This window comes from Oryx dammah, unplaced genomic scaffold, assembly GCF_014754425.2.
Source record: "Oryx dammah isolate SB20612 unplaced genomic scaffold, SCBI_Odam_1.1 HiC_scaffold_9, whole genome shotgun sequence".
In the NCBI taxonomy this organism is placed as follows: Eukaryota; Metazoa; Chordata; class Mammalia; order Artiodactyla; family Bovidae; genus Oryx; species Oryx dammah.
The window spans coordinates 7,430,364-7,502,452 of record NW_024070193.1 but is presented as its reverse complement, the minus strand read 5'-3'; the positions used below and the strand labels follow the sequence as shown (position 1 = coordinate 7,502,452).

The 72,089-nt window shown below is 42.4% G+C and overlaps 1 protein-coding gene across 2 annotated transcripts; it reads right to left on the bottom strand.

Moving 5' to 3' along the window:
- Window positions 1–30,368: 30,368 nt before the first annotated feature.
- CCR3 (C-C motif chemokine receptor 3) lies at window positions 30,369–63,224 on the bottom strand. 2 transcript variants are annotated; one of them, XM_040246804.1, is made up of 2 exons: window positions 62,937–63,224; window positions 30,369–31,839 (listed from the first exon to the last, which is right to left on the bottom strand). In XM_040246804.1, exon 2 carries the CDS (start codon window positions 31,826–31,828, stop codon window positions 30,752–30,754), a length of 1,077 nt encoding a protein of 358 aa, XP_040102738.1. In that variant the 5' UTR covers window positions 31,829–31,839; window positions 62,937–63,224; the 3' UTR covers window positions 30,369–30,751. The 2 variants fall into 2 exon arrangements, with proteins under 2 accessions (XP_040102738.1, XP_040102737.1); XM_040246803.1 differs by lacking the exon at window positions 62,937–63,224 and adding an exon at window positions 43,051–48,208.
- Between the last annotated feature and the right edge of the window lie 8,865 nt (window positions 63,225–72,089).

Genomic DNA, 72,089 nt, shown 5'->3' with positions numbered 1-72,089 from the left:
GGCAGAAACAATGCTTGTTTTTGTATCTGGTTTTTAAGACCTTCATCCTCCACTACTATTTTAGGTTCCCTTTTCTACGGCCACCACCTCCATGGATGGAGTCCTTTGAGGTGGCCTAGGCTATCGTTCCTCAGTCACCTGAGACATTCATAGATCTGTCTGTATAGGACTGGGGTTGTTTCTGTCAGTTCCTACTTTGGGGTATAAGGCAATGCACAAACATTCCCCTATGGTTCATATACATACCCTGCCAGAATACATATATATATATATACACACACACACATGTATATGTAGCTATATGTTTTTCTTTCTTCTGTTGCTCACCATTTCTCTGATTGTGTAAGGAAATGGCAAGTGGGGTCAGGTGGCATTCTCAGTTTCAAATTAAGAACTGTTTTTGGTCACTTGGGCTCTAAAACCTTGAAACTACTGGAGCTTAGAGGTGTAAAGACCGGAAACAGTATATATGAGTGGATCATGAGGTAAAAACACGAGATGTGTCACAACCTCCTGTCTCTCCACCCATCTTCACTTTGTGGTTCCTGGCTCTGCTTCAGAGGCTAGATCATCTCAAGCTTCAAGATGCTGTCTCAGCTGGTAAATGAGTTAAATGTTTGCATAATTTAAAAATAATTTATTGACTTTTCAGGCACAGTAAGAAAAAAGCGAAGAAGCGAAGTAAAGTCGCTCAGTCGTGTCTGACGCTTTGCGACCCCATGGACTGTAGCCTACAAGACTCCTCAATCCATGGAATTCTCCAAGCAAGAATACTGGAGTGGGTTGCTATTTCCTTCTCCAGGGGATCTTCCCAACCCAGGGATTGAACCTGGATCTCCCGCATTACAGGCCGACATTTAACCATCTGAGCCACTAAGGAAGCCCAAGAAAAAAGCATTATACCAATATATCTTTAGGATTCTTATAAGACTTCTGAAATCGCTATGGTTCTGGAAATAACTACGCAGATGTTCTGTCTTTTTTTTCTCTTTTAACTTCTCATGAGTCACAAGAGACAAAACATAGATTTTTTTTTCTTTTTTTTTTTAATTTTTATTTTTACTTTATTTTACTTTCTACACATCTGTGTCTCTTTTGCTGTCTCACATACAGGGTTATCATTACCATCTTTCTAAATTCCATATGTATGTGTTACTGTATTGGTGTTTTTCTTTCTGGCTTACTTCACTCTGTATAATCGGCTCCAGTTTCATCCATCTCATTAGAACTGATTCAAATGTATTCTTTTTAATGGCTGAGTAATACTCCATTGTGTATATGTACCACAGCTTTCTTATCCATTCATGTGCTGATGGACATGTAGGTTGTTTCCATGTCCTGGCTATTATAAACAGTGCTGTGATGACGGATATAGGCTTGCCCGGTGGTTGAGACAGTAAAGTGTCTGCCTGCAATGCAGGAGACCTAGGTTCGATCACTGGGTCAGGAAGATCCTCTGGAGAAGGAATTGGCAACCCACTCCAGTACTTGCAGGAGTGCCGGGGTCCAGCCCCGGTGGATCCAGAGTGATTTGAAGGCGGGGGGACGGCGTTGGCGTCTTTGGAAAAATACATATTTAATCACAGATATATAGAGAGATTAGAAACGGATAGTGTAGTAGGAGAATTAGTGGAGAAAAGAGGCTGAATTTCAGCCAGAGAAATGGGAGCAAGAAAGAAGCGACATGGTGGAATCAGTCTTTCCGGAAACTGATCCGATTTCTTTATTTTGGGGTTTGCTTATATACATTTTGTTACACATAGGGATGAATACAGTCATGCGGGGGGTCTTAGGGGTATTACATCATCTTCTGGCCATGAGTGAGACCTGCTGACATTCTATGATCCTTTCTTTCTGATAACCAAAAACCTTATTTCTTAAACCAGGCACCACCCTCCAGATAAAGTTGCATTCCTATAGGGTGAGGGTGTAGTGAGTTACAATCAAGAAAGGAATTTATTTAACCCAAGGTTAACAGGATTAATCTTAAAGGTTAATACTTATTTCTCCTATATGTTTAAAGGTTAATACTTATTTCTCCTATATGTTAGTTATATTCATTATAAGGGCAGGGAACATGGAAATTTAGCAGCAAACATCAGCCCAACAAATGAAAATCCTTTCACCAATGCTCCCCTTAAGATCTATTTAGTCTTAAGATATCGATAAAGTTACATTTTTACATAACAAAGACACAGTGATTTATAACAAAGCACAGTGATCTATTACAAAACAGAAAATTCATTAACTCAAAAAGTCTAGTATTGCTAACCTTAAAAACTACTATATTTCCTTTTCTATATTCCAAATACATTGAATATATTCCCAGGTGCCTAAGGATATGGAGGCCTGGCGGCAATCATTGACTCAAGAAGAAGAAAAAGCCCTATGCTAATTAAGACTCTCAAAATACTCCAAAACTCTGTGCTGTTTATGGTTGAGAGGTAGTAAACAATCATGTGGCAGGAGTATGGATAATCCTGTCACACAAGCTAGTCTGTCAGCAGAGAGGTTTGGCCTGAGACATCCTTGTCCCACCCAGAGCAGGGAATTAGCAGCAATTATTGGCACAACAAATGAAAAACCCCTCACCAATATAATTCCTAACCAACCCACTGTATTAAAAATTTCTAACTCCCCCAAAGAATTTGCCTTTTGTTAGTCTAAAACATCTCATGCCTCTCAGATTGGGAGGCTGTAAACAATCACATGTGGCCGGATGAACCTATACAGGCGGGCTAGATAACCTTCAGAGGAGTTCGTAAGCCGAAACACTCTTATCACACCCAGAAATTTTTATTGCCTTGGAGCTGCACGTTAACTCCTTCTCCGAGAGAAACGGTTATGGGGGAGAGCACCCCGTAAAGTCAGAGGTGTAGATGAGAGCATAAAACAGACTCTGGTTTTGGGGTTAGATGCTCGGGAACGGGGTTTCCTGAGGCTTGATCACGCCTTTGCATATGCCAAGCCTCCTTCCTCATGACCTTTGCCATGGGCGGAGTTCCTCACGCTGGCCCCCAACACAGGAGCATGGTAGGTTACAGTCCATGGGGTTGCAGAGTCGGATACGACTGAGTGACTTCACTTTCTTTCTTTCTTTTCAGTGTGGATATAATTGATGTAAGAATTAGCTAGTTGCCTGCATCAGTTATTTTTGGGATTTCGGAACTTTTGTGTGATCAATAGTCATGTGATTGTGCTGATCCACATCATATAAATATATGAAATACAAGCATAAGTTTATTATAGATAACTGAATTCAGTTCCAAAGATACATAAACATTTAGAAGTAACTTCAGAGTGAAAAGTGACCTTATTTCCTTTTATATGTTGAAACTCAGTCAACCAATTGAAATATAAACGTTGAATATTCCAAGAGTAAGATGGCTGCAAAAACTGATGGCAATAAACTGTCAATTTTATGTACAAAAGTAAGATATTTCTATTGGTTAAATAAAGAGGCAAACTTGTTTTTGTTCAGTCACTAAGTCATGTCCGATTCTTTGTGACCCCATGTACTGTAGCACACAAGGCTCCTCTGTCCTCCACTGTCTCCTGGGGTTTGCTCAGATTCATGTCCATTGAGTCAGTGACGCTATCTAACCATCTCATCCTCTACCATTCCCTTCTGTTTTTCCTTTCAGTCTTTCCCAGCATCAGGGTCTTTTCCCATGAGTTGGCTCTTCACATCAGGTGGCCAAAGTACTGAAGCTTCAGTTTCAGCATCAGTCCTTCCAGTGAATATTCAGGACTGATTTCCTTTAAGATTGAGTGGTTTGATCTCCCTGCAGTCCAAGAAACTTTCAAGAGTCTTCTCCAGCACCACAATTCAAAAGCATCAATTCTTTAGCATTCATCCTTCTTTATGGTCCAGCTTTCACATCCGTATATGACTGCTGGAAAAACCATAGCTTTGACTAGACAGACCTTTATGGGCAAAGTGATATTTCTGCTTTTTAATACGCTGTCTAGGTTTATCATAACTTTTCTTCGAAGGAGCAAGTGTCTTTTAATTTTCTGGCTGCAGTCACCGTCTGCAGTGATTTTGGAGTGCAAGAAAATAAAGTCTCTCACTGTTTCCATTGTTTCTCCGTCTGTTTGCCATGAAGTGATGGGACAGGATGCCATGACTTTGTTTTTTGAATGTTGAGTTTTAAGCCAGCTTTCTCACCCACCTCTTTCATCTTCATCAAGAGGCTTTTTAGTTCCCCTTCACTTTCCAGCATAAGGGTGGTGTCATCTGCATGTCTGAGGTTATTGATATTTTCCCCAGCACTCTTAATTCCAGCTTGTGCTTCGTCCAGCCCAGCATTTTGCATGATGTTCTCTGCATATAACTTAAACAAGCAGGGTGACAACATATAGCTTTGGTGTATTCCTTTCCCAATTTGGAACCAGTCTGTTGTTCCATGTTGGTTCTAACTGTTGCTTCTTGATCTACATATAGGTTTCTCAGGAGGCAGGTAAGATGGTCTGGTATTCCCATGTCTTTAAGAATTTTCCACAGTTTGTTGTGATCCATACAGTCAAAGGCTTTAGTGTAGCCAATGAAGCAGAAGTAGATGTTTTTCTGGAATTCTCTTGCTTTTTCTATGATCCAACAGATGTTGGCAATTTGATCTCTGGTTCCTCTGCCTTTTCTAAATCCAGCTTGAACATCTGGAAGTTCTCGGTTCACATACTATTGAAGCCTGACTTGGAGAATTTTGAGCATTACTTTGCTAGCATGTGAAATGAGTGCAGTTGTGTGGCATAGTTCTAAAAGGTCTTGTCGGTCTTCAAGAACCATTCAACTTCAGCTTCTTCAGTGTTACTGGTTGGAGCATAGACTTGGATTACTGTGATATTGAATGGTTTGCCTTGGAGACGAACAGAGATCATTCTGTCATTTTTGAGATTTCATCCAAGTACTGTATTTTGGACTCTCTTGTTGACCATGATGGCTACTCCATTTCTTCTGAGGGATTCCTGCCTGCAGTAGTAGATATAATGGTCATCATGAGAAACGCTGGACTGGAAGAAACACAAGCTGGAATCAAGATTGCCGGGAGAAATATCAATAACCTCAGATATGCAGATGACACCACCCTTATGGCAGAAAGTGAAGAGGAACTAAAGAGCCTCTTGATGAAAGTGAAAGAGGAGAGTGAAAAAGTTGGCCTAAAGCTCAACATTCAGAAAACAAAGATCATGGCATCTGGTCCCATCACTTCATGGGAAATAGATGGGGAAACAGTGGAAACAGTGTCAGACTTTATTCCTGGGGGGCTCCAAAATCACTGCAGATGGTGACTGCAGCCATGAAATTAAAAGACGCTTACTCCTTGGAGGAAAAGTTATGACCAACCTAGATAGTGTATTCAAAAGCAGAGACATTACTTTGCCAACAAATGTCCGTCTAGTCAAGGCTATGGTTTTTCCAGTAGTTGTGTATGGATGTGAAAGTTGGACTGTGAAGAAGGCTGAGCGCTGAAGAATTGATGCTTTTGAACTGTGGTGTTGGAGAAGACTCTTGAGAGTCCCTTGGACTGCAAGGAGATCAGCCCTAGGATTTCTTTGGAAGGAATGATGCTAAAGCTGAAGCTCCTGTACTTTGGCCACCTCATGTGAAGAGTTGACTCATTGGAAAAGACTCTGATGCTGGGAGGGATTGGGGGCAGGAGGAGAAGGGGACGACCGAGGATGAGATGGCTGGATGGCATCACGGACTTGATGGACGTGAGTCTGAGTGAACTCCGGGAGTTGGTGATGGACAGGGAGGCCTGGCGTGCTGCGATACATGGGGTTGCAAAGAGTCGGACACGACTGAGTGACTGAACTGAAGTGAACTGAGTTAAATTCACCCATTCCAGTCCATTTTAGTTCGCTGATTCCTAGAATGTTGACGTTCACTCTTCCCATCTCTTGTTTGACCACTTCCAATTTGCCTTGATTCATGGACCTGACATTCCAGGTTCCTATGCAATATTGCTCTTTACAGCATCAGACCTTGCTTCTATCACCAGTCACATCCACAGCTGGGTGGTGTTTTTGCTTTGGCTCCATCCCTTCATTCTTTCTAGAGTTATTTCTCCACTGATCTCCAGTAGCATATATGGCACCTACTGACCTGCGGACTTCCTCTTTCAGTATCCTATCATTTTGCCTTTTCATACTGTTCATGGGGTTCTCAAGGCAAGAATACTGAAGTGGTTTGCCATTCCCTTCTCCAGTGGACCATGCTCTGTCAGACCTCTACTCCATGACCCGCCCGTCTTGGGTTGCCCCCGCGGGCATGGCTTAGTTTCATTGAGTTAGACAAGGCTGTGGTCCTAGGGTGATTAGATTGACTAGTTTTCTGTGAGTATGGTTTCAGTGTGTCTGCCCTCTGATGCCCTCTTGCAACACCTACCATCTTATTTGGGTTTCTCTGCCTTGGGTGTGGGGTATCTCTCCACGGCTGCTCCAGCAAAGCACAGCTGCTGCTCTTTACCTTGGATAAGGGGTATCTCCTCACTGCCACCCTTCTTGACCTTCAACGTGGGATGGCTCCTCCCCGTGCAGCCACCACTCCTTGGACTTGGGTTTGCTCCTCCTGGCAGATGCCCCTGGCCTCGGGCACTGCCCCTGGCCTCAGATGCGGGGTAGCTCCTCTCAGCCGTTGCCCCTGACTTTGTACGTGGGGTAGCTCCTCCCAGCCACCGTCCTTGGCCTCAGACATGGGGTAGCTCTTCTCAGCCGTCGCCTCTGACCTCGGACGCGGGGTAGTTCCTCTCAGCTGTTCCTGCGCTGTCGCAGCCTGGCACTCTAGGCCGCTGCCCCTGACCTTGGACGTGGGGTAGCTCCTCTCGGCCATGCTTAGTGCGCCGGGCACAGCTGCCTGCGCTTAGTGCACCAGGCACAGCCGCTTGCTCTTAGTGCGGCCCTGGAATGTGGAATGAAGCAGGGCAAAGACTAATAGAGTTTTGCCAAGAAAATGCAGTGGTCATGACAAACATCCTCTTCCAACAACACAAGAGAAGACTCTACACATGGACATCACCAGATGGTCAACACCGAAATCAGATTGATTATATTCTTTGCAGCCAAAGATGGAGAAGCTCTATACAGTCAACAAAAACAAGCCCAGGAGCTGACTGTGGCTCACATCATGAACTACTTATTACCAAATTCAGACTCAAATTGAAGAAAGTAGGGAAAACTGCTAGACCATTCAGGTATGACCTAAATCAAATCCCTTATGATTATACAGTGGAAGTGAGAAATAGATTTAAGAGACTACTTCTGATAGATAGAGTGCCTGATGAACTATGGATGGAGGTTTGTGACATTGTACAGGAGACAGGGATCAAGACCATCCCCATGGAAAAGAAATGCAAAAAAGCAAAATGGCTGTCTCGGGAGGCCTTACAAATAGCTGTGAAAAGAAGAGAGGCAAAAGGCAAAGGAGAAAAGGAAAGATACAAGCATCTGAATGCAGAGTTCCAGAGAATAGCAAGAAGAGATAAGAAAGCCTTCTTCAGCAATCAATGCAAAGAAATAGAGGAAAAGAACAGAATGGGCAAGACTAGAGATCTCTTCAAGAAAATTAGAGATACCAAGGGAACATTTCATGCAAAGATGGACTCGATAAAGGACAGAACGGTATGGACCTAACAGAAGCAGAAGATATTAAGAAGGGGTGGCAAGAATACACAGAAGAACTGTACAAAAAAGATCTTCACGACCCGGATAATGATGATGGTGTGATCACTCACCTAGAGCCAGACATCCTGGAATGTGAAGTCAAGTGGGCATTAGAAAGCATCACTATGAACAAAGCTAGTGGAAGTGATGGAATTCCAGTTGAACTATTTCAAATCCGGAAAGATGATGCTGTGAAAGTGCTGCACTCAATATGTCAGCAAATTTAGAAAACTCAGCAGTGGCCACAGGACTGGAAAAGGTCAGTTTTCATTCCAATCCCAAAGAAAGGCAATGCCAAAGAATGCTCAAACTACCACACAATTGCACTCATCTCACATGCTAGTAAAGTAATGCTCAAAATTCTCCAAGCCAGGCTTCAGCAATACGTAAACCATGAACTTTCTGATGTTCAAGATGGTTTTAGAAAAGGTAGAGGAACCAGAGATCAAATTGCTAACATCCATTGGATCATGGAAGAAAGCAAGAGAGTTCCAGAAAAACATCTATTTCTGCTTTACTGACTATGCCAAAGCCTTTGACTGTGTGGATCACAATAAACTGTGGAAAATTCTGAGAGAGATGGGAATACCAGACCACCTGACCTGCCTCTTGAGAAATCTGTGTGCAGGTCAGGGAGCAACAGTTAGAACTGGACATGGAACAACAGACTGGTTCCAAATAGGAAAAGGAGTACGTCAAGGCTGTATATTGTCACCCTGCTTATTTAACTTCTGTGCAGAGTATATCATGAGAAACGCTGGGCTGGAAGAAGCATAAGCTGGAATCAAGGTTGCCAGGAGAAATATCAATAATCTCAGATATGCAGATGACACCACCCTTATGGCAGAAAGTGAAGAGGAACTAAAAAGCCTCTTGATGAAAGTGAAAGAGGAGAGTAAAAAAGTTGGCTTAAAGCTCAACATTCAGAAAACAAAGATCATGGCATCTGGTCCCATCACTTCATGGGAAATAGATGGGGAAACAGTGGAAATAGTGTCAGACTTTATTTTTTGGGGCTCCAAAATCACTGCAGATAGTGACTGCAGCCATGAAATTAAAAGACGCTTACTCCTTGGAAGAAAAGTTATGACTAATCTAGATAGCATATTCAAAAGCAGAGACATTACTTTGCCAACTAAGGTCCGTCTAGTCAAGGCTATGGTTTTTCCTGTGGTCATGTATGGATATGAGAGTTGGACTGTGAAGAAGGCTGAGCGCTGAAGAATTGATGCTTTTGAACTGTGGTGTTGGAGAAGACTCTTAAGAGTCCCTTGGATTGCAAGGAGATCAGCCCTGGGATTTCTTTGGAAGGAATGATGCTAAAGCTGAAACTCCTGTACTTTGGCCACCTCATGCGAAGAGTTGACTCATTGGAAAAGACTCTGATGCTGGGAGGGATTGGGGGCAGGAGGAGAAGGAGACGACCGAGGATGAGATGGCTGGATGGCATCACCGACTCGATGGACGTGAGTCTGAGTGAACTCCGGGAGTTGGTGATGGACAGGGAGGCCTGGCGTGCTGCGATTCATGGGGTCGCAAAGAGTCGGACACGACTGAGCGACTGAACTGAACTGAACTGTGTGGCAAAGTCAATTGTGTTGACTATGAGGGCTACTCCATTTCTTTTAAAGGATTTTTCCTATAGTAGTGGATATAATATTGTCACCTGAATTAAATTTGCCCATTCCCATCCATTTTGGGTTTCCCAGGTGGCTTGGTGGGTAAAGAATCCACTTGCAGTTTAGAAGAGCAGTAGATGTGGGTTCAGTCCCTGGGTTGGGAAGGTTCCCTTGAGGAAGGCACGGCAATCCACTCCAGTCGTCTTGCCTGGAGATTACCATGGGCAGAGGATCCTGGAGGGCTACAGTCCATCGGGTCATAGGAGTTGGACATTTCTGAAGCAACTGAGCACAGCACACGTTCCCATCCATTCTAGTTCACTATTCCTAAGATGTTGAGGTTCATTCTTGCCATCTCCTGCTTGACCATGTCCAGTTTACCTTGACTCATGGACCTAACGTTCCAGGTTCCTATGCAATATTGTTCTCTGCAGCATTAGACTTTACTTGCACCCCAGACACTTTCACAACTGAGTGTCATTTCTGCTTTGGCCCAGCCACTTCATTCTTCCTGGAGCTGTTCGTAATTGCCCTCTCCTCTTCCTCAGTGTATTGGACGCCTTCCGACCTGGGGGGCTCATATTCCTGACTTATCTTTTTGCCTTCTCATAGTTTTCATGGGGGTCTTGGGGCAAGAATATGGAATGGGTTGCCATTTTCTGCTCCAGTGGATCATGTTTAGTCAGAACTCTTCACAATAACCCTTTTGTCTTGGATGGCACTGCACACCATGGCCTATAGCTTCACTGAGTTATGCAATTCCCTTTACCATGACAAGGCTGTGATTCATTATGGGGAAACAGACAAACAGACTGGCATTAAAAACAAGAACTAAGAATGCTGTTTGTTTTATTTGTGTACTATAGCAAGTATATTGTGTCAGTTTTAGGCTGAGGAATGTTTATAAGCATACTAAAAGGTATGAATAGCATGAAAAGGTAGAATGGAAAAAAGAATAAAGATTTTGGAGAGTCAGTTATGATTTTGATATTTATAGTTGCTTGACGTGCTAGAATTATTTGTAAAATTAAACAAAATGACGTTTAAGAACTATAATCGAGTCTTAGTTAGTTAATTCAATTTTAGCCAGAAATCTTTGGATAAAGTTTTCTATTTGAGAGTTCTTCTCATCCTATGAAGATGAATTAAAAGCAAAATGTGCAGATTTTCACCTTAAAATTTTCCAAAAGGCTATCAGAAGAATATATGAAAATTTTCATGATAAATTTTCTTTGATCCTGACATAAAAAAAGAATATGAGGTATTTTTTTAAAAAGGAAAATGTCGGGGAGAGAAGGGAAACATTTTGCTTCATTAATCAAACTTTGAAATAATCTACTTAACAAGAATGTTTTACTAGGAGGGAGATTCAAGAGGGAGGGGACAGATGTATACCGATGGCTGACTCATGTTGATATATGGCAGAAACCAGCACAACATTGTAAAGCAATTATCCTCCAATTGAAAAATAAGAAAATTTAAAAGGAATGTTTTGCAAAGGCAGAATCTTTGCTTTCAAAAGACAATTGAAAACAGAGGCTAAAATTGAAACAAAAAGCTTGTTGAAATATTTTTAGAGGTTCCGAAACATTTTCAGAAGTTGAGTTTTGAAATTTGTCCAGGCTATGAATTCTAGATGCAAAGATTCTTCTAGAAAACACGGATTGCTGATGATCCTAAATGTGCTGGTTTTGTGTACAATGCACCTGCTATTTGGATATGCAGAGACAACCAGGTATCTTTTTTTGAAACATTTTGTAATCACACAAATTCTAGTATGCCTCTTCTTTTGTTTGTCAAGAGATTTCTGGGTCTCGTGCAGATAACAACCTAGTGAATCTGAAGGAAAGAAAAAACATGTATGGAATGGAAAATCCCCAGAATGTTCTGTAATTGTCACTGATAATGGAAAGCACATGGCGAGCCTGTGAGTGATTTAGGGATCACAAGCATGCAGTGTTTTGTTCACACCTTCAGCTGTGTTTTCAGAAAGTACCTATGACACTGCATAATGTAGCAGAATGCTGGTCATAAGCAAAAAGGTAGATGGCCACTTGCATTACTCAGTGTTCAGCCAAGATAAAATGTGTGACATACACGAGATAGTGAAACTGCTTTGATACACATTTCTCCAAAATGCTTAGACAAATGGAATAGCATCCTTGATGTGTTAGAAAGGCTGCTTGACCGAAAGAAAGTGAACTAATACACCTTACAGTTAACAGTGCTATCACAGGAAAACTTGGTAACAATCAATAGTTGCTTGTGGAAAAATAACTGATATACTCGACCCGTTGAAGAATTCATCTTGAAAGCACAAATATTTCTGACCAGGTATGGCTGTGAAGATCCTGCTGTCCTTCCTCTCCATAGGAATGCCTGTGATGACAGCTGAGGTGCAGGTGGAATCTGAGATAGTTTTTTAAAAATGTTTAGTGCCATTTGGATTACTTATGGTACCTTATTAGATTCAAGACTTAAGAACAACCCTTTCTCAAGTGCTTGTAAGAAACAAGCATGGGAAAATACTAGATATTTAAAATGAAAGTGAAGAAAATAATTGACATCTCTTGTCTTCACTTGGGTTTCCCACAAGGCAGAGCCTAAGATCAAGATTTATGTGCCACGCTTGGGGCTGGTACGCGGGGATGACCTAGAGAGATGTTGTGGGGAGGGGGGGTGGGAGGGGGGTTCAGGTTTGGGAATGCATGTGCACCCGTGGTGGATTCATGTCAATGTATGGCAAAACCAATACAGAATTGTAAAATAAACAATAAAAAAAAAGATTTATGTGCCAGAACTTCATCAGTGTGTATGACTGCAGGCAGCAGAGGTGAGGGATGGGGCAGTAGGCAGGGAAATAGTAAGTGCATTGTGGGCACTGCCACCTGAGCTGGATGCTGTGAGATGCTTCTCAAGATTGTCCGTCTCGAGGGGTGGAGGCAGACACATTTCTCTGTCAGCTTCTGTTTTCCGTTGGACATCAAGTTGCCTGCACTCCCAGCCTTCATGTACATGGTGCTGAGTGTCAGTGGAGGAGTCCTGGGGTAGGTGATGAGAGGCATTGTACCAGCCCAGACCAGGCACCATCAGGCTACACCTGAGCGAAGCTGACAAGCCCCAGCAGAAAAAGCTGAGAGGAATGGAAGTGACTCCTAAGAGGCGTCCAAATAGTCAGCTCTTAAGAACACTCTTCAGAAGGCATCCTCTTGAAGCTGTGCACTAATAGTGAGATTGCATTAGCAACCAGTGATGGTATCTTTAATTCTAGGAGTTAAAGAGACGAACTGTTACTTTAGTTGATTACCATTAGAGATAAGGAAAGGAAAGCTTAGTAAGTCCACAACAACATCACTGTGAGCACTTTCCCACACTGGCGTGGTAAGCCCAAGACCTTGGTCCTCAGCCACCTTCAGCAGTGACCACAGGAGCTGCTGAATGTTGACAGTGCAGAGAAGTGATTATCTCTACACCGTGATGTCAGACTTTAAAGACGAGAACACTCACCTTTAACGATACGGTTGAAATTATAATTATATTTTAAAGTAAGGTTTCAGATTGTATGTAAATCTCAGCAGTTTTTTTCTCTGATAGTGACCATCCATTTTGGCCTTAGCTGTGGCCAGGTATTTTAGCTAACATTGGGCCATTCAGTGTTCTCCCAAAATGTGTAATTGATTAGCCTCTGATTTAATATAGTTCTGATAATCTAAATATGTTTTAGTTACTGTTTTGAACAGTGTTTTGTTAGTTGTTTGGGTTACTATTAATAAAAAACCAGCACACAGTCAAGTTTGAGCTGACAAGTTTCCAATTGTCAGAGCCTTAGAGCATATGGAGTAAGGGATTCTGCTTATGGCTTAATCTTACTTTCCCATTCTTATTTTCCTTTTGCACTTATTTTCGCATATAATGACACCCAAAATTTTAAATTTATTTTTATGAAACTTATAATAGTGCATGGTTAAAAAAAATTAGATGCTGGCCACAGAGGACAGAAAAAAAAAAAAAAGCAGTTACAAATAGCATCTTCTGCTCTGCTTCTCCCCACCTTTGCCCCACTCCTCCCAGGCAACCATTTTCATCTCTGTTGGTCAGTTCTCCTGCTGCTTACCTACATGTTGTTAAGTAATATGCTTCAGTTGCTGCCTTACAGTCTAACACCTTTCGGCATTACTTACTGATTTCCTGTTCTTGTAGGGGAGGACTAGCTCCCTCACTCTTCCTTCCCCTCTCGACATCTTCTCAGTATGGTTACTGTCTGGTTTCTGGTTAAATCCGCTAGTTAGTGTTCATGCCGTGATAACTGCATAAATAGTATTCACTGTGGGGTCAGTGTATCGTGTTCCTGCAGTTGACTGGCTTCCTCCCATCTACTTTGTTTTATATCCGCCTCACCTGTTTTCCAGAATTCTTCAGTTTGACCTGTCAGTTACTGCCCAATAGTAATTTTTCAGAATGTCCAGACCCCATGTCATCTGTGTTTTGTCTTCAGGACCAGTCTGGACTATCTCTGAGGGTGAGTTCCCTTTGTCGCTCTCTTATGTTAAACTGTGTTTTTAGGATCCTGAGACCCACTGTTTCTTGCTTAGTCCTCATTTTGCTGAAGCATATCTTTTGTCTCTTCCTGAGAACAGGTAAATTGAAGGTAAATTTCAAAGTCCTTACATACCTAACAGTACCCGTATACTGCCTTCATACTTGACCAAAACTCTGCCTCTGTGTAGATTTCCAGATTGAATGTAATGGTTTCTCAGGATGGTGCAACTGCTGCCCCGCTGAGTTTTATCAGTCAGTGTTATGTCTTTGCTTGGTCCATTTCTGTTCTTTTCTGTTACCCCTTTTTCCTCCTTATAGCTCCCAACATACTTATTTCTTCTTATAGCTCTCAATAAACTTATTTATAGTTCATAAGGATGTGCTGTGGAGAGTATCTCTATGTAAGAGAACTTTTATGAGGATTAAATGAGTTAATTTATAAAACCCTTTGACCAGGTTTTGGGAAAATAGTAAAAGTTGTTATTATGATCTATATTAGTTTTTCTACACAACTTTATCTTTCAATCTTGACTTCCCTGGTGGCTCAGACGGTATAGCATCTGCTTCCAATGCGGGAGACCCGAGTTCAATCCCTGGGTCAGGAAGATCTCCTCGAGAAGGAAATGGCAACCGACTCCAGTATTCTTGCCTGAGAATTCCATGGACAGAGGATCCTGGTAGGCTACAGTCCATAGGGTCACAAGGAGTCGGACATGACTGAGCAACTTCACTTTCTACACTTTATCTTTCAAACCTTCCGTTAACTTTTCTTTAAAATTTATATTTTTCATTTCCTCTTCTCTGAATGTTCTCGCTCTCTTTCCCTTTTCTCCTTTCTTCCAGAAGCCATACTTTTAATCTCTCTGAGAACTCAGAAAGTATATTACATGTTTGATGGGGTTTTTTGTTTGTTTTGTTTTAGTTTTTTTTTCATTTTTTTCCATGTCCCCATGTTTCCCTTGCCTCTGAGTTCCTTTTCTCCTAGATTTTGATTCCAGATGCTGTCTCCCATGTAGGCTATTATCCTCCATGTCTTGCAGTCCTTGGTATTCCATTTATATTTAAAAGTGAGACACCAAAGCTGGTGGGGAGCATTGAGTGGGCAGAGCTTGTCCACTGGTGGTGTTACCATAGGTGTTTAGATAGTGAGGTCATCCTTCTGTTGAGGGACCCCTGAACTGTGGCACAACCTGGGGGTATCTTTCTCTGGGATCATTGTTTCTGCAAAGGAGAATCTTCTCATCTCCTGCTCTTCCTGGCTGGAGAGTTTTTGGAAGTTGGTGTTTTTGAAGTGGAGCTAGCAGTGTCAGTATTTGGCATGAGATGGTGTGCTCTAATCTCTTTGGTTTGAGTCCAGCACTCACCTCTGCCCTCCACTGTTTGCCTCTGAGTGTGGAGAACCTTGAGTTTATTTACTCTGGAGACACATGAGGGTCTCCTGTGGGGATGAGTAGGATAATCATCTGGTCTGTGCAGGGTGAAGAAGGGTGTGGGGACTCCTTTTGCAGATTTTTAACTTACTGCCCTGTTTTCAGCCTTGAGATTCAGTTCTAGCTTCCACAGTACTTGATACCCCTGAGTCTCAAGAATGGCTGAAGTTCTAAAGGGCGCAACTAGCTGGTTCTCATTGTTCTTAGTAAGTTCTCCAATAGGCCTTTCCACCATTCTACAGGTCCAGTTGATTCTAAATAAATGTGAGTTCATACCAGAACCAAGACCAAGAGGCCACATTGGGCATCAGCCTAAACTCTCCACCTTATTCTGTGAAATAAACTCTTTGCCTATAGTTAGGGTACTATGATGATATATAAGGCCTTCAGGAGGTATAAGGATAGTCAGAGTTAGCAGAGGCATGAGTAAGAGAAACAGTCCAGTTACAGAATATTTAGCCCACTGAAGACAAATCCTATCCCCCTCCATAATGCAGCTGGAAGCTGGCTGGTTTGCTCTGAGCATGGTGCCATACTGGAGTTTAGGTTGATTTTTTCCTGAAGGAAAATTGGCACACAGTCATGGTAGAAACCAAGATAGCCTCAACAAGTAGAAGTCCACGTTTTTAAGTACCATTGTTTACTTTGTTCATGAGCCCCACGATAAACATGTTACAGGAAGGCAACCAGCACACCATATTATCAGAACCTCTTTTCCATTTGTTGAGCATTTATATGAGATATGAATGTTTTTAGGTGTTCCCATTGTCCTAATTCCTGACTCTGAAATAATAAATGAGGGCTGTTGTTCTAAGCCTTTGTGTTTTGGGGTAATTTATTTTACAGCCCTAGATAACCAGCACAATGCAACAACTTGTCCTTCAGAAATATTTGCCAGCCCCTATTCTAGATGAATATCTGCATGGTAATTACCAGGACTGTAATGATTTGCTTCAGCAGTGGAACCAAATTTAAAAGAATGTATACATTAAAGGTACTATCTGATTTCGTTGTAATTCTCTAAGACCCATCAGTTTTTTATGTCGGCCAACTGGAGAATTACAAGGAGGTACTATTATAGGAATCAGTATGTCTGCATCTTTCTTATCTGTGATGGGACACTGATTTCTGCTCTTTTCTTCATAGGATAGTGTTCTGGTCTTGATTGGGAGAACAGGAGGCCTGCAGTTACTTCCACTTGGACCTTCCTCTCATAGTAACCATTCTCTACTGTCTGAAAGGCAGTGTGGGAATCCCACCTTTTGTGTATATCTCTTCCTACACAGCACTTGAGGTCTGGGGAAAAAAATCACAAGGTAGGCTCAGGGCCCTATCCAATCCACAGTGATACAAAAATCCATCAAAACTCTATCATCTGATTCTCGTGAGCACTACTCTGAGGCTGACCTCAGTGATTCCTTGGGTCTTTTGGAATTACTGTACTCTACAACTGGCATCTACTAAAAAGTATATTTCTTTTCCTGGTAGTGGGAGAGTTAGTCGCTCACTTGTGTCCGACTGTTTGTGACCCCGTGGACTGTAGCCCACCAGGCTCTTCTGTCCATGGGATTCTTCAGGCAAGAATACTGGAATGGATTGCCATTCCCTTCTCCAGACAATCTTCCCGACCCAGAGATCAAATCCAGGTCTCCTGCATTGCAGGTAGATTCTTTACCATTTGAGCTACAAGGAAGACCTTGTTTGACTGTTTCTTTTCTTTTCCTAGTGCTTGTTATTCCAGAAAATTGGCTGAGGGTCCATTTGAGAAAGGTGAGGGTGAAGGTTTTCACAAGTGGCAATTTTTTAAATCTTTTTCTCAACGAAGTGTAGTTTTCTCAACGAAGTCTAATTTTCTTATCATTCAAGCGCCCCTGGTTTTGTAAAATTACTCACTTCTGAGAATTTGGACAAAGGATACATTCTCATCGAAAGTAATCAGGACAGATCTGATTTTTGTCAGACTTGAAATTCTCTTGAGTAAGAGTTTTCTGGGTGTCAGATCCCTCCTTGGGCCCAGATCACCATCCTTTGCCTATTGACTTCCATAATGGCCACACCTATATTGTCTCTTTGGATGGTAAAACATCCACACTTAATATACTCCCTACCTTACTGAGATCAAGAATTGTGTTAATATTTTAATCATAGCCTGTCCTACCACCAGTGCAGATGGCCTTCTCTCTCCAATCGTGTCTTTAAGACAAAAGAGAGAAGGGTCTTCCCTGCTCTAGAGAGAAAGGGAGTGAGGTCGACAAGTCAGAATGCACGTGATAGAGGTGACATAATGCATAGCCTTCCTCTGGGTTCTTCCAGGGGATCCCTGGCCTAGCATAACACTCACCTAGCATGGATGAGCATTTGGTCTAAGTCTGTATTTGCCCAGTCAAAAACTCACAGAACCTCAGCCATTGAGTTGAGTATTTCTGATGAGTGCACATATAAGTAAATTCAGTCCAATTAAAATTCTATTCTGCTCACTTTTATTAAGTACTCTCAAAATCCAAACTCAGTGTTTTGATAATATGTATTGAAATTTTTCTGTAATTCCTTCTGGAACTTTCTTCCCTACTCTGATTTCTGCATTTTATCTTCTGGGTTGTGTTGAATTCAAATTCTATTTATTAGGTGAGCAACCTTAAAGCATGGACATGGGGTCAACGGTTAACTTTGTCATGCCAAGGAAAAGTGGCTTTCTTTGGAGAGAAAGGTGTAGATGAGAGTGTGCCAGAGGGCAGTGAGGGTCAGGGCTTCCCAGGACCTCTGCATCTGTCCAGGTAGTCCCATTCTTGGCCTGTCTCAATTACTGCCTTAACATTCATTCATGCTTTTTGGCAAATGTGTGAATTCAGTTTACATTAAGACACCTGCCAATTCTGGCTCTGAATTGGTTTCCAATAGTCATAACCTGGCGACCTCAAGTAATAAGATTCCCATCCCACCTCCCCAACATGGTCACAGAAACGCTGTTTCTCTCTAACTTGAAGATGAAAACTTTGGTATTTGAGTGGTTTTTTTATTGCCCTAAGTTTCTCAGTGCCTTCAGAAGCAGCCATTCTACCCTCTGGTTCTGGCGTCCCTCATCCTTCTAGGTTGTTGCATAGCAGCACCTTCCTGCCGCCTGCCCCATCCCTGGCCAAGCTCTGTCTTCAGTGGGCCCAGAGTGCAAGGTGACAGCCTGAGTAACTGTTCACTGCTCTATCCCACGGGCTGCCATTTTCTCATTCTGGGATATGGATGTGAGTTCTCGTCTCTCTGAAAGTCTTTGATGCCTGCAGCCTGCTTTCTAGCACTCATTTTTACATCACTTTGTTGCCGGGGTCCTTCCCTGGTGGATCCAGGGTAATTCGAAGGGGAGACGGAATCGGTGTCCTAGGAAAAAACTTATTTAATTACAGATATATAGAGAAATTAGAAATGATTAGAGTAGTAGGAAATATTAGTGGAGAAAAAGAGACTGAATAACTTGGTTTACGTGGGGTACCAATAAAATTCCAAGACAAGGAATTTGCACCATCTACATTGGGCCACTGGCGCCACTTGAATATCGGAAGGTGCCCCTCCTTGGGCTCCTTCTTGCGTGGAACTTAAAAGCCGGGGCAAGTAAGTAGACATGGCGAGTACCCACACTCCAGATGGGAATTCAGCCAGAAAAACGGGGAGCAAGAAAGAACGACATGGGGGAATCAGTCTTTCCAGAAACTGATCTGATTTCTTTATTTTTTAGGTGTGCTTATATACCTTCTGTTACACATAGAGACAAATGGAAATTTTAAAGTCACGCGGGGGTCAGCAGTCCTGACCTTTATCAAAATCAGGTGCTTCACATAAATGTATAAAAAAAGGTCTTAGGGGTTTTACATCATCTTCTGGCCATGAGGCCTGCTGACATTTTATGATCCTTTCTTTCTGATAACCAAAAAACTTATTTTTTCCAAGGGTGTTTTTTCTTAAACCAGGCGCCACCCTCTGAAGGTACCAGATAAAGTTATGTTCCTATAGGGTGAGGGTGTAGTGGGTTACAACTAAGAAAGGAATTTATTTAACCTAAGGTTAACATGATTATTCTTAAAAGTTAATACCTATTTCTCCTATATGCTAGTTATATTCATTATAAGGGTAGGGAATATGGAGATTTAGCAGCAAACATCAGCCCAATAAACGAAAACCCTTCACCAATGTTCCCCTTAAGATCTATTTAGTCTTAAGATAGTGATAAAGTTACATTTTTACATAGCAAGGACACAGTGATTTATAACAAAGTACAGTGATCTATAACAAAAGAGAAAATTCATTAACTCAAAAGGTCTAGTATTGCTAACATCAAAAACTACTATATTTCCTTTTCTATATTCCAAATACATTAATATATTCCCAGGTGCCTAAGGATATGGAGGCCTGGCGGCAGTCATTGACTCAACAATGAGAAAAGCCCTATGCTAATTAAGACTTTCAAAATACTCCAAACTCTCTGTGCTGTTTATGGTAGGGAGGTTGTCACACAAGCTAGTCTGTCAGCAGAGAGGTTTGACCTGAGACACCCTTGTCACACCCAGGGCAGGGAATTAGCAGCAATTATTGGCACAACAAATGAAAAACCCTTCACCAATATAATTCCTAACCAACCCACTATACTAATAATTTCTAACTTCCCAAAAGAATCTGCCTTTAGTAAGTCTGAAACGTCTCATGCCTCTCACGGTTGGGAGGCTGTAAACAATCACATGTGGCCGAATGAACCTGTACAGGCAGACTAGATAAGCTTCAGAGGAGTTTGTAAGTTGAAACACTCTTATCACGCCCAGGAATTTTTATTGACTTGGAGCTGTAAGTTAACTCCTTCTCCAAGAGAGGTAATGGGGGTCAGCCCCCCATAAAGTCAGAGGTGTAGATGAGAGCATGAAACATTAAAGTAGGTAGACTCTGGTTTTGAGGGTAGATGCTCGAGAACAGGGGGTTTCCTGGGGCTCGATCCCGCCTTTGCGTATGCTGAAGCCTCCTTCCTCATGACCTTTGCCATGGGCGGAGTTCCTCATGCTAGCTCTCGGCACTTTGTCTTGATTTATATGTGACCCAACTTGAATCAAGAGTGACTGTATGCCTGTGGTCTGGACAGTTCCCAGAAGGTGAGAAGGACCTCAGAGGAGATCATGCAGCCCCACTCTAGGCCACAGCCACAGGAGCAGTCACTGCCACCCATCTCTTTGTGTCTTCATTCGAGTTTTCGATTCTCATTGGCCTAGCTTAGGTCAGGTTAGGATCTATCACTCTTGGATCAAGCAAATTAAGGAGAACCTGGGAGGAGCTTGGTGATGGTCACTGTAGGGGCCATTAGGAGCCAAGCAACCCCCACCCCAGTTTGAATCTGTAGCAGTGTCACTCCTGGCTGCCAGCAGGGTACATTCAGACCCTTAGCATCAGCGTGTCCTTGCTTCCTCATTTGTTGATTACTCCCATCCATGTTGACTGTTAGTCTCTATTCCTGGAACATCTGCTGTTCATTCTCAACTTTGCCTTTGCATAACCCTTTCCTACAGCTTTCCTCAGAGGTGTAGTTTCCTGTACTTAGGGCCCAGCTTCACCCCTCCTCTTTCAGGAAGTCTTCCCTGAACACTTAACCTGCACTTTCCATATTTTTTCTTTTGTTGTCAGCTTGTTTTCATGTGCCATATATTGTCTTCTCATTGTCACTCAAGGTCCCAGCAAGAGACGACACACTCAAATTGGGCAATTTGAGAAAAATTTAATCAAGGGATCATTTACAAAGGTTAGCAGGGTGGAGGGAGAATGCAGTCCCCTGAGATGAGTAAGTTTGTTACCACTGTAGGTCAAATTGCCAACATCTGTTGAATCATAGAAAAAACAAAAGAGAATTCCAGAAAAACATCTACTTCTGCTTCATTGACTAAGCTAAAGCCTTTGACTGTGTGGATCACAACAAATGGTAGAAAATTCTTAAACAGATGGGAAGCCTACCTGCCTCTTGAGAAGCCTGTATGCAGGTCAAGAAACAGTTAAAACTGCACGTGGAACCTTGGACTGGTTCAAAATTGGGAAAGGAGTACACCAAGGTTGTATATTGTCACCCTGTTTATTTAACTTATATGCAGAGTACATCATGTGAAATGCTGAGCTGGATGAAGCACAAGCTGAAATCAAGATTGCCGGGAAAAATATCAATAATCTCAGACATGCAGATGACACAACCCTTATCACAGAAAGTGAAGAGGAACTAAAGAGTCTCTTGATGAAGATGAAAGAGGAGAGTGAAAGAGCTGGCTTAAAATTCAACATTCAGAAAACTAAGATCATGACATCTGGTCCCATCACTTCATGGCAAATAGATGGGGAAACAGTGGAAACAGTGGCTGACTTTATTTTTCTGGGCTCCAAAATCACTTCTGATAGTGACTATAGCCATTAAATTAAAAGATGCTTTCTCCTTGGAACAAAAGTTTTGAAAAACCTAGACAGTGTATTTTAAAACAGAGACATCACTTTGCCGACAAAGTTCTATCTAGTCAAAGCTATGGTTTTTCCAGTAGTCATGTATGGATGTGAGAGTTGGACCATAGAGAAGGCTGAACGCAGAAGAATTGATGCTTTTGAGCTGTGGTGTTGGAGAAGACTCTTGAGAGTCCCTTGGACTGCAAGGAGATCAAATCAGTCAGTTCTAAAGGAAATAAATGCTGAATATTCATTGGAAGGACTGATGCTGAGGCTGAAGTTCCAGTACTTTGGCCATCTGAAGCAAAGAGCCAACTCATTAGAAAAGACCCTGATGCTGGGAAAGATTGAAGGCAGGAAGAGAAGGGGACAACAGAGGATGAGATGGTTGGATGGTATCATTGACTCAATGGACATGAGTTTGAGCAAGCTCCAGGAGGTGGTGAAAGACAGGGAAGCCTGGTGTGCTGCAGTACATGGGGTTGCAAAAGTCAGGCACAACTAAGCTACTAAATAGCAACAACAGGTAAAAAGGAGCGAGTGGTGGGAGGAATTGGCAAGATCCAGAACTAAGAAATGGATCTGCTGTGCCACCAGCCCCCAGTGCTGCTGCAGGGAGAGGGTTGGGGGAATAAATACTCTGATCTCACTCTTTTCCCTTCTTCCAGCCTCCTGATGGTATTCCCCATAGACCTAGTCCAGAGAACAAGGGAGAAAACTGGTGTGGTTCATTCAGGCACAGAGCAGGGTGGAGAGTGGATCTGGATGGGGCAACAGAATATCCACACACTACCTAACTTGATAAATTCTCATCTTGAGACAAGCTATCATGGTTTTGTTTTGTTTTAACCATCCCCTTTACCTCCTTGCCTCCTTGAAATTAAAAGACGCTTACTCCTTGGAAGGAAAGTTATGACCAACCTAGATAGCATATTGAAAAGCCGAGATATTACTTTGCCAACAAAGGCCCATCTAGTCAAGGCTATGGTTTTTCCAGTGGTCATGTATGGATGTGAGAGTTGTACTGTAAAGAAAGCTGAGCAGTGAAGAATTGATGCTTTTGAACTGTGGTGTTGGAAAAGACTCTTGAGAATCCCTTGGACTGCAAGGAGATCCAACTAGTCCATCCTAAAGGAAATCAGTCCTGGGTGTTCATTGGAAGGACTGATGTTGAAGCTGAAACTCCAATACTTTGGCCACCTGATGCGAAGAGCTGACTCATTTGAAAAGACCCTGATGCCGGGAAAGATTGAGGACAAGAGGAGAAGGGGACGACAGAGGATGAGATGGTTGGATGGCATTACCGACTCGATGGACATAGGTTTGGGTGGACTCCAGGAGTTGGTGATGGACAGGGAGGCCTGGCGTGCTGCAGTTCATGGGATCACAAAGAGTCGGACACGACTGAGCGACTGAACTGAACTGAACTTACCTTCTTGCATAAAGACTAGGATGATTATAGGTGTTCAGTGAAGTGACCAGCTGAGGTTTGACCAATGAACAGCATCTTGATTGAACAACAGTAGGATGAGCAGAACATCTGTCCATCTGTCCCTTCTCACATGTCCTGGGTCAGAGGAGTTGCTGTTCTGATTTACAGATTTCAGAATATAGATTGGGCCATACTTACTAGCATCTGGGGCTTTTGTATGTGAAAAGGTCCCATGCGTGCCCTAGCAAGTCTAGTCTGTTTCCATCCTCCAAGAGGCTGTATGTGGAATCAGGGTGGGCCCCATGAAGGCAGATTCTGCCATCCTCCTACTCTCTTCTGGCCGCACATGTTTTCAGCCTACCCATTGCTTGCATGTGATCTCTGGAATTAGATCTGAATTTTTAAGAGGAGATAAGGCAATGGCACCCCACTCCAGTACTCTTGCCTGGAAAATTCCATGGACGGAGGAGCCTGGTAGGCTGCAGTCCATGGGGTCTCGAAGAGTCGGACACGGCTGAGTGACTTCCCTTTCACTTTTCACTTTCATGCATTGGAGAAGGAAATGGCAACCCACTCCAGTGTTCTTGCCTGGAGAATTCCAGGGACGGGAGAATCTGGTGGGCTTCCGTCTATGGGGTCGCACAGAGTCAGACATGACTGAAGCGACTTAGCAGCAACAGCAGCAGCAGTGTAATTTCTTAGGACTTGAATGATAACCAGCTTTACCAAAGCCCTACACTAGGGAACTGGGAATTAGCCCTGGTAATAACAAACTGAAACTGTGTTTCTATCTATCCTCTGTTTCTCCCTCTTGGGGCCACTGCATCTCATAATTCCTTTGGATATAAATGACATCTAGAGTTTTGCAACTTCAGTCGGACAGGATCAGATATAGGCATTCCTGAGTTTCTTGCTGTGACATCATCAAAACCTCACCTCCCACCTAGCTTATGGGCGTGTTTTTTTTGCTTCACTGTTCTCTTGAGTGACTGCATGGGGCTAGCAGCAGCTCTGGCGTTGACGAAGGCCCCCTAGTGCTCACATTTCCCACTGCGACTAAGTGAAGCAGGCGTTAGCAAGTAAGGGGCAACCTGAGACCAGCGGTCAATTTCCCAGGACCCAAACTAAGCCGCGAAGAGTCTTGTCCTGTCTGCAAACTGAGAGGCTTTCCTCAATTCAGAAAGTCTAGATTACAAGAGGTAACCAGTCTTCTTTTTTTTATTTATTATTTTTAAACTTTATTTTTAAATTAGAAGATAATTGCTTTATAACATTGTGTTGTTTCTGCCCTACAACAATGTGAATGAATCATAACTCTATATACACATTCCCTGCTTCTTGAGCCTCCCCCAGCCATCCTACCCCTTTAGGTCATCACAGATTTCCACTGGGCAGTGGCCAGGGGATTAGCTCTTGCTTAGCCACGAGGCAAAATCTAGGTGTATAGAACTATAAAGGCACTGTTAAGTATTTCTCTACCTTAGTCTATATTAACATGTATTTATATTTGTCTATATGTATTAAGTATCATTGCTTTTTTTCTCTCTCTGCCTTATTTCTTAGCCAGATCTGGGGGCTCTAACATCCATTTAAGTCCTGCAGAATAGTCCTGCAAATTCATGTAAGCCCTCTGTGGACCTCAAGAGCTGAAATTTGGGGTCCTTGAATTTACCGCCAGCATGTTGAACTAACAGGGCTTATGAGATAGACTCTACTTTCATGTCTCACATCCCTTTAAACTGAATTAGAGGCGGAAGTTCTTCCAGCCCCAGTGAAAAGTTGCGCCTTCCCATGTCATCAAGCTTAGGTGCAAAAAAATCCCATAATCATTTGAACTCACTAAAAGGAGAGGGCTCCAATTCACAAATTGAATGGTTGATCCCCGTATGAATAGCAAAGGTCAACTTGATTTGACTTTTAAACCTTCCTCCGCCTCCCAGCTGGCGGAGGGATGAACCAGGCACAGGGGCTGCCAGCCTACTTGTCTCTCTCCTTCCTTGGCATTCCTGCTCCTCCTCCTGCTTGCTAAACATGGTTTCTAGTCCCCCTCACTGGTGGGCGCTGGGAGAGGAAAGAAAGTTCTTGCTTGACTGACCCTATCATTAGGTGGTGACTTCACCCCCAGCTCCACCCGTGAGACTGGCAGGTGTAAAGGTTGATTCTTTCTCTCATGGACTGCTTTTGTGGAGTCATTAAAGACATCCCTGGGAATATTCATCTTCAGCATAACAGGAATATCCTGTTGTTTTGGGTGTCCACTGCACACATATTTTTCTCATCCTACAGACAAACTCCATCCAGGCAGTCTTCTTGGGCAAGATTAGGAATCCCTCAGTCAGCTCTTTCTCATTTGGTCTGTGGAAAACAATCCTACGTTCTTTGCCAAAATCAACTCTGAAAGCATAGATCTATCCCAAAGTAGTGGCAGTTTTTCTCTCCTCCAGCCCCAGAGCAGATGGCAGGCCTGCCTCTGATCTCCCCATTTCCTGAATGAGAGTCAGATCTTCTTTAACCTGAGTGACTTGTATCAGTCTCTTTGTGTGGCTCCATTGGCATAGCTCTTGACAAGCTTGAGGTGAGAGATAGCACCCACCATGCCTTCCTTCCTCCCCATCCCTGATAGAGAGGTGGTACCAGCAGGCCTCAGCAGAGAGTTTCTTTTTAAGTGTCTCCCTAATTTTAATCAATGCAATTTCTTTGTCCCCAGCAGAGGTGAGGTGTCTCAAGAGTTATGAAATATGTTTTAACAATTCCTATGTCCATTCTCCATATGGCCTGCTTTAGAATACCGCATCTGTGGGGTCTGGCTGCCCCAGCTGAAACTTTCAGTGTGCTTTCTTGGTATAGACTGTTAGCATTTTTGCATTAGTGACCAGCATTGGACTACTATACAATCTAACCCTATTTTGATTGTTTAGAACTGCATCCATGGTCAAGCTAGAACTAACCTGCGGATTTCGGCAGCTTGTCTACAAACCTCATGTGCTGAGTAACCCCCCTGCCCTGCCCCAAATCTAGTCTCTCTTATTTTGGCTATGCATATCAGAGCCGCAGATCCTGTGGGGCGTGAATTATCCAGGTTCAGGAAGCTTCTCCTGTAGAGACATGAAAGTCAACGGGTCAGGATTTGTGGACTCTGCGGCCTCTGTCACGGTCGCTCAGCTCTATTATGGCAGCACAACAGCTCGTAAGCAAACGAGCATGGCTGTGCTCCAGTGAAACTCGACTCACAGAGCAGGCAGTGAGCTGTGTTTGGCCCCTGGGTCACGTGCACTGGCTCCTGGATTGGATCAGTGAATTGAGAAGAGAAATGGCGGCCTTAACTAAACCGGGGATTTATCTGGACAGAAAGTGGCGAAAACCTCAGTGATTGAAAGCCCACAGGCTATGAAGAGCATAAACCTGCTTTGTTCAGAAGGTGTGAAGATTAGAAATATGGCTCTGGAATTTGAAGAAAACTTCAAAAACTCAAGCTGGAAAAGGATCGTATTTTTTAAACCAGCAGGATATGATTCTCAGCAAAAAGGAGTGTCAGGAAAGTCAGCACTGAGGTGTGTTCAGGGTCACCTGCCATTGTCAAGGTCACCCTAGTCTTCACCACAGTACTCTCTAGTGCACTTTTGTGTCGTCAGGGCTGCCAGCATATTGACCTACCTGCCTGGACATTGCTCTCGCTTCCCCACTTTGGTACATGAAAAAGTCGTTCAAATATGTAGCAAACACTTTATCCCACAAGCCTTAACTGAATGTGCCCAGTTGGCTTCCAGCATCCATATCTGCATCTTGTTGCCAGAGAGCTTTTCCCAAAGCTGGAAGGGCTCTGAGAGCCAGGCAGGCTGGAAGTCCTGGAAAATTAGTGCCAATCAGCCAGTGACCAATAGGAGTGGAATGCTAATACCCCAGCTTTCTTCCCCCTCACGTGGGATAATGGAGGACTGTGAGTTACACTGTTTCCCAACAGTTCTCTAGTGATTTTGAGCTCCAGTTACCCCTCAGTGAAGGTACACTGTAATGTACCCTTTTTTGGCATCTTCCTCTCCTGTTGAACTTCCCCACTCCCTCCTGGAGTTTCCTTTCAAATAAACTCTTTGTTCTCCACTCCCTGCTCAGGAATTGCCTTGGGGGGAACCCAGCCTAACCAGAATATCATTTTCTCTGTGTACCTTTCTTCAGTGATTTCATTCTGTTTCTGCTGCAGGGGCTTTTGGGCACCTGTCACATTTCATTATAGTCACTTGAGTCTATTCCACGGCATGGTGAGTTTTCCAGAAATGAATCTTATTCATCTTCGCATCACTGGCATTTTCCCTAGGCTGTCACACAGTGTTCAAGATGTGATTGCTGACTACAGGAGGCTTGATGTACAGGCAGAACAGAGACGAAGAGGCAAGTTGGAAGAGGCTAGTGCTGCACCACTAACCACATGAAGTAGCCACTAGCCGCATGTTGGCTATTTGATTAAAATGGAATGAAAATGAAAACTTCACTTCCTCAGTCTCACTAGCCACATGTCAGGTGCTCAGTAAGTGCATGCGGTCAGTAGTGATTACACTGGACAACACAGATGTGGAACTTTTCTATCATTGCAGTTGGTTCCATTGGACAGCCTGGGGATGGGGAGCAGGGTGGGGCACACTGAATCCGTGATTTTGTTTTGTCCGGCTTTGTGTGGGTCACAGAACTGAAGGCTTTCAGGATCAAGGGAGTATGAACCAGCACCTATAGATCCTGCACTTGCGGTTATCTAAGGGCAGATATTTCACAGTGCAAGAGAGAATCAGAGGTGTATCGTTTTTAAATGATTGCTTCATTTACATTTTGGCTGAACCACAAAAAAGAGAAAAAGTAACTTCAGCGTTTCCTAGCCAAATTGAGATTCGTGTTGTGCGGTCTAGTGTTCCAAAGTTCATATCCTGTGGTGTCCATTTAGGGTTGGACTGAGGTAAGACCTTTTAGGCAGGGTCACATGAAGGTGAGAAACCTCAAGGCCACTCACCAGCAGTTGAGGCTGGATTGCATGGGGAGCTGAGCACGCACATCATTTCTCCAGGCATTTGACTAGAATGTGAAATGTTCTGGAGTTGGAGTGTTTTCTGGTCTTGAAGGCAGGAGAAGAAGGAGCTGACAGAGGATGAAATGGTTGGGTGGCATCACCAACTCGATGGACATGAGTTTGAATAAGCTCCGGGAGTTGGTGATGGACAGGGAAGCCTGGTGTGCTGCAGTCCATGGGGTCACAAAGAGTTGGACATGACTGAGTGACTGAACTGAACTGAACTGATCTTACAGTGGAAGCCTCTGTCATTTGGATTGAATTTAGGCATTGGCAGTTTTTAAGACATGATTTTGAACTTGGGCAGCGTAGGACAAAGCAGTGTCTAATTCAGTCTGACAGTAGCTTCCTGAGGGGCTTAGTTAAGAACATGACATGTGCTCAGCAAATGTTTTTTGAATGAATGGATAAGTGACCAGGTGAATGACTGAACGCGTGAAACCTGAGTATACCTTAGTGAGCACAGGAACTGCACTCGGCGTCATGGCCAGTAGGAGGTGATGCTGTAGAATTGTTCACTGTGTCACAACCTCCTTTAAAACAACAACAACAACAACAACAACAATGTATTTTGTAGACTTTGAGCATCTCCTTTCTAAAACTTTATCAAGATCAGAGTTTACTTTGGCTATAAAGGGCCTTAGAAATAATCTAACCAGGTCACAAGGTTGATTCGTGGCAGAGGACGTCTAATCTCTTTATGGTTAGTATAATGGATACCACATATGAATAGTAGCCTAGTCTTTCATTTTTAAAATATAATTCTAAAATGTTTATTTTTTTAAAAAAAACAAACACGTTCCCATGGTTCAGAGCCCAAAAGATGCAGAAGAGTGTTCAGAGAACTATCCTCCGTCTCTTCTCTACACATGTCCCTCCCTAAAGACAACCATTGCTCCTCTTTTCTTTTATGTCCATTTTAAGAGGATGGTCAGTGCATCTAAACACAATGAAAAATGTGTGTGTCTCTTTTTCTTTTTTTAACATTGTTTTGCCCCCCCCTTTTTTTTCCCGCATCAACCATATACTGCTCCTAGTGTTTTAACTCGTCCTTCATGCTGTCTCTTGGCCAAATTCTCCTCAGGGTGCTCTTGGCACCTCTCTTGATCGATCGTTGATCTTTCCTTGCCTCCACACTTGCACTTGTCTCCTAACTTAGCTCCCTGCACAGTTCTCGGGCCTCTGCTCCATCCTCCATGTGATACCAGAATTATCTTCCTTTTGATTGCCTTGCTCCCCATGCCTTCCCAATAAAGCCTAAGGTGCTCTGCCTGAAAATCATCCCCATCCCAGCCTCCCCACCTCACTCTGCCATCCACCCACATTCGTGCCTTCCCCTCTCCTCACTGGCTTACAGTGCCTTCCCCCCAAACCTCCCCTTCCATCCTGCCGCTTCTTCAGAGAGCTGCTCAAAAGCCACTTCCTCCATTAAGTCTTCCTCAGATTCCAGTGGAAATGGTCTTTCTTCCTGACCCAGATGTAGCATCGAGTGTGTTCCTGTTTGCACTGGAGTTATTTGTTTCTGTCTTACATCCTCTACTATAGGAAAAGTTTCATGGGGGCAAGGATCGTGTTTGTCTAATACAGTTTGGCACCCTTCACTTAACCTAAGACAGTGTTTGTGCCTCCTGCCTGTATCACCTAACACAGTTACTGGATAAACAGTGAGAGTGGGGTAAATTAAGACAGTGTCCACACATCTCAGGGCTGTGAGAAGTTTCTGTGAGCAGGACCTTTATTCTCTGTACTGCTGCTGCTGCTGCTAAGTCGCTTCAGTCGTGTCGACTCTGTGCGAGCCTATAGATGGCAGCCCACCAGGCTACCCCATCCCTGGGATTCTACAGGCAAGAACACTGGAGTGGATTGCCATTTCCTTCTCCAGTGCATGAAAGTGAAAAGTGAAAGTGGTGTCCGACTCTTAGTGACCCAATGGACTGCAGCCCACCAGGCTCCTCCATCCATGGAATTTTCCAGGCAAGAGTACTGGAGTGGGTTATTCTCTGTACTGAAAATGTCAAATTCCTCTTCTTCTGTTCTCCCCCTGCCTTCAATCTTTCCCACTGTCAGAGCCTTTTCCAATAAGTTGGCTCTTCGCATCAGGTGGCCAAAATATTAGCATTTTAGCCTGAGCATCAGTCCTTGCAATAAACTGATTTATTACATTGTAATAATAAGAAGAAATGTAATTGATTTATTAATATTTCACTTATGTTTATTATGTTTCATTTATATCAATAACTGGCTGAAGTTAAGGTTTAAGATATAAAAAGCTTGACTAGTTTGTAGCTGCATATAGTAACCATCTAACATTCAGGTGCATTAAAATTATGTGACTCGAGTGAATCAAGCAAAGCACTGCCTTTCCAGGTTCTTCATAAGTCGTTGCCCAGCCGTTGACATTTGGTAATGACCTTGGGGTACATAGATACGCCATCACCATTGTGTATATATTTTAATGACTTCAAGAGCGGTAGCCATTGTGCTGGGAGTTCAAAGGACTGGTGAAGAGGTCGATGTATTGGCTTCGTCTGGTCTGTGCATCTTCTTTAAGCAATGTTCTGCATCTGATCTAAAATACAGCAGAGAGTTCCTGCTCCCCTGTTGATGGGGAGACAGAGCTGGCTCTTTCCAATTTTTCACTAGGAAGAAACGGCATGAATTTGCCCAGGTAGATGGCCACATGTCTGTGGAAAAAGTGGCGGAGGTGCTTCCGGAACCTCTCACCCACGAAGGCATAGATCACGGGGTTGACGCAGCAGTGCGTGTAGGCGATCACCTCTGTCACCAGCATGGCCAGGTCCAGCTGTCTGCTCTGCTCACAGTCGGTCTCCAAGTGCATTTGAAAAGCAAGGAGTAGGACAACCAGATTGTAGGGTGTCCAGAAAATAAAGAAGACCACCATAATGACAAAAATGAGTCGAATGGCTTTGTATTTTTTTCTACTGGGGCATCTCAGCAGTGTCTTAATAATTCCTGAATAGCAGATGGCCATCACGAGCAGAGGCAGAGCGAGACCCAGGATATTCATTCTCAGAGCATGGAATTGCTTCCAGGCATTTACATTATTCTCTGGGTAAAGAGGACTGCAGATAGTCAGTCCAGCCTCCTCTTGGGTCTCATGAAAGAAAAATTCAGGGAGGGCTGCTAGCCCTGCCAGGACCCAAGTGAAGATGCTGGTAACGATACCAAAAGTGACTGTCCGGGCTCGAAGGGCAAACACGGCGTGGACGATGGCCAGATACCGGTCTATGGTCAAGAGTATGATGAAGAAGATCTCGCTGTACAAGCCCATGTAATAGAGCCCCGAGAGCAACTTACACATGTCGTGGCCAAAAACCCACTTGTTCCACCTAACGTAGTGAATCCAGAATGGCAGCGTGACTAGGAAGAGCACATCAGAAATGGCCAAGTTGAGCAGGTAGATGTTGGTCATAATACGGAGCCTCTTGTATTTTGTGAGGATCACCACCACCACTACATTGCCCAGCAGACCAATCATGAACACCAGGGAGTACAGTGGGGGCAGGAACTGGGCCGCCAGCTCCTTGACATTGCTTTTCTCGCATGGCAGTGCCCCCTCATAGTCGTAGGGTGTGGTCCCAGCAACTTCACCCACAGTTTCAATCCCATCAACTGAGGTTGCCATTTTACTTGTCCCTGTGATAGAAGAAGGCAGAAGTGACCCCACAGTTAACGATGATCACTCCTTGTGACCCACACCAGTCAGTTTATTCACTTACCCCCTAAAAACCACATGGAATAAATAGCCTATACATTCTTCAGCATATATTTCCAAAGGTGTATCAGATATGCCATGGGGCAGGGGGAAATGTTAGGAGTGAAAGTGTTTTGAGAGTCAGCATGATCCATCATGGGAGAAGAAACAAACATTGTGGATGGGAGTGAAGAGTGGCGATGTTGATCCTGAAAGCATTTGGAAGAAGAAATACAAGACAGGAAGAGATAGGTTGGGTAATGATAACAATAATCTTATAATAATTATATTATCACTGTATTTTTAAATTTTGTATTTGATGTTTTATAGTTTATATATGGCCTTGAAATTCATCCATTTAAAAACCAAATGCTAATAATAGTGATTATTATCCTTAGGAGTAACTACCCATTTCCATGGCTCCATAACATAAAATGCAAAATTTAAAAATACAGTAATGGGGAAATTGAACCTTAAAGAAATTTAATAATGAGTCTAAAATCCTTTAGTAAGCAATATCAAAAGTTCAGGCTAGATCTTCAGTATCTGTGCTCAATTCTCTCATCACTGGATTCAAGTACAGTGATTTTTAACTTATAATAATTAGTATAATAATTAGCTTTTGTAGTAGTTATTAACTGTTGTAACAGTTATAAGCAGCATCCCCTTTTCCTGTTCCTGACAGTGCTGACATAAGCCAGTCATGTGCCTACAGCAGACCCCTTAGAGCTTCTCCCTCATAAAGGGCTGAGCATGTGCCAATGGGACGACTTCTTAGATTTTGGATTTTTAAGACCAGGATCCCTAGGGTCAGTGCCTGCTTTTCTCAGAATTACAGACTTGGCTGGAGAAGAAGGAAAAAGAGACAAGGGAATAGTCCATGAAAGGTAGCTAATCCCTACCCTGCTTCCTCAGGAGTCCTGCTAACCTTCTCTTTTCTGTGAAAGCACAAGTGTGAGGTCATGAATGTACGTCAGCAGGTATTTCTCAAGGCAGGCCTTAGAAATGCAGTAATTGGAGCCAATGGCAAGGATTGTCTTTGCCTTCCTCAGAAAATACTGGGGCCCTAAAGTCAGCACCTGTTGGGGTTCTGTGTAGTCCAAGTGACCGTAGGGAAGGGAGACACAGGAGCTGTTCCTGGCCATTCTGCTCGCCAGTGAGAAGACTCAGACAAGCCCTTAACTCTGAGCCTCGTTTACTCATCTCCGAAATAAGAATCATGATAGCCACGCAAGGTTGTGGTAAGCATCAAATCAGAGTCTACATGAGATCATATTTTAAAGTAGAAAAAGAAAAAACTGTAAACTGGTAGAAAGCAGAAGTGAAAGAAAGGCAATGAGAAGTGGTTTCACATGAAATCAGGAAAAAGTAGAGGCTCTTGGATAGAACTTGATCTGTTTTCATAACTCTGGCCTGGTCCATCATCTACTAATCAGTGACACAGTCAGGCTTTTGAGGTTAAAAATGGAATTGAGTAGCAACTGACTTACATGATCTTATCAGCTTTTTTAATTCCCAGTGGCATCATACACAGCAGCTGAGAAAAAATACCCATCATTTGGTCTGTTATGCATTTTCGGTCATGAGAGTATCTCTCTAAACCTTAATGTTTAAGGCAAGAGTGGAAAAAGCCTCTCATTAATTATTTTATATTTTCTTTCCTTTTCTCACAGACAAGTCAAACTTTAACAAAGCATTTCACTGAAGTGTTGTCCAACTTGAAGACCATCTTTAATTCGTGTGTCATTTCCATAAATCCTACACGATGAGTGTAAGATTATAGAATCTTGTGAAGGGGAAGGGGCCTAGACTGCAAAGCACTGGAAAATAAGTAGAGTTAGAAGTCAAGTCCTTGACCCCTAGTTACATGAGATCAGAGGCACAAAAACAGATACAATTTTTACCTGTCTGCACTCCTAATCACAGTCCTTGCAGTTTGGAAAAATCATATAGTAATAGTAAATGAACAACATCAATCATAAAGAAAAGGAAAAAATAGTAAAAACCACCCCAGATCTCACCATGATGAGTTTCCTACCATTAACATTTCTCTATATATGCATACATGGATACAAAGTTGTACATAAATTGACATCGTACTCCTTTAGCTGACTCACTAACATTGCCCATAGTACAATTCAGTTGTGCAATGTAAATGAAGTTTCTTTAGTTTCCAAAACTATCTGAATCTCTGTTACCAGCTTCCCACCTGTTGGGTAAAAGAAAAAAGTATTCACAAATTTTAGTCCTAAGTGGTTTAAATTTAGTCTTATCCTTCCATTCATTTGAATTATAGCTTTAGGTTTTACTCATCCTCTGTTAATCAGCTTATACTTTCAGTCCCTTGTCTGCTCTCATTGGTCTTTTCTAAGATGGCGGTAGAGAAGGGCCAGCATGATTGGGCGCATGAGCAGAGGGAGAAGAGGGCACTCTAATTTCCGGTTGGTTCTTGATTGACATGACTGGTGTCTGCTAAGGTGGGGGTTGACCCAGGCCCAACCCTGAGTCTTTGTGCTGGCATCTGCTGCAGTGTTTGTAGTAATGACCTCGGGATCCATTCATTCTCAGTCCTCCCCAGGCACAGTGACCTCTCCAAGGTGATGGAGTCTTCACGCAGCCCTGTAGAATGGAGAACCACACCGCCGTCGAATTCCTGGCCCAAGCTCTACTCTTTCTTCTGAACTGCCAGGCACCCAGCAAACATGCTCCTCTTTGACTCCATGTGCATGTCCGGTACAAACCAAGGGACACGCAAGACTGCAAACCAGATCTTTTTTTCTGCCTGACCACCGGCTTAACTGCTCTGGCCACCCCATGTGGGTAAGAAGGTGCTTTGCAGAGAGATATCCTCTTGAGAGTCCCCTAGTTTATCAAACAGCTCTCCAAACCCCCTAACTCTGGTCAAAGCCTGGATGGGAGAGATAGGAGCTGTGACTGCTTCCTTCCAGGGTCTCTTTTCTCATAATTTCTGAAGTCAGAAGTCGGGGAGCCCTTTCCCTGCCATTCTTGTCTGGCCAGCTCCAATAAATATATATGCAACCCCCATCTATACCATGATAAATGGGATGAGGTGATGGATATCTCATAACTTCATAAATTCACATTCACCACTGTAAAGTTTTAGTGAGTGTTGCAAAGTTGAATTGGAAAAAAAAAATATTTAGAATTGGGGATTCTTCTTTAGAAAATATATTTAAGTTTGAAATGTCATTCTAATTATATATAAAAAAATCTAATGGTGATGCTCAGTGCTGGTGAGTTTGCAGTGAACCTTATTCATTGCTGGAACACTTACTCATTGCTGGTGCTATGTAACTTGTTATAATAAATTCTGTATCTAACATGAGCCATCAAGAGACACATGGCTTTAATCTATTAGTTTTGATCCTATGATTTCACCCTAAGGGGAGAAGGTGGAAAATGTATTACTGATACATAATGTGCACAAAGATGTTCGTTGTGGCATTGTGCTCATAGTAGAAAACAAGAAATGGGAGCAGTCTGAATGTCTGACACAAGAAGGATGTTTTGAATAAATTGTAGTCCATTTAAAGAATAGATTATTATGTAGTCATTAAAAGTAGTTTCGGATACCAGATAAAATCACAGACATGTTTATAAGAATGAAGAGAATGTAAAATGTGTAAACAAAGATGGCAACAATGTGAAATTATATGTACATATAAAAGGCAACGGGCAAATAAAATAGTTGTGACAGGTAGGTGGATTATCATTTTTAAAACTGAAAATTTTAAAATTTTCTGTATTTCCTTATCAGTTAAACTGTCACTGAAAGCTAATGTTTTTAGGCAGGCACTGCTAGAAGATTTGGCAGACATTTTCTAGGGTGAAAACCTAGGCAAATTACAAGATGAAGGGTTTACTCATCAGAACTTGAAACCACAAACTGAAATCTAAGGAACTTGAAGAGGAGGGCAGACTAGGCAAAGCACTTGAATTTTGTTTTCAGATTAAGAGATCATAGGGGCTAGGTTCTCCCCTTTGATCTTGGGTTGAGCTGGCATACAACCACGCAGACTTGGAGAGGGGAGGCGTCTTTCGGGTCTTGAGACCTGCATTGGCAGGGGCTTGGCCAGCCTCCACAGGAAGAGTGAGAAGGCAGTTCAGATGACCTCAGTGGGCTGAGGACAGGTGGGCCACGGGACACCGGCTCCCTGGATGCTTCCAAATTGTTCGTGTAGATTTATTAGATTCTTTATGTATATTATCTGATTAAACAACTGCCTTTCAGTATTCATTTCCAGTATGTCTTATCTTTTAGAACCATTTGTCCTATTAGATAAACTTTTGGATCACCTGGTCAATTACTTACAAAAACATAAGTTTGAGTGAACTTTTGTTACATTTGTAAATAAGTTTAGAAAGAATCGATAATGTTACATGTCAGGCTTTTATATTTGGGAACATACTATGTCTGCTTCCTCTGCTTACCATAGGGCTTTAAGCTTTTGGTGTTGCACGTTTCTTTTTACACTTTTAGCTACCTTTATATTTCTCAGGTTATTGGGAATGAGATATTTTTCCCTAACAATTTTTCTAAACAATTGTTGGTAGTATGAAAGAAAATATATGTTTTAAGCAGATTACCTTACCAACTTTTAAAAATAAATTCCTTTAGGACTACTAGGTAGATAGTCAAATTATCTGTAAAGCACTGACAGAATTATATCCTCCTTTCTGGTATTTCTCATTTGTTTCTCTCACCTTATTGCTTTGGTGGGAACTTCCACAGTGATGTTAAATAATAGTGGTGTTTCTTGTTCCTGATTGTAATTAGACATCCACCCTCCAACCTTCAAAGTCCCCAAAGTACAAAAAAGACATTATTAATTTGAAATCTGTTTTATTCTAAAACTGTACTAAAATGGAAAACTGCCATGCCTGTGATGAAGAGTGCTGATCCTTGACAGTAGTGGGAGTTTGGTTAAACCAGTCCTGTCTGAAAGAGGGCCATGTGCTGAATGATATCCCAGGTTAGTGACATCACTAATCTGTGTGTGTGTGTGTGTGTGTTTAAGTGTTTAGTCTCTTTGAGGGGATCAGCCTCTCCGGTAAGAGCGTAGCATTGAGATATGTACACTAGGGTGAGTGAAACAGAAAGCTAGCGGGAAGCATATGCAGAGCACAGGGAACTCAGCTTGCTGCTCTGTGATGACCTAGAGGGCGGGGATGGGGTGGGGGGAGGCTCAGGAGCGAGGGGACGAGTGTGTACTTATAGCACAAACCAATACAACATTGTAAAGTGATTATACTCCAATTAAAAGTTAAAAAAAAATAGAAGAGAGCAGGTTGTGAAGTCACTGCCTACCATCCTGAATCTGCCTGTCCATCTGGAAGAGCTCTGCCCACAGACTCCCAAGTGGTCAGCATTCCTGCAGGACCACCTGCTGTTAAGATCAGATTCCACGCCTAAGGCCCTAGATACTTTTGGTTTCATGGGTATCATAGTCATAAGATTTTGTTGCTTATATATCCTTGGTCCTTTTCAGTATAGGATAATGATTGAATTCCTGAGTTTGAAGAAATGACTGTGTGACATAGAACAAGTAGATCACCCTCTCTGTGCCTCAGAATCTTTACGTGTAACCTAGTGATAAGAAGAGTTACTGCCTCATTCATTCAGCAAATGGGGTTCTTCAGTCACACTCATTCAGCAAATAGTTAATAGCAACCTGTGACATGCCAGCCACTGTTCCAGCGATACAGCACATCAATGAATGGAATAGGCAAAACTCTTTGACCTCATGAAGCTTATATTCTAGTCGGAATAATAGCCAAAAGCTACAGTGTCTCAGATGGTCATGAGTGCTGTGGAGAAAGGTAAAGGAGATGAGAGAAGGCAGCAGTAGGGTGAGATTGGAGAGGTGCAGTTTAAACTGGAGAGGGTCAACAAAAAACTCATGAGATGACATTTGAGAAAAGTCTGGAGGGAGGTGAGAGAGTGAGTTGAACAGGTTTCTGGGGGATAAGAGGAACACCAAGTGCAAATATCCTGAGGTGAGAGGGGCTGGACAGGTTCTTAGAGGAGCAGGAGGGTTTAGTGGCCGAAAGAGAAGTGAGGGATGGGTATTATGACAGGGAGTCACAGAGACATGAGGAGCTGTGGGCAGCGGTTCTGTGGAGCTGTGCAGCCAGGAAGAACTTTGGCTTTTCTCTGAATGGAGTAGGGACTGTAGGTAAGTTTCCATTAAACTTGACATTATCCTCCTCATATTCTGTAAGGATTGTTCTGGTTGCCATGTGGAGAATAGACTATGGAAGCACAATTAGAAACAAGGAACCAGTAAAGAGGCTGAAGCTCCAATACTTTGGCCACGTGATGCAAAGAACTGACTCCTTGGAAAAGACCCTGATGCTGGGAAAGACTGAAGGCAGGAGGAGAAGGGGATGACAGAGGATGAGATGGTTGGATGACATCACCAACTCGATGGACCCGAGTTTGAGCGAGCTCTGGGAGTTGGTGAAGGACAAGGAATCCTGGTGTGCTGCAGTCCATGGGGTTGCAAAGAGTCGTACATGACTGAGGACTGAAAGAGGCACTTATGATAATACAGGAAGCTGTGACACTGGGCAGGGCATGGCAGTAGAGGTAGAAAGGGTGAGAATAGATGGATTCTGTGTAAGTGCGGAAGCTAGCCACAGGATTTGTTGACAGATAGTGTATGAGTAAGTGAGAAATAGTCGATGACTCCAAGAGTTTTGTCTGAGCAACTGGAAGGATGGAGTTGGCACCAGCAGAGAAAAAGTCGGGGGAAAAATAAGCCTGAATTGGGGCAGGCAAGTCTGAGATTGACTATATGCCATCCAAGTGGAGATGTGCAGTAGGCAGTTGGACATACGGCTCCAGGGGAGAACTGTTGGCTGAAAATACAAAAGTGACAGTTGTCTTCACATACATGTAAAGCCTTGATTCTGGAAAACAGCACCAGAGACATCGGTGTAGACAGCAAAGGACTGCATCCCCAGGCATGCCAACAGTTGGAGGTCAGAGAAAGGAGGAGGACACAGAAAGAGGGACTGAGAAAGGGTGGACAGCAAGATCAGAAAAAAAAGCAGAACTGGTATCCCTGGAGCTGTGTAAAGAAAGTGTTGCAAGGAGCGGGGAGTAACGTGAGGATTACATGAACCCATGTGAGAACATCAGGACACAGTGCCAGGCAAATGCAGCTTAGTTCTTCTCCCTCTCCATCTGCTGCTGTTAAGTTGCTTCAGTCATGTCCGACTCTGTGCGACCCCATAGACGGCGGCCCACCAGGCTCCCCCGTCCCTGGGATTCTCCAGGCAAGAACACTGGAGTGGGTTGCCATTTCCTTCTCCAATGCATGAAAGTGAAAAGTGAAAGGGAAGTCGCTCAGCTGTGTCCGACTCTTCACAACCCCATGGACCCTCTCCCTCTACTCACTGACATTCTCTATTTTTTCAAGTTTCCAGAATTTCTTACATCTTTTCCAAAACAGGATTTCCTCCATCTAAAGAGAAATTCTTAGCTTTCCACAAATAACCAGTCTGTAGCCCATTACTCAAAGTTACAGAAAACACAGTGACTGGTATCCAAAATGTTTTAAAAAGATATTTCACCCTTCATTAAAATCTGTAGTTACAGTAAATGAGTTTGAATTTCTACAAATGGTTTTGGATCTGTACCAAATTAAATAGCCTAATAGGAACCCAAGAATATATTAATCCATTTATTTACTGACATTCCAATCAAGAATTATTGATAATTCTTTCACAAAGAAATAATTATCTTTCACAAATATGACGAATAGAGAGAGAAATGACGGACTGTACCCTCCTAAAGTTTTTGAATCTCTACTATCTCTGAGTTACATACCTCCAACCTTTTTAAGTTGGAAGAAAAGAGGAAGTTTAAGAGTTGAACTAAGAGTATCTTCAACTGCAAGCTCTTTAGAAGTCAGTCCCGAGAGCTGGTTCAGTCTTCATCAATATTAATAGATCATCCAGAACAAAGGAAATCTACCCATCTGATTTTCCATCCACCTCTCTTCTCAGCTACCCCTTCATGTATTCATCCAATTATCTGTCCATCTAGCACCTTGAATTGCTTCCCATTTACACAGTTTTAAGCCAATCCTCCTTCCCTTTCATTCTTTCCACAGAAAACCTGGGTAGTCAGAAAAAAGTTATTTGGTACAGCACTATCCTGTAGACCTTTCTTGCAGTGACGGAATGTTCTGTGTCTGTGCTGTTCAGTAAAGCACCTAGTTGAGCACTTGAAATGTGGCTACTGCTGTTGAAGAACTGAGATTTTCATTTTATTCAAATTTTATTAAGTTAAATTGGAATGGCCACATGTGGCAAGTAGCCACCCTCTTGGACAGTGCAGGACTATTGCCCAGTACAATGCCTGACAGGTAATAGCTGTCTAATAAATGCTTCTTAAATGGATAGAATGATGGAGCAGAATAACTTTATCTTTTTTCATTTTTCAATTTATGCGTTTGAAATGTTAGGTTCTCTTCAGGTACCGCATTTTATGAGCATTGGTATCCACCTGCAGCATAGAACAGGCTAGGCTGATAAAGGTCTAGAAACATCAATGGTATTTAGCAGAACTTGGAATGTTTTATATAAAAAATAAACATCTTCAGGTTTATTTTAGTTTGTTTTCTTTTTATCCCAATATTTGCACATCTTTGATCTGGACCAAAGTTTTCTAATCTTTTTTAAAAAAAAGAATTGGATTAGGCAATGTCCTTGGTTTCTTTGAGATGGGAAAATCTATAATGTGATAGTTTCTGCTGTAGAAAAAGGAAGCAGACTCTACAGAGAGCAGAAATTTGATGGTAGTAGAGGAAATTACATTCAGTCACATGTAGGAAAGAACTTGGTGAGAACCACGTTGTGCAGGAATGTAATGGGCTGCCTTGTGAGCCAATGAGCTCCTTCCCTGGAAATACACAAGAACCTCTGAAGGTTGAAATCTTAAATAGATGCAGTCTTCTTCCCAGCTGCAGGCATCTCCCACCCAGCCTTTATATTTTAGGGCAGCACATGGACTTCCTCAGCTTCCAGTCATTAATATTATTAGAGCAAAGATTAATTCCATTCTTGGAATATAGTCAGTTAAGTGACTTGATTTCATCCACCTGCAAAGTAACTTGGAATAGTTTTACCAACTTCTTTGTTCAAAGAGTAGATTTACTCACTATGTTCTAATACCAGGTGTTTCCAGTGTGGCTGATTTTTAATGTTTGTATGCAGGCTGATATGTGATTTAATTGAAAGAGATGATCCTGAAAAGTGTTTTATGGGGAAATTATGGCTGTGCAGTCAAAGTACACGTGGCAGGAGTGTTCAGGGTACTGAGGGTCAGTTTCCTGGCCCCTGGTATTTCCACCTTTGGCTGTGTCTTGAAGAGAGAACCATTGCCTCTTTTCTAGGCATATTTGTTACAATTGATATCACATTTGCATACCCTTTTGTATTCTGGTACTTAAAATTTTATTGTTGTTGTTCAGTCACTGAGTCGTGTCTGACTCCTTTGTGACCCCATGGACTGTAGCCCTCTAGGCTCCTCTGTTCATAGCATTCCCTGGCAAGAATACTGGAGTGGGTTGACATTTTTTCTCCAAGGAATCTTTCCAGCCCAGGGATCCAGCCTGTATCTCCCTGCATTGGCAGGTGGATTCTTTACCACTGAGCCACCAGGGAAGCCCCACCTGCATCTAATTCCATGTGGTAAAAAATTATATGAAAATATAATTTGTAACGACTTCAGTTCAGTTCAGTCGCTCAGTCTTCAACATACTGTATATTTATGGGTTTTTAATCATTGTCTTACTGTTGTGTGAATAAGTTGTTCCCTAACACCTTTACAAATAATGCTGCAGTAAACATCTTTGTATTTTTATTAGTTCCTTAAAGCAGATTTCTCAAAGGACAATTTCTACCTCTAGTCATATTTCTAAGGCTCTTGCTGCATTTTGCCAAATTGTTTCCAGAAGTTGTATAACAATTTGTATTCTATTTCGTATTGGTGCCAGTCTCAGCAAGCACCCATCAATACCAAGATCTAAAAGAAAAAAATTACTTGGCCAATTTTACAGGCAACAAGGGTGTCATTATTTATGTAACTAATACTTAATTACTGAGGGTTTTTTTTTAGCTGTAATTATTAGTCATTAGTATTTCCTTTTCTGTGAATTATCTGTTTGTGCCTTTTACCCTTTTTATTCTGCTGAATATATCTGCTTTTTTCTTATTGAGTCATGCAGTTCCTCCCCTCGAGAAATAACTCAGCCTGCATAGTTCATGGTAATCGTCACCATTTTCTGAAATGAGTTGCAGATATGCTCTAATTCCTATCACTTCCATGTACCAACGACCCCATATTCCCACTCCCTCCCCTCAAAACACTTGTCGAACACAGTTAACTTTCATCTCCAACTGGTTGAAGGTTTCCCAGAAGATTGGAAAGACTTTCTATCCCTACCCTCTAATATAGATCCAAGAAAAGCAGTCAACTTCGTAGATCCAAACAGAAAGAGACCAAATCAACTGATCAGCTGATTCATCTGACAGCCTGACTTAGAGTGGATTTTCAGTGAAAAATTGAAATATAAAAATTTATATATACATATACAAATGTAACATACATGTATGTACACACATATGTCAGTTATACTTTCACGGCTTCTTACTAATCAATATTACTAATGCAAAACTACTAAAGAGGACCCTTTTGGACTGGCCATCTTCTCAATAGTTGAGAATTTATGAAAGCACAAGGAAGGCAATGTGGGCACAATTGTAGACATGTTGACTGAAGAGGGTAAAAGGCTGAGTTTGGATGAGTGGAAAGGCAAACACATCATGATACAGGTAAGAGAAAGGCAAAATGGGGAAAAGCGAGAAGAAAACGGACATATCTTACAATCAGCTATCCCACTTTGGCCGTATACTACCTACTGCAGCACAGCCGACCTTCCTCTACACCCCATCCCTCCAGGAGCACTCCTGGGAGGTGTAACTTCCACCTGCCAAGACTCCTTGCTCCATCTCCTTTTTCCTAGAAACCTGACTGTCTTCCTGGAAACCTCTCCTGAATAAACCACTTCTGTTGCATTCAATAGGTTCTCGCCCAGATGAGAACAAAAAGATGATGGTACCTGCTAATTTAGCAAAGTCCTTTATGCGTCCAGTGATAGCTTAGGTCTTGCCACTCATGAAACGGAGATGCCATCTGATACCACCAGAGACATTAGTAAGGTAGGAAACAACACAGCTTCCTGTTTCAAAGAGTCTTAGCTTCTCAGGTTTTGCAAGTTTTTGAAAAGATAATCAAGTCTGGAGCAGTTCTTCTTTTCTATGATTGAGATCACACACTAAGCAAGCACTCAGTTGAGTAATCCTTGAGAAGAATGCTGTTGATGTCAGGAACTGTTTGGGGGGTTCTGCTTTCCCTTGGAATTGCTCATTGTTTTGGAAGAGGGATCAATTCCTGAATAAGCATGCATTGACCTGTCAGGAGACAGGATAAAAAATGAAATCGGGATTTCCTTGTAATTACTCTGCAGAGCTCAATGGGAGACTTTGATGAGGCAAGTTGTAGTATGGGTTTCAACAACCCAAGACGACTTGAATTTGAATTTCAGTTAGGGCACCCACAGCTGCATGGCCTGGGTTAATCGTTTAATGTTGCTGGACCTCAGCTTTCTCATCTGTCAACTGAGAATGATAATAACTACATCATGGGGTTGCCATGGAACTAGCTAAGATAAATATGCAAAAAGTCTCTGAAGACTGTCCAAAGCTAAGCAAATGTAAGGGATGGGTAGAATACCCCTGAGACCTTCGCCTCCTGGGGAAGGAAGAGCCATGTGCCTGCTCCACGTGCTGATGTGTCCGTGGCACTCAGGATGGCTTTCGGCACAGAGCGGGTGCTCATCCAATGTTTTGGGAAGAAATCTGACCATGGATGGTGTGATCTGTGATACACTGGCTAAAGTGGACAAGGCAATGAAGCTCACCAGGCGTTCATCAGACATCTGCTGTATATGCAGGAATGTGCTTTATACTTCAAATGATAAAGAAAAGGTAGGAAGGAAAGACAGTGACTTTGCTGGGAGGGCTCATGGGCATCCTGGGGCCCCAGTTGGAGGAAGCTTGACAGTCGGCATCTCGGCTCAGGTGGTCAGCAGAGACAGTCAGAGAGGAGTTAGGAGAACTGGAAGCCTTATCCTCTGAATATAAGAAAATAAGAAGTCACCGTTGCTTTCTGTTATCATAGAATTGGCCTTTCCCATGGGCCAGTTACTCTCTGAGAATCATGATCACATAGGATTCTTGTTAGAAATGTGACTCGGGGGCCTGTGTAAACTCTGGAAGGGCACCGGTGACTCTCAGAGATCATGGTCAGATTTGTCATGTATGTTGGGAATTTCTCCTGTGGGGTTTTTTTTTTTTTTGGTATCAAGAGTATTCGTTCTTCCAGGTTGTAGCCCCGCATTAACCCTTCATTGGTTAAATGTACTCATTTGTCTTTCCAGTCTCTTATGATCCAGGAGTTAGCACTGGAGGTGACACCAAGTCTGACACCTTCATCCTCCTCTCAGGGATCATCGTGTTATCTAATACAGCATTCCAGCAAAGGGTGTGGTGTGGGAGCCCTCAGGGCCTCTCGGACACTGTGTGGAAAACACTCATGGAGATTGCTTCACAGGACGTTAAAGTGTCTGAGAAAGCCTCAGTGAGGAATAGGTTTAAATGTGGTTAACCTTGCATTCCTCAAACCTAGTGCTAAGGTAGAGAAAACTTTTTTTTTTTTTTTTTTCACATAACACCTGTTAATATACTTCAAGACTGGGGTTGGGTAGGAAAATGCTGCGGGTGCTTGTCTACTGACTAGTCAGCATGTGGGCACAACATAGTACAGTTGCCAGCCCGCTTCTGGCCCATCTTCTCATTTTGACAAGTGTCTCCTGAGCAGCCCCTCGAGGTATGTGGGGATGCTGTTGTAGACAAGGAAACTGAGATTCAACAGGGAACTTGGCAAACATTGCAGAGACTAAAAGACAGAGCTAGGTTCCACCTTAGGGTTTTCTTCTTCTTTTTTTTTTTTTTTTTAAGATATTTTTTGTGGACTATTTTTTAAAGTGTTTACTTATTTTGTTTATTTCTGTTTCATGTTTTGAGTTTTTGGCCATGAAGCATGTGAGATCTTAGCTTCCCAACCAGGGATTGAACCTGTACCCTTTTCACGGGAAGGCAAAGTTCTAATCACTGGACCGCCAGGGAAGTCCCTTACCTCAAGAGTTTAGATTGTTCACTGGTGCTCATTTTTCCTGCCCTGCATCACCATCTGAAGGACTGGTACTTTCAGCTGAAGATAAGGATGGCAGATTGTGAAGGTAGAACCAGAGTGACTTCCCTGAGGTCCAGAGTGGCTTGTTCGGGCTGACTTTTCCCAGGATGGGCAGGAGATTTTTGGTGCTTCTTTCAGGCTACTTGAGGCAGTGAGCTCATGAGTTTCCAAGGTACACAGGAAAACCTGACCCCGAACTCTAATACCTCTGATCTTTTCAGATTCTTAATGTAGATAAACTAAAGCAGAAGCATTTTGGAGAAAACAACCAAAATAATGACACTGACAGCAAACCAAACAGAAGACAGCTTGGGGATATAGGAACATCTGAGGGAAAACAGACAGACCAAAGGGGCTCAGAAGCTATACGAAAGAGTCAGAAATTTCTTGCAGGCAAGCTCAGGTCAACTGTGGCCTTGAGCGTGTGAAAGGAAGTGGTTGTTGAGCATCAGGAAGAAGTACTTGGGTTCCTTTATCCTATCTTCAACACAGCTCCTGGCTGCAGGGCCCTGGGGCAGGAAGGTGGGTTCCAGCCATTTACTTCCTCTTACTGACATGTTCCCAGGGGAACATTAACTCCCAGGGGAGTTAATGGGAGGATTCATGCAATCAGCAGTGCTGGCCTCTGGCATTTGGTGGTCGGGTGTATTTCTGAATTCTCTCCATTGACAGCACCCTGCCCTTCTGTAAACCCCCCAAATCAACAGAAGCAAACCTTTACAAAAAGGGCTCCTCCCCCTTCATAGACTCTTAATATAAGACAAGCTAGAGTGACCATGTGGAAGCTGTATTATTTGGGGAGGTAGTGGACATCTCAAGATTTGAACAGAAGAGCAGAGTCTACACTTAGCATTGGTCTGCAACTCAAATCTAGAATTAAACCAAGGATAAAATGAGCCACCCACTGGACAGCTGCAAGCACCTGGCACACTTCCAAGTGCAGAGTGTGTGGTTGACCAAGCCCTGCTGCTGGGCTCTGAAACCAACACTCTGCTTTCCCCAAAGCCACACTTCCTGTGGCTTGCCCCACCCCTGACCCAGCCAGCATGGAACCTGAGGCAGGCCCACTCCTGCAAGACAAGGCTTCCACTGATGGCTGCCTTTAGCTGGAGAGGTCCCAAGTAGACATGCTAAACTCCCCTTAGTCTACACAACAGGCTGGGAATCATCCGCCATCCTCCCCTTGCTCCCTGCTTCACTTGAGGCCTGACAGTGCTCGCCCATTTCCCCTCATAGGTACCTCCTCTAATAAAGGTGTAAGACCTGCTGGCTGTCTGCTTTTCACTATCACACTCTGCATATTCACACTAGCTTCAGAATAGAGCCCAGAGTCCCTTCAGGCCATTTCCAGGAAAAATTGGGTGGTTGTTGATCTAACTATTCTGTATGTTTCATTTTGCACTTTTTCTTTCTTTCTTGTCAACATTGAAAAAAATCCAGTATCAAAATTAGAAAGTAAATATAATGTTGAAGAGAAAAGTGAACAATAATTTAGCAATGATGCAGAAAATACAGTTTTCTCCCCAAGATATGGGAAGTACCTCTTAATGAGGTGCAAATACAATGCATCTCTGCATAAATGGAAAATTCACCAGATGTCTGTCAAGTGGAGCAAGTGACATCTTTTCTTCCACAATATCTTGAACTATAAGATGGGCCCTTGGAAATGTGAAAAGAAAAGAGAGAGCTAGAGCACAGATAAAAAGACAAAAGAAACAGGAGATAGGAGGGATGGAGAGATAATAGGTATTTAAGTTAGTCTCTGAAGCTCCAGTACTTTGGCCACCTCATGCGAAGAGTTGACTCACTGGCAAAGACTCTGATGCTGGGAGGGATTGGGGGCAGGAGGAGAAGGGGACGACGGAGGATGAGATGGCTGGATGGCATCACCGACTCGATGGACGTGAGTCTGAGTGAACTCCGGGAGTTGGCGATGGACAGGGAGGCCTGGCGTGCTGCGATTCATGGGGTTGCAAAGAGTCGGACACGACTGAGCGACTGAACTGAACTGAACTGAACTGAAGTTAGTCTCTTCCCTTTTTCCAAATGGCAGCCAGAAATTTTGTACCAGATGAGAAAATTTAATTTCTCCTTTGTTCACAGCTATGTAATACTGTGTTATAGAGGCTTCTGTAAAGCCCAGTGGCTAGAAGGACACCTAGCAGTGTAACTTGGGATGGAGAGGACTGGATGATTTGGTTTCCTATGGGCTGTTGTTTTGCATCTCATCTCTGTAGGCACAGAAAGTGTTCACAACCTAAAAGTAGAGAGTTGTGTTTTATTTTGTGGGATCTTTTAGGACTTCAAGCCCAGGAAGCAGCATCTCAAGTAACCCTGAGAGAACTGTTCTGAGGCAATGAGGGGAGCTAGGTTATACAGAAGTTTGGCAACAAAGGGCAGATAGTTGGTACATCAAAAGATGATTGTTAATTAAAAACAAACAGATATCTCCAAGTTAAGGACTTCAGTGCTTCTCTATGTATGAGCAAGTGCAGGAGTCTGGGCTCGCATCCTGGTGCCCTCAGGGCTCACTGTCAGGAGTGGTAGCAGTCTGATGACTGCTAGATGGCAAGTATTCTTTTCCTCCTGAGTTTCCTCAGGCCTCACTGGCTCACGTTCGGAGGTTGCAGGGCTGCAATCTCTGATGACTGTGACATCCTTTGTTTATTGATATGGCAAGAAACATTCCGTTTCTCACCCCCAGAATTAATCTGGGTACTTTCTAAATGTGTCAAGCCTCTGTTTTGAGCCGTGCAAATCCTGAACGAATTTTCAAACGTGCCAGAGCATCTACTCTGGGAAAGATAAGAGAGCTAGTGAGGGGGTTGGAGGAAAGGTGTATCAGTCCTGAGCTCCAGGCGGCATCAGTGAACTCAGACAGTGACCAGGAGTGACAGGGTGGGGGCTGCCCTGGGGGTGGGCAAGTTAGGTGAGAGAAACCATTCAATAATGTAATCAACACTTCCTGCGCACTTATGTCACGGGTCACACCAGGGATCTGCTACGGGCTTTATGTGTTTTGTCTTTTTTAAGCCTCTCGGTGACCCTGTGAGGTAAATGAGCTTGTTTTTTTTACCGTTTCTCAGAGGAGGAACTGGGACAAGTGGGTTAAGCAACAGCTCAGGATAACACAACTAGAAAATGGTGGGGCTTACTCTGGAACTCACACCTCCGTATGCTTCCATCCCTCTCCTCTGACCACTGTGTCTGCTATTCCTCCAGGAGTCTGCGGATGAGGCCCAAGGGGTGGGTAGTGGGTCGGTTGGTGCTGGCCCTTCAATTCACTCCAATGGTCCATGCCCAAGATTCAACAGGTGACTTTTATGGCAGAACACCTTTGCTTTAATTCAACATTAAGAAAAAAAATCTGAAGAAAGCAGACATATTACACTTCATTATAATAAGGCACAAGTTCTCCTTCTAGGGGAATATCACATATGTTGGCAGAGCTCTTCTGGGTCCCCTTGAGTCCCTTTCCCATTCCTGGCTCTCCCTCCTCAGCCTCTGTGCTCTTTTGTTTCCAGTCTCTGCACCTGTGACTGGCTGTGGAGGGCTATCCTCAGGCTCAGGAACCATCGTGCCCCCAACTCCCCCAGCCCGTCTCCTGCATAGAGCCAGGAGGAACCCCTCTCACTGCCTTGTTCTGAGGCAGACACACAGCGAAGCTCCTGTCCCAGGGCCTGCTCAGGATCAGGCGGAGGCCCCCGGGGATCTCTGCCTGAGACCACATCCTGCTGCCTGCTTCCTCCCTTCTTGTCCTGTTCCCTCACTCTCTTGCTGGTATCTTCTGAGAGCACCCACTGAATAAATCACTCACACATGAATCCTCCCCTCAGGGTCTGGGCCCTCGTAAGATAGGGCATTTAATGTAGATGGAAGTTGCTTGAATTTTCAACAGCTTATTAAGATGTAACTTTTGGACAATAAAGTATATCCATTTAATGTCTACAGTTTGATGAATTTTGCCAGTCGTATACATTTGGGTTACAACTCCCATAGTTAAGATCAGTGTTTCTATTACCTCCAAGAGATTCCTTACGCCCCTTTGAAATCCATCCCTCCCTCCAGCCCCACTTCCAGGCAATCACATCTTTCCACTTTAAGATCAGTTTCTTTGCAGCCTGCTGCCTAAACTCTAAGCCAGTGCTATATATTTTTTATTTTTGTATGGCACTACTTAAAGTTACCAATTTCTATTTTAGCTTAGAAAATGCTAGCTGACACAAAACTCCAAAATGTACAATGAGCCTGAATGTCTAGAAGTGTATTTCTTGATCATGTACAGCAATCAGGATTATTTATTGGTGGCAGTCTGCCTTTAATCATTAGTTCAGGCATCTACATACAGTGTCTACTATCACTGAAGTTGGCATTCAAGACCCAAATGTATACAGCTGCATCACCCGAGAGGAAGGAGAAGAGTATGAAGAAATGCTCATGGGAGGATTTTTATAAGCTGGTGGACAAATTGTTCACATCATTTCTGTCCACATTCCGTCAGCTAGGTACTCAGTCATGTGGCCACCCATGAATGCGTCAGCAGCTAGAATGTAGTCTGTCTGTGTGTCCAGAAATTAATAATACTTATGTGTATGAGTGTGTTAATTAATAACTATCTGACCAGAAAAGAACAAGCTCAAAAGAGGAAGATGAAAGACGTACTGACACTTAATGCCATTTTAATCATTAACAACAGCAACGTAACTATGGAGTAACAAGCAATAAGAGTGACTAACATCTTTTGAGGAGTTTGGTGCCACGTGCTTTATGACATTTATCCTGACAGTTCTACAGGTATGCAATTTCCTTATGAAGATTAAAGCAGTAGGAGATTATGAAGCTGTGGTTACCAAATGGCAGAGGATAAATTTGTGCCCAGGTCTTTCTTGATGCCTAAGTTTCTGCAGTTAGCATAAAGCAGAACAAATCAAGTACAGCATTTTCCCACATCAGTGAGAGCTATGACTTAGCAGCAGCAGATTTCAACATAAGCCAGGGCATCAAGAGTCTGTCATTATTCAGAGATTCTAGAAGGAGCAGTAAATAAACTTCCCACAACTTAGACCTCAGGGCAGATGGCCAACCAGGCACCTGCACCACAGATACAAGGGTGGGGTCACATTCAGCCCTAGGAGAGTGAGAAAGCTCTTTGCTGTTTACCATCCCCTCTGTGTTCTAAGGAGGCTGAATCACAAAGAAAATTCTTAATGTGATGATGGCAGGGGTTCAGGGAAGAGGCACTTTTTTTTTTTTTTAATAACTTGAGAGAGAAAAAAATATTCTCTAGGTAAGAAGAGACAGGGTGGAATGCAGAGTGGGTGGCACATGAAGTCTAGGAAGAAAGATGAGGCTGGCACCAGGGAGACTGAAAGGGCTGTGTGGGTCCAGGAGGGAGAAGGAAAGATGCCAAACAAAGGGGCAGTAGATGAGAAAGGATTTAGGAAAAGAAGCCAGAAAGTTCAGCAGGATTTGAAGGTGGGTTTTTGTGTAGTGTGGGATGTAACCTTCCTATATCAGTTAGGGTTTGGTCATGAAAAAGGCTTCTCTAGGCATTTTGACCAGGAAGGGAATTAATGTAGATTCCAGTGCCTTGACAACTAGTAAATATTTTCAAGTGCTTATGGAACATTCACCAAGATAAACCATATCTAGAGCCTCAAAAAGTTTTTAAAATTTGCATTATATAGAATATATTCTCAGATCAAAATGCAGTCAATTAAAAATTAACAGAAAGATGACAAACATTTCTAAACATGTGAAAAATTAAATCACACATCTATATAATCCACAGATCAGAAAGGAAGTCTCTAAGGAAATAAAAATGACTTTTAACTAAGTGAAAACAAAAATACAGCATCAAGATATGTGGGGTGCAGCTAAAGCCATTCTGAGAGGAACATATTGCCACACTGAATGCTTGCATTAGAAAAGAAGAGCGGAATCAAGTCAATAACCTAAGTTTCTTCCTCTAGAAACTAGAGAAAGGGCAAAATAAGCCCAAATTAAGCGGAAAGAAGGAACCACAAAGATAAGAGCACAAAGTAATAAAATTTAAAACAGAAAACAGATTAAAGCACTGAAACAAAAAGCTGATTCTTCAAAAAGTCATTAAAAATGAGTGATAAACCTCTAGCAAGATCTGAGAGAGAGAGAGGACACAAATCAACAAGGTCACAAATGAAAAAATGTCAAGAATGAATACAGATTCTTCAGCCATTAAAAGGGACAGTAAGAGAATACTGGGAACAACTTTGGGGCTTCCCAGTTGGCTCAGTGGTCAACAATGTGCCTGCAATGCAGGAGACGTGGGTTCAATCCCTGGGTCAGGAAGATCCCCAGGAGAAGGAAATGGCAACTCACTGCAGTATTCTTGCCTGGGAAGTCCCATGGACAAAGGAGCCAGGAGGGCTACAGTCCACAGAGTCACACAGAATTGGACGTGACTAATGTATGGAGGAGAGCGAAAAAGTTGGCTTAAAGCTCAACATTCAGAAAACGAAGATCATGGCATCTGGTCCCATCACTTCATGGGAAATAGATCGGGAAACAGTAGAAACAGTGTCAGACTTTATTTTGGGGGGCTCCAAAATCACTGCAGATAGTGACTGCAGCCATGAAATTAAAAGACGCTTACTCCTTGGAAGAAAAGTTATGACCAACCTAGATAGTATATTCAAAAGCAGAGACATTACTTTGTCCACTAAGGTCCATCTAGTCAAGGCTGTGGTTTTTCCTGTGGTCATGTATGGATGTGAGAGTTGGACTGTGAAGAGGCTGAGCACCAAAGAATTGATGCTTTTGAACTGTGGTGTTGGAGAAGACTCTTGAGAGTCCCTTGGACTGCAAGGAGATCCAACCAGTCCATTCTGAAGGAGCTCAACCCTGGGATTTCTTTGGAAGGAATGATGCTAAAGCTCAAGTACTTTGGCCACCTCATGCGAAGAGTTGACTTATTGGAAAAGACTCTGATGCTGGGAGGGATTGTGGGCAGGAGGAGAAGGGGACGACAGAGGATGAAATGGCTGGATGGCATCACTGACTCGATGGACGTGAGTCTGAGTGAACTCCGGGAGTTGGTGATGGACAGGGAGGCCTGGCGTGCTGCGATTCATGGGGTCCCAAAGAGTCGGACACGACTGAGCGACTGAACTGAACTGAAATGAAGCAACTGAGCGCACACACAGCATGTGAACAAGTTTATGCTTATACATGCAAAATTTAAAAGAAACAGACCAACTTGTTGATTATTAACAGAGATAAGACATTTGACAAAGTATTTCACCCCTCATGATAAAAACCTCTGAGTGAACTGATAACTTAATAAGCATCTCCAAAGAGCCTAGAGATAGCGTCATGCTCAATAATGAAAGTTGAATGCTTTCCTCCAAGATCATGAACAAAGCAAGAACGTTCGTTCAGTCACTTCTCTCCAACCATAAGTCCTAGCTAGAGCAATGAGACTGGAAACAAAATATAAGGCATATAGATTGAAAAGGAGGAAATAAACTGCCTTTATTTGAGGATGACATTGTTGTCCACATAGAAAATCCCAAGGGATTCTCCCCAAAACTCTTGAAACTAACAAGTTCAGCTCGGTTGCAGGAAAAAATCAGCAAACAGAAATCAATCACATTTTTATGTATCAGTGAACACTTAGAAACCAAAATTAAAATACCACTTATAATTGCTTCCAAAATCTTTTAGACTATACCTAGATATAAGTCTAACAAAACATAGACAAGATTTGCAATGAAAACTACAAAATGAAGTTAAAAAAAAAAGACCTATGGTTTAGGCAGGGGGATATACACATAGAATAATGGAACAAAATAGAAAATTACAGAACCAGACTCACAATATATCCAACTGCTTTCCGACAAAGGAACAGTACCTTTCAACAGAAGAACAGGAGCCTTTTTTCATAAATAATGCTGGAGCAATTAGATATCCATAGACAGAAAAAATAAATAAACGTTAACATAAACTTCACATCATCTATCCTTCAATAAAAATTTTTAAAAATATCAACTATACTTCAATAAAAAACTTAAAAAGACACATACAAAAATTGACTCAGTTTATCACATACTTCATTGTAAAATGTAAAACTGTGAAACTTTGGAAGATAGCAAAGGATAAATGTTTGTAATCTAGAATTTGGTGAAAAGTTGTTAGAGTTGATGCCAAAAGCCCTATCCATAAAAAGAATAGTTGGTAAATTTGGCTTCATAAAAATTAAAAGCTTCTCTGAAAGACTCAAAAACCAGATGGAAATACAAGCCAGAACCTCAGAAAAAAACATCTGTAAACAATATATCCAATAAAATATTTGTATCTAAAATATAAAGCATTCTCAAAATTAGAAAGCAAGAAAACCAATCTGATTAGAAAATAAAGATTTTTTTTCCAACAAGGTAGAAATTTTAAAAGGACTTATCTCAAGTGAATAAAGAAATCTACAGATGGTTAGAAAAAAAGAAAAAGTGGGCAAAGGCACAAACCTCACCGAAGAGGAGATACATATGGCAGGTAAGCACATGAAGACATGTTCAGTATCATTAGTCATTAGGAAAATGCAAATTAAAACTGCCATCACACTTACCAGAATGACAAATAAAAAGTAGTGACAACACCAAATGCTGGAGAAGATAAGGACGAAACTGGATCACTCCTACATTGATGTTGGGCATATAAAATAATACAGACACTCTGAAAAAGAATATGGCAGTTTCCTATAAAACTAATGCCGATGATGGTAAAGAACCCACCTGCCAACGCAGAAAACGTAAGAGACTTGGATTTGATCCTTGGGTCGGGGAGCTCCTCTGGAGCAGGAAATGGCAACCCACTCCAGTATACATAGGGTCACACAGAGCTGGACACGACTGAAGCAACTCAGCACACAAGCAGAACACAGGCTTACCATACAATCTAGCAGTCACATTCCTGGGCTGCTGCTGCTGCTGCTGCTGCTAAGTCGCTTCAGTCATGTCCGACTCTGTGCAACCCCATAGACGGCAGCCCACCAGGCTCCTCCATCCCTGGGATTCTCCAGGCAAGAACACTAGAGTGGGTTGCCATTTCCTCCTGGGCAGATATCTCAAAATAAGCATTTTTGAAGATTTTTTTTTTTAGCTGACACATAATATTTTATTAATTTCAAATGTGTAATATAATGACTTGAAATCTGTACATTTTGCAAAATGATCACCAATTGAAATGTGGCACGCATATAATAAAATGCCTAAAGTATACTAATCCAAGTTTTTGCATGTATACACACCCGTGTAACCACCATGACTGGACAGTGCCAGAACCCCAGACCATTCCTTAGTGTCTCTTCCCAGTCTGTATCCACAGAGGTAACCGCTATTTTGTTTCTATTACTATGGATTAGTTTTGACTGTACCGTACGTAGTAATAGTAGATTGTTCTTTTATGTTGTCACATAGCATTTTATTGTGTGAAGATACCATAGTTTGGGGCTTCCCTGGTGACTCAGTGGTAAAGAATCTGCCTGCAATGCAGGAGACCCAGGTTCGATCCCTGGGTCAGGAAGATCCCCTGGAGGAGGGCATGGCAACCCACTCCAGTATTCTTGCCTGGAGAATCCCATGGACAGAGGAGCCTGGTGGGCTACAGTCCATAGGGTTGCAAAGAGTTGGATATGACTGAAGCGACTGAACACACAGCACATAGCTCCCCAGTTTACCCATTTTATTGTTGATAAAAATGGGAGGCTTTCAGTTTGAGACTGTTATGAATAAAATTATTAGCTACATTCTTGTGTCTATCTTTAGAGTTCATATACACGTCTTTCTCTGGAGTATACACTTTGAGGTAGAATTTTAGGGTCATAGAGAAGGCATTGTTTAGCTTTACATGCTACTAAATGGTTTTCTAAGTGGTGGTACCAATTTATTATGCTTTCGCCAGTAGTACGTGAGAGTTCAAGTTCATCTCCATTCTCATCAATAGTTGGTATTGCCTATTAGAGATTTTTCTTGTTTTCTTTTTCATTTTAGCTCTTTGATGGGTATGGGCTGCTATATCATTATGGTTTTAATTTGCATTTCTCAGATGATTAATGATATTGATTATCTTTTCACATATATGTTGGTTATTTGGTTATCATCTTCTGTGCAGTGCCTGATCAAATCTTTTGCTGGTCTAAAAATGATTAGGTGGTTTGTCATTTCAGTACTGACTTGTAGGAGCTTGTAATCTGTTCTGTATATGAGCCCTTTATCTAAGAGAAGTATCTCCAATCTGTTTCTGGCTGTAGGCACTTGTGCTTTTTTCTACCAGTCTTCTGGTACACCCTGATCACTCCTGATAGTGATTCTATTTGAAAACATCTCTAGGCTTAAGTTTCCAAACCCTGCTGGAGTCACCAACCAATTCTCCAGTGCTTCTGTCCATGTCTCAGATTCATACAGGCACACTGCTTGCCCCTGCCCAGATTCTGGGCCAGCCATAAACAAAATCTCTCTGTCTTTGATCCCTTCATCTCTCACTTCTCAGAAGCAGGAAGATTTCTTGTTCCCTGAGGTAGAATGAAGTGAGGTAATAAATTTATTCAAGCAGGTACATGAGAATATCATACTCTGAATAAAAGATGTCAAACTATACTCTCACCTGTGGTCACACACACGTCAAGGCATCAAACTTAATCAACAAGTCTCCACATCAGCTGCCTCTTATGCATGCAGCTTAATGCTGGGCACTGTGGGGAACCCACAAAGGAGGACTGGACACGGGTCCAGCTGTTGAGAAGCTTACAATCAAGTTGGGAAGAAAAGGCGTAATACAGGTTATGTGATTTAGTAAAATAATGCGTGTTAGATAACATAACATAACTTCAGAATCAAAGAGTTTTAGAACTAGGCATGCAAGACCATAAGTGCTAATTCAAGCTGGCCCTGGATGGGAAGTTTTTAGAGGACTTCCTTAAGATAGTCTCTCCTTCCCCTTTTCAGCATGGGGGTGGGGAGAAGGGGTTTCTTGGACAACTTTTTTTTGCATGTAGGAGATACTCAGCACATGTTGGCTGGTTTGAGTGAGGCTTAGGTTGCAGAAATAAATAGCTACATAACGCCCATCAGCCAAATACCTACCAAGTACCAAGCACAGAGTAAATCACATTTAATTCTTGCCACAATTCTGAGAAGGGAATGATATTGCTTCTGTTTTACAGGTGGGAAAATGGAGGCTCAGGCAAAGAAAAGACATAGCGTCTGATAGAGCCACGATTCAAAGCAGATTGACATACTGAGGCACTTGTTACTTGCTGTGAGACACTGCCATTTCCTGTTGCTTGAACAAAGGGAAGGGGACAGTGGGCCTAGACACTTGATGTCAGAGATTAAAGCCCAGGTCCTAGGGTACTGGGTCTCTTGAGGCAGGGCCCAGTAGAAGAGGCCAACCCTTCAAGGGAGGCTTCGGGTCGCCTGACTGGTGACTTTGTATAGCAAGGCAGAGGCCAGAGGGAAGCAGATTAGATAAGAGAAAGTAACGCGGCCAGGTGGTCTGTCACCCCTCCCCCCTTCCTGTAACTTCCCCAAAATAATGCTCAATCCCTCATGTGCCCAGTTTGGCTGGATGTCCATCTGTCCCATGAAACCCCACCTCCACCTCCACCTCCACCTTGCCATCCAGGAGTGCCCTAGCCATGCCATACCATGGAACCGTGGCTGCTGGGCTGTTGTGGCCTGGCAGCGGCATGCATTCCTCCTTCCTCTCGTCTCATCGTTCTGAAGCAGGAATTCAGACATTGGCCCTTTTGTGCTTAAATCTGCCAGTTTTCCCTTCCCTGGTGGCCCAGGGGTTTAGAATCCACCTTGCAATGCAAGGGACACCAGTTTGATCCCTACTCTGGGAAGATTACACGTGTCTCGAAGCACCTAAGCCCGTGCACCACAACTGCTGGGGTCTAGGGCCTGCAGGCTGCAGCCCCTGAAGCCCGTGTGCCTAGAGCCTGTGTTCCATGACAAGAGAAGCCGCTGCAGCGAGAGCCCGCACACTGCAGTGAAGAGTAGCCCCCGCTCGCTGCGTCTCGAGAAAGCAAGTGTGCAGCAACAAAGACCCACCACAGCCAAAAAATAAGTAAATCTTAAAAAAAATTAAAACCAGAAAAACGGAATCACTTTTCTGTACACCAGAAACTAACAACACTGTAAATCAACTATGCTTCAATTAAAAAAAAAAAAAAAATGAAAGCCAGAAAACAGAACAAAATACCGCCAACCACAGCTTACTCCCCTCAAGAAAACCCACAGAGAGAAAAGGAAGATAGTAATGAGACTAGAAAGTTCAGAAAAGGGAAGTATGAACTGAGTACAAGATGCCTCTCCCCATAAGCACAAACCCATGGTTTGAACTGTTTGTGTGGCATGAAGCAGAGCCCACCCCAAGATGGCACCGGGGCAAGACCCCTGCCTCCCTCCAGAAAGAGGACTGATCTAGCAGTGGTCTCATGAGCTGGTGCGTCCCAAGTGTAAGGGAATCCCCCTGCAAATAAGAAATTGAGCGCCAGCTAGCTGTATAAAGGGCAGGCATTTGGTTTCTGCCCAAACCAAAGATTTGTGGACTCAGATGCAAAATCTGTTATGTTATCGGATCCCTTTGCCCTTGCAGATCTAAGATGAAAGAGATGCAAATATCTTTCCTGTGTATTCACGGTGTGTAGGTAGCAGTAATGTGCTGTTAAGTGTTTTAACAGTCCACTAGGAAGAAAGAAACAAAAAAGGCGTGGACATGTTTGCTGGTTTCCAATTCCCTGGTGCAAAGACTCTCCTTGTGGCCAAGTTCAGGCTTCGACTCAAGGTCACCGAGGGTGGGGTTGGGCAGCCTGAGCCTACCGCAGGGTTAGACAACCATGGTGCTGCATTTACCTTGTGTGCTTTATGTGCGTCGTTGGGTTAATGCTCATAGAGGAAAAAAGTGAGGCCCAGAAAAATAGATGACTTGCCCTGTGTCATTAGCTGCTTACTGGTGGAAAGAGGAGTTTAAAATAAATCAAAATTGGTCTGCTCTAGATCAGTAGTTCTGAAGCTTTTTTGATATTGGCATGAACAGCCTGTTTTCTTTTTTTTCTTAGTCTTATGAGAGGATTTTATGAGCAATAAATTGGATAGCCTGTATAAGACCCTTAGTATAGATTTATGCAATTGGTGATCAATAAATAACTTATTTATTACTATCATTATTGTTATTATTATCATAACCTTGTTATGTATGAGGTAGAGACTCCTTGCTTTGACGTGGAAAAAATGAAGCATTTGTTGACATGAACCTAGTTAGAGAAGAAGTTGGCTGTGCCCGCAGTTTCAATAAAATTCTTTGAAAGGCATTTCTTATGGCACAGACCTTGTAAGAAGCAGCACAGGGCTCAAGGCCATAATTTCTCCATATATCCCCAAACAGATTTCACTGACGTCTCTTAAACTCTGCTGTTTAAGCCAGATCATAGCATGTGTTGAGGACAATACCACACCCATGAGATGCTGAGGGCAGAAACCTTGAGCAGGAGAGAATACCTTGCTGCCAAAGGATGTTGCCAAGCCAAGAAGTACATCTTCATGAGGCACTCAGTGGCCATAAACTCAGCTTCAGTCCATGTTTTCCTCTCACTCTTATGTATTTTTACTTTAGAACACTGTGTACACATGGGTGTTAGTTTTATTCTCAGTGGTTCCCAAAATAGAAAACAGGTAACAAACACCTATTGACTTGTGGTGCTGGGGAAGACTCTTGAGACTCCTTTGGACTGCAAGGACATCAAACCAGGATTTAGGATTTCTTTGACTTCCTAAAGAAAATCAACCCTAAATATTCATTAGAAGGACTGATGCTAAAGCTGAAGCTCCAATACTTTGGCCACGTGATGCGAAGAACCAACTCATTGGAAAAGACCCTGATATTGGGAAAGACTGAGGGCAAGAGAAGGAAGCGATGGAGGATTAAATGGTTGCGTAGCATCACTGACTCAGTGGACGTGAATTTGAGCAAACTCTGGGGAATACTGAAGGACAGGGGAGCCTGGTGTGCTGCAGTCCATGAGGTCACAGTGTTGGATACCTCTTACGGGCTGAACAGCAGCAGCAAGTGCCTAACAAATAATTTTGTGAAAGTACATTATGACTTATTTTCACAATAACTCAGACCAAACTAGAATCTTTATAGTAGAAAGTGTTACATGCCTCACCCTTGAGTAAAATATTTACAGAGTTAGCAAATGGGCTCTGTGTCCTACAACGAAGTTTACTTGTAACTATTGTTGTTGTTTAGTCACTAAGTTATGTCCAGCTCTTTGGGACCTGGAGGCCCGCCAGCCTCCTCTGTCCATGGGATTTCCCAAGTAAAAATACTAGAGTGGGTTGCCATTTCCTTCTCCAGGGATCTTCCCAACTCAGGGATCAAACTCATGTCTCCTGCATTGCAGGTTTGCTACTGAGCCACCAGGGACTCATTTTCTTATTTAAATATGTGATTTTGAGTCCTGGCTCTATGACTTTTTTAACTGACTTGACTCTGAAACTTTATGGCATTGAGACACTTGAGCCCAGAGGTTCACAGGGCAGGTTGGTTTGGGATTTTGTTTTTGTATTACAGTTTGTGGTCATTTTAATTTATCAACATAAAATTCAAATAAATGGATACTCCCAGAAGTTCCCTCTGGGACACTTATTGGGAAAATGCCATTAGTTCCTAAAGTTTAAAATGTCCTACCTCAGAAAATCCCAACTTGCACACATACCAAAAAGAATAATTTCAAACTCATAGAAAAAGAGGTCGGTTTTGTGGTTACCAGAGGTGGGAGTTGGGAGGTGGAGAGAAAGGGAAGGTGGAACTGGATGAAGGTGGTGAAAAGGTACAGACTTCCAGCTACAAAATAAAAAAATACTAGCCATGTAAAACATTTTGAATATAATTGACACTGCTGTTATACATGAGAGGTGTTAAGAAAGTAAATCCTGAGTTCTTATCACGAGAAAAAAAATTTTTTCTATTTCTTTAATCTTATATCTATTTGAAATGATGAGTATTCACTAAACTTACTGTTACTTCACAATGTATGTAAGTGAAATCATTCTGCAGTACACCCTAAGCTTATACAATGCTGTATGTCAATTATATCTCAATAAAACTGGAAGAAAAAAATAATAAAATATTTCTAGAAGAATGATTTGCAATGCCAGTTTTAATGGCTGGTAAGCATTGTGGCATGTGCATATATTTACTAATTTTTCAGGTGGTCCATTATTACTAGATACTTAGATCGAGTAAAGTATTCCTGCATCCTTAATAAGCCTGTGATACACATCCTTATTCACGGAGGGTTGTGCACATCTCTGATTGTTTCAGGGGACTTGCTACTAAAACTTTGTGCCCTCTGAAAGCTTTTGATACATTATTGCCAGATTTCTCTGCCAAACAGTTGCATTTAAAGGGTGACTTCATTCCCGATAGCAGTTCATGAAAGTGTCTGGTTTTTTCACACTGTCAGCACATCAGATATTGTTATACTATTTCCTTAGGTTCTTTAATGATTCTCAATTTTATAGGCAAAAAAAAAAGGTGCCAACTTGTTTTTTTTCAGTTTGTACCTCTTGGGAAAAACAGGATTTATCCTTTTTAAAAATCCCTGGATTTCCCTCACATTTTTCAACATCATGTTGGTGGTACCACGGTCACTGCCTTGGGCCTCCGTGGCCAAGTGACTCACTCTGTCAAAATGCTAACAGAGTTTCCTGCCATCGGAGGTTCTGTCAGAACATTACATGGCTTAATTTTGAGCCTAAATACCAACAACTTTGTTCTGAGAGGAGGGGAAGAGAAAGCATCAAGTAAGCATCTTAAGAGAGGGTAGCAGCTGGCAGGAGCATTTCAGCTTTCATTTGTCTGGATTGTTAGGTTCAGACTGAAGGGCAGATAGGAAAGCCCTTTAACAAGCAGGGAAACCGACCGTAAGGAGACTTTGTTTTGACACAGCTCCCTCTCAATTTTTTAATGCACTCACAACGGTTTCTCCTGCTGTGGAGCTGAAATGACCTTGGACTTCACAGAGGCATGGCACCCTCCTTGTAGACTGAACGACTCACGTTCTGTTATTCCTCTGTTGAGGTTCTGAATAGAGGACGTTTGCTCTCATCTCTTTTCTCCCCTTCTGTTAGGAACAGACTGAATCTCATATCGAGTTCTTAGTGTGTGTTGAACTTAGTGAACTCCGTGATCCTCATGAAGAGGCTCGAGTGGAGAAAGGCCAGGTCTTGTAATTAAAGGCTTCTGGAAGCATCCTTTGCAGCACCGTGCCACTGGCTCTTGTACCCTGTTGTCCAGCCAGAGTCTCTTCTCTGTGTATTGCAGTGTAAGTGTGATGTGGCCAAAGAGAGCTGGTGCTTGAGATTTTTCACTGTGACAGTGCAGAATAACAAAGAAGGGGGAGATGTTGTTTTCATTTTATTTTTAGGTTAAGTTTGTATTGACCTAGCTTCCATTGCTCTGAGAATTACTATATAAAAAAAATTTTTTAATAAAGTCTGTACTATTGTATCATTATTATTGATGTAATGGGTTAAAAATTGCATATTGATTTTCACTTTTAATCCATCTATTATATATAATATGGACTTCCCAGATGACACAGTGGTAAAGAATCTGCCTGCCAGTGCAGGAAGACCCAAGAGATGCGGGTTTGATCCCTAGGTCAGGAAGATCCCCTGGAGCAGGAAATGGCAACCTACTCTAGTATTCTTGCCTGAAAAATTCCATGGACAGAGGAGCCTAGTGGGCTACAGTCCAGGGGATCGAAAAGAGTTGGACACAACTGAGCGACTGAGCACAACACACACATAGAATATATATTAAATATTAGTTTTATATTTGGTCAGCCTCAACTCTACCCCCTCCTAGGTTTTAACACTTTCTTTCACTTTATTCCAGACTGAAGGTTTTCCCTAAGCTTATATCAGGTCCTCATATATAGAAAACTGCTTTGTTTATTTGAATAAGAGAAAGTTTGAGACTTCCAGAAGAACATTAAACAGCTACATACATACAGAAACAGAATATAGAATATACATTTCTAATTTAACCTTGGTATAAGTCAAAACTTCTCTAGACCTGTTTTTACATTATGAAAGGAGAGTTTATCATTAGAAGAGAGAACACAAGTAAACCTTTCTCTATTTCAGACCTGTCAGGGGAGTCAGGCTCTAAGTCTTTCACAAACCAGGAGCTATTTCCCCTTCTCCTCCTGAATCTTAGCTCGATTCACCTCTAGCTCTTTACCTACTAATAGAACCAGACAGTAGGGTTAATAACCACCACTGATTCCTATTCTGGACCCAGAATAGGTATAAGGTTCAGAGGGTGGATTTACTTGCTCCATGAACTCAAATCCATGTTTTCAAGCTCCAGAACCATAATCTCAACCACTGAACTATGCTGTCCCAAAGCAGCCTGGTGGTTCTCAAACATTGTTTCAGCATTGAAACTTTTAAACTGATACCTTCCATAAAATTGCAAAAATAGGGCTGCCTGGGTAAGAAGGAACCCAGGTCTCGTTTGCTTGGCCTAAAAGCCTGGGTTGGCCCCATGGTGCTTTCACAGAACACTGAGCTGCAGGAAGTAGGAGAGGAAACCACTACATTCCCATGACTACACTGACCTTGATGGAGCAAAACCTACCTTGCCTCCTCTCCAGAGTCTCTGGGTGAAGACCAAGCAGTCAGGGTCGACAACAGCAGAGGCCCAAGAGTGTGACTCACAGCTTAAGTAGCAGTGTCAACAGTCAAAGGGCCAATAGAGCTGCCCTGCTTTGATACTTCCGCAGGGCTGCAGAAGGGTCATCAAGAGACAAGCAGTGTCTGCATTTTCTGTGCCTTGACAGTGGACATGATAAGGGATTTGGAAACTCATTTCCCCTGTTCTTCTCTGCCAAGTAAAAACCAGAGTGATACTGAATAAAAATTGAACACCCTATGTGGCCGGTTTGAGAATCATTAATGCATCCTTACTATCTAGCCATGTCTGCTAGTCATACCAAAATCTGCTTTTAGATCTTTCAATTCAGTTCAGTTCAGTTGCTCAGTTGTGTGCAACTATTTGCAGCCCCATGGACTGCAGCACACCAGGCTTCCCTGTCCTTCATCATCTGGAGCTTGCTCAAACTCATGTCCATGAGTCAGTGATGCCATCCAACCATCTCATCCTCTGTCGTCCTCTTCTCCTCCCGTCTTCAATCTTTCCCAGCATCAGAGTCTTTTCCAGTGAGTCAGTTCTTTGCATCAGGTGGCCAAAGTATTGGAGTTTCAGCTTCAACATCAGTCCTTCCAATAAATATTCAGGACTGATCTCCTTTAGGATGGACTGGTTGGATCTCCTTGCTGTCCAAGGGACTCTCAAGAGTCTTCTCCAACACCACAGTTCAAAAGCATCAATTCTTCGGTGCTCAGCTTTCTTTATAGTCCCAACTCTCACATCCATACATGACTCATCTAGCTTTGACTAGATGGACCTTTGTTGGCAAAGTAATATCTCTGCTTTTTAGTATGCTGTCTAGGTTGGTCATAGTTTTTCTTCCAAGAAGCAAACGACTTTTAATTTCATGGCTGCAGTCAACATCTGCAATGATTTTGGAGCCCTCCAAAATAAAGTTTTTCACTGTTTCACCATGCAGTGATGGGACCAAATCCCATGATCTTAGTTTTCTGAATGTTGAGTTTAAAGCCAGCTTTTTCACTCTCCTCTTTCACTTTCATCAAGAGGCTCTTTAGTTCCTCTTTGCTTTCTGCCATAAGGGTGGTGTCATTTGCATATCTGAGGTTATTGATATTTCTCCTGGCAATCTTGATTCCAGCTTGTGCTTCATCCAGCCCAGTGTTTCTCATGATGTTCTCTGCATATAAGTTAAACAAGCAGGATGACAAAATACAGCCTTGATGTACTCCTTTTCCTATTTGGAACCAGTCTGTTGTTCCATATCCAGTTCTAACTGTTGCTTCCTGACCTACATACAGATTTCTCAAGAGGCAGGTCAGGTGGTTCGGTATTCCCATCTCCTTAAGAATGCTCCAGAAATAACTCATGCTTTAATAGAATCTGACATGTCAGTGTCCTAGTGAAGAATATTGCTTTCATTGTCTCTTGCCTTCTGAAATACCTCAGTCTACTGTGGACCAGTGTATTTATAGTACCCACAATTTGTTTTTAAATTTCAACTGTTGAGTTAGGTGTGCTTGAAGGACTTGTGAGCACAGAACCACAGCTACACTATCTAGTTGGCCCCAGCAGCACTTATCATCAGATAAATGGGAGAAGAGAATTTATCTTGACTGCAGGGGTAAAAATCATAGTACATAACCAATCTGAGCAGATGAGAGTTAGGAATGAACATGCAGAAGAAACCTATGGTGGTGAGTAAAGAGAAGGAGGCCAGAAGCTTTCCATAAGAAGTATAACCTAATCAGAACCCTGGCGACTTGAATGGGATTTAAAAGCATGTCCAAAAGAAGTTTGCCTTGGTGGATCTATGGTGGTAATGGAGTGAGAGCACTTGGAGCAAGTTCCTAGAACTTCTGGCCACAGTAGAGTGTAAATGATGTAACAATCAAATTCGTTTATTGGTTTTATTTAAGCTGAACTTTTCGTTTTGGACTTTTTTGTTTTTCACATTTTGAAATACTTCAACCACATGTGAAATCTTCTTTGAAGATGACTGATCAACCAGCATCGTTACAAGTACATGTGGGCACAGCATACTGGCACAGGATCCTGTATGCACATCTGCTCTTCCATCGGCTGTGCAAGACGTTTCTGTTTCCTAGTGCAGAACACCCTTCTCTGAGCTCACCTACTTGGGACCTGCTGATGAACACGGAGGCAGTTTTCAATTTGGGGCTGCTACAAATACAGCTGCTATGAACATCTGTAACAGATCTTTGTATGAACATAAGCTTTCTTCTCTCTTGAGTAAACACCTAGGGGTGATATATGCCTGGATTTTTATAGTAGATGCATATTGAATTTTCCTGAAAACTGCTCAACTGTTTCCCAAAGCGACTGTACCATTTGTATCCTCATCAGTAGTATGGGAGTTCCAGTTGCTCTACATCCTCACCAACATTTAGTATATTTGTTATTTATTTCTTTTTCTTTTATTATACTGTGAATTTTTTTTCCTGGTGATTCTCATGCCTTTTAAGGATTTGCCTTCTTCACGTCTTCACCTTCCCCCAACCTCTGCAGTATAGTTTCTACTCAGTCAAGTCCTCCTTCCGCTGGAAATGACCTCTGAGAGCTCCCCATCCTTACTGTCCTGACCTGGATCCACTTCCCAGGCCACACCACTGTCCTCTGGAAACTTCTCACCTACTGGGTGGGGCTCCCTGGCTCCCGGGCCCTCCATCTTCCTTTCTTGCTTTGCCTGAATACAGACCTAAGTAACTTTCAATGAAAGAACAATGGTAGATAGAATTTCTGAATCCTCACACATCTGAAATGTTTTCATCCTGCCTTCATACCTTATATACTCCGATAGAGCAGAGAAACCTTGGCTCAAAGTCATTTTCCTTTAGAACTAAAAAACCATCTATCATCTTTTAGCATCCTCTGTAGCTAATGATATTTCATTAGATTATTTCAAATCCATTCTTATTTTCAGAAAGAACCTTTCTGCATCCTTGGTTTTCTGAAATGTCCCCAAGAATGTGTCTGAGCCTGGGTGTTGTTCATGATACTAAGAACTCAATAGACTGTTTCAATCTGAACACTTTTGTTCCTTTAATCTGGAAAGTCCTCAATCTCAATTTTGTATAATTCCTTCCACTCTGATTAGTTCATTCCTATTAATCACATTTTGGATCTCATCCATTTTTCCCTCCAGGTATTTTGTTATTTTCTCCTGTATATTTTGTCTCTTTTGTGGTATGGTTTTCAATTTTAGTCACTCAAAGGAATAGAGGTATCTCATTATATTTTAATTTGTATTTTTTAAGTGAATACCGATGTTATATGTTTCTCTTTTCTTTTACTTTTAACCAATCTGTTTCTTAATATGTGAAGTTGGTATCTAAAGGTAGCATTTATCTAGTATCTTCATAACAACTTTGCAACTTTGCTGTAAGTTTGAAATTATTCCAAAATTAGAAGTTTATGTTTTAAAAAAGACTTAAATACTAAGAGAAAAGATATTTTATATTTACTCATTTCCAGTGCTGTTCATTGCTTTGTGCAGATCTACGTTCACTTCTCATATAATTTTCCTCATGTCTAAAGTTCTTCCTTTAACTTTTTTTGTAGTACAGTTCTGTTGGTGATGAATTAATTCTACTTTTGTTTGAAACCATCTTTATTTCACCCTCAATTTTTTGGATAATTCTTCAGGGTATAGATTCTCAGTGGAGTCTTCTTTCATTACTCTAAATGTGTTGTTCTAGTATTTCCTCATTTGAGTTGTTTCTAATCAGAAATATCATCATTATGTTATCCTGTGGTGTAGTTTTCTTCAGGTTACTTGTACTTGGATATCATTAACATTCTCAGATCTGTGGATTAATATTTTCAATTAAACGTGAGTTTTGAGCCACTACTTCTAATTATTTTTTCACCACTGCTTATTTTTAGGTACTCTAATTATGTGTCCATTAGGCCACATAATTAAAATTAAAATTATCTCACTGATGATTTTAAAATTTTTTTTTAATTTTTATTTTTACTTTATTTTACTTTACAATACTCTATTGGTTTTGCCATGAATCCACCATGGGTGTACATGAGTTCCCAGTCCTGAACCCCCCTCCCACCTCCCATCCCATATCATCTCTCTGGATCATCCCCATGCACCAGCCCCAAGCATCCTGTATCCTGTATCGAACCTAGACTGGCGATTCGTTTCTTACATGATAGTATACATGTTTCATTGCCATTCTCCCATAAATTCTTTTTTGAGTTCCTTTTTCTCAGTGCCATTTTGAATACTCTATATTGATGTCATCAAGTTCACTACTCATTTCTTCTGCAGTGTCCCATGTACCATTAATCCTATTCCACTTTTCTGTATGTTTTACATAAATTGCCTTTCCCTCCACCTCTGGATTATACCCAATGATATTGCTAATGATTTTTTGTACATAAAATGTTTCCTATATTTTTATAGCAGTTCCTAAAATTGGCAATTTTTTCCACATTTCATGGATTCTGAGAAGCAAGTAAGGGGGTGATGTTAATAATATCTGGGTTTTACAGGTAAAGTAAATGAGAATTCAAGTGAGAGTGCCAAGGTGTCCAGTGAGTGGAAATCACTGTGGTTGATCATAATCATTTATCTTTTCTTATCTGATCATGTTTAATCTGGAACCATTTCCGATTTTTAAATTTGCTTGTTTTGAGTTACATAGACATATATTACATTATAGATGGATATTCAGTTCAGTTCAGCTCAGTCACTCAGTCATGTTTGACTCTTTGTGACCCTATGAATTGCAGCACGCCAGGCTTCCCTGTCCATCACCAACTCCTGGAGTTCACCCAAACTCATGTGCATCAAGTCGGTGATGCCATCCAGCCATCTAATCCTCTGTCGTCCCCTTCTCCTCCTGCCCCCAGTCCCTCCTAGCATCAGAGTCTTTTGCAGTGAGTCAACTCTTCGCATGAGGTGGCCAAAGTATTGGGAGTTTCAGCCTCAGCATCAGTCCTTCCAGTGAACACCCAGGACTGCTCTTCTTTAGGATGGACTGGTTGGATGTCCTTGCAGTCCAAGGGACTCTAAAGAGTCTTTTCCAACACCATAGTTCAAAAGCATCAATTCTTCAGCACTCAGCTTTCTTCACAGTCCAACTCTCACATCCATAGTGAAGTGAAGTGAAGTGAAGTCGCTCAGTCGTGTCTGACTCTTTGCGAACCCATGGACTGTACCTTCCAGGCTCCTCTGTCCATGGGATTTTCCAGGCAATATACTGGAGTAGATTGCCATTTCCTTCTCCAGGGGATCTTCCCAACCCAGGGATTGAACCCCGGTCTCTCACACTGTAGACAGACACTTTACCATCTGAGCCACCAGAGAAGTCCTACTGGAAAAACCACAGCCTAGACTAGATGGACCTTTCTTGGCAAAGTAATATCTCTGCTTTTTAATATGCTATCTAGGTTGGTCATAACTTTCCTTCCAAGGAATAAGCGTCTTTTAATTTCATGGCTGCAGTCAACATCTGCAGTGATTTTGAGCCCCCCAAAATGAAGTCTGACACTGTTTCCACTATTTCCCCATCTATTTGCCATGAAGTGGTGGGACCAGATACCATGATCTTCGTTTTCTGAATGTTAAGCTATAAGCCAACTTTTTCACTCTCCTCTTTCACTTTCATCAAGAGGCTTTTTAGTTCCTCTTTGCTTTCTGCCATAAGAGTGGTGTCATCTGCATATTTGAGGTTATTGATATTTCTCCTGGCAATCTTGATTCCAGCTTGTGCTTCTTCCAGCCCAGCGTTTCTCATGATGTACTCTGCATAGAAGTTAAATAAGCAGGGTGACAATATACAGCCTTGACATACTCCTTTTCCTATTTGGAACCAATCTGTTGTTCCATGTCCAGTTCTAACTGTTGCTTCCTGACCTGCATACAGATTTCTAAAGAGGCAGGTCAGGTGGTCTGGTATTCTCATCTCTTTCAGAATTTTCCACAGTTTGCTGTGATCCACACAGTCAAAGGCTTTGGCATAGTCAGTAAAGCAGAAATAGATGTTTTTCTGGAACTCTCTTGCTTTTTCCATGATCCAGCGGATGTTGGCAATTTGATCTCTGGTTCCTCTGCCTTTTCTAAAACCAGCTTGAACATCTGGAAGTTCACGGTTCATGTATTGCTGAAGCCTGGCTTGGAGAATTTTGAGGGTTACTTTACTAGCGTGTGAGATGAGTGGAATTGTGTGGTAGTTTGAGCATTCTTTGGCACTGCCTTTCTTAGGGATTGGAATGAAAACTGACCTTTTCCAGTCCTGTGGCCACTGCTGAGTTTTGCAAATTTGCTGGCATATTGAGTGCAGCACTTTCACAGCATCATCTTTCAGGATTTGAAATAGCTCAACTGGAATTCCATCACCTCCACTAGCTTTTTTCATAGTGATGCTTTCTAAGGCCCACTTGACTTCACATTCCAGGATGTCTGGTTCAAGATGGATATTAAATATTTTATATTACATTCAGTTCAGTTCAGTTCAGTCACTCAGTTGTGTCCGACTCTTTACGACCCCATGAATTGCAGCACGCCAGGCCTCCCTGTCCATCACCATCTCCTGGAGTTCACTCAGACTCACGTCCATCGAGTCCGTGATGCCATCCAGCCATCTCATCCTGGGTCGTCCCCTTCTCCTCCTGCCCCCAATCCCTCCCAGCATCAGAGTCTTTTCCAATGAGTCAACTCTTTGCATGAGGTGGCCAAAGTACTGGAGCTTCAGCTTTAGCATCATTCCTTCCAAAGAAATCCCAGGGTTGAGCTCCTTCAGAATGGACTGGTTGGATCTCCTTGCAGTCCAAGGGACTCTCAAGAGTCTTCTCCAACAGCACAGGTCAAACGCATCAATTCTTCTGCGCTCAGCCTTCTTCACAGTCCAACTCTCACACCCATACATGACCACAGGAAAAACCATAGCCTTGACTAGTCGGACCTTAGTCGGCAAAGTACTGTCTCTGCTTTTGAATACACTGTCTAGGTTGGTCATAACTTTTCTTCCAAGGAGTAAGCGTCTTTTAATTTCATGGCTGCAGTCATCATCTGCAGTGATTTTGGAGCCCAGAAAAATAAAGTCTGACACTGTTTCTACTGTTTCCCCATCTATTTCCCATGAAGTGATGGGACCAGATGCCATGATCTTCGTTTTCTGAATGTTGAGCTTTAAGCCAAGTTTTTCACTCTCCTCTTTCACTTTCATCAAGAGGCTTTTTGGCTCCTCTTCACTTTCTGCCATAAGGGTGGTGTCATCTGCATATCTGAGGTTATTGATATTTCTCCCAGCAATCTTGATTCCAGCTTGTGTTTCTTCCAGTCCAGCGTTTCTCATGATGTACTCTGCATAGAAGTTAAATAAGCAGGGTGACAATATACAGTCTTGACGTACTCCTTTTCCGATTTGGAACCAGTCTGTTGTTCCATGTCCAGTTCTAACTGTTGCTTCCTGACCTGCATACAGATTTCTCAAGAGAACTATTTACCAAGTCGTAAGGATACATCAATTCCTTTGTTTGCAACCCTACTGAATTACTTTGCTGACAAAGGTCTGTCTAGTCTAAGCTATGGTTTTCCAGTGGTCATGTGTGGATGTGAGAGTTGGACCATAAAGAAGGCTGAGTGCCAAAGAAGTGATGTTTTTGAACTGTAGTGTTAGAGAAGACTCTTGAGAGTCCCCTGGACTGCACTTAGATCAAGCCAGTCAATCGTAAAGGAAATCAACCCTGAATGTTCATTGGAAGGACTGATGCTGAAGCTGAAACTCCAGTACTTTGGCCATCTGATGTAAAGAGCCAACCCTGATGCTGGGAAATATTGAAGGCAGGAGAAGAAGGGGGCAATAGAGGATGAGATGGTTGGATGGCATCACTGACTCAATAAGCATGAGTTGAGCAGCTCCAGGAGATGGTGAAGGACAGGGAATCCTGGCATGCTGCAGTCCATGGGGTTGCAAAGAATTGGACATGACTGAGTGAACAACAGCAATCTGAATTCTAGCCAGTGATTTTTTCAGGAAATGTGAAACCAGGAAACAATATTCTAGGTTTCTTCTGTAAATACTGATGAATATTAGTCACATAAATGACTGAGAGGTACTCACATAACCAAACGAAGTATAGTAGAGCTTGATTGAGTGGGGAAATTACCTGGTACTAGGCCCAGCTCTCTCATTAACTCACTTTCATGCCCACCTCCTTTCCTTATGCAGATAATAAAAAAGGAAAATCCACGTCAATAAATATTTATCAGGGGCTTACTATGAGCAAGACATTGACACATGACATTTGATTTAAACCTCACCACAGTCCAGATGTTCCAGTATACAGGAGAGAGAACCAATATCAGAGAGATAAGAAGGGGCAAAAGGAGAAAAGGAAAGATATACCCATCTGAATGCAGAGTTCCAAAGAATAGCAAGGAGAGATAAGAAAGCCTTCCTAGGTGATCACTACAAAGAAATAGAGGAAAACAATAGAATGGGAAAGACTAGTGATCTCTTCCAGAAAAGTAGAGATACCAACGGAACATTTCATGCAAATATGGGCTCAATAAAGGACAGAAATGGTATGGACCTAACAGAAGCAGAAGATATTAAGAAGAGGTGGCAAGAATACACAGAGGAACTATACAAAAAGATCTTCATGAGCCAGATAACCACGATGGTGTGATCATTCGCCTAGAGCCAGACATCCTGGAATGTGAAATCAAGTGGGCCTTACGAAGCATTACTACGAACAAAGCTAGTGAAGGTGATGGAATTCCAGTTGAGCTGTGAAAGTGCCACACTCAGTATGCCATCAAATATGGAAAACTCAGCATGGCCACAGAACTGGAAAAGGTCAGTTTTCATTCCCATCCCAAAGAAAAGCAATGCCAAAGAATGTTCTACTGCTATTGCTAAGTCGCTTCAGTTGTGTCTGACTCTGCGACCCCATAGACAGCAGCCCACCAGGCTCCCTTGTCCCTGGGATTCTCCAAGCAAGAACACTGGAGTGGGTTGCCATTTCCTTCTCCAGTGCATGAAAGTGAAAGTGAAAATGAAAGTGAAGTCGCTCAGTCGTGTCCGACTCTTCGTGACCCCATGGACTGCAGCCTACCAGGCTTCTCTGTCCATGGGATTT

Bases quoted from the DNA above. Each gene is read 5' to 3' on its own strand.
- CCR3 (XM_040246804.1), bottom strand. From the start codon at position 31,828: ATGGCAACCTCAGTTGATGGGATTGAAACTGTGGGTGAAGTTGCTGGG.